This window comes from Amblyraja radiata, chromosome 3 (genome assembly GCF_010909765.2).
Source record: "Amblyraja radiata isolate CabotCenter1 chromosome 3, sAmbRad1.1.pri, whole genome shotgun sequence".
NCBI lineage: Eukaryota > Metazoa > Chordata > Chondrichthyes > Rajiformes > Rajidae > Amblyraja > Amblyraja radiata.
The window spans coordinates 110,802,389-110,874,477 of NC_045958.1; the positions used below are offsets into that span (position 1 = coordinate 110,802,389).

Sequence of the window (72,089 nt, forward strand, 5' to 3'; positions counted from 1 at the left end):
TCTATAAGATCACCCTTCATTCTCCTAGGCTCCAAGGAATAGAGACCCAGCCTACTCAAACTCTCCCTGTAGCTCACACACTCTAGTCCTGGCAACATCCTTGTAAATCTTCTCTGAACCCTTTCAAGCTTGACAATATCTTTCCTATAACATGGTGCCCAGAACTGAACACAATGCTCTCAATGCGGCCTCACCAACGTCTTATACAACTGTAACATGACCTCCCGAATTCTATACTCAATACTCTGACAGATGAAGGCCAATGTGCCAAAAGCCTTTTTGACCACTTTAGACTTTAGAGTTACAAGGCAGAAACAGGCCCTTCAGCCCACCGAGTCCGTGCCCCCCAGCGATCACCCCTTACACTAACACCATCCTACACATACGAGGGACAATTTACACTTTACAGAAGCCAATTAGCCTACAAACCTGTACGTCTTTGGAGTGTGGGAGGAAGCCGGAGCACCCGGAGAAAACCCATGCGGTCATAGGGAGAAGGTACAAACTCCATCCAGACGGCACCCGTAGTCAGGATCGAACCCGGGTCTCTGGCGCTGTGAGGCAGCAACTCTACCGCTGCGCCGACGTGTCGCACCATCGTTGTATACATAGAGGAAAGCAGGAAATTATGAAGTCATCAAAAGCGAGGGGACAAGTCTTGAGGAGGAATAGTTGAGAAGGAGATGGCAAACCACAAAGGTAATGGTACCTAAGCCAAATCTGTCAGCCTCTCCCTCCATCCATGAAGCATGCACCTTCCTTCTCCGATTACTTAGCAGCGTACAATTTCTAAACAATCCACAAAAGATTGCAATCTTTGTTACATCCTGTAACCGATGAGGAGATAATCTACCAGTATAATAAATGGCCAGAGATTTTCCCATCACGATGGACCTCTTGCTGGGGGTTTCCAGTGCTCGATCTAATCACAAGACCAAACGGTTAAATGACCTTGCATTAAATAAGTTCAATGTCTGAAGAAGAGTCATAGAGTGATACAGCGTGGAAACAGGCCCCTCGTCCCACCTTGCCCACACCAACCAACATGCCCCAGCTACACTAGTCCCACCTGCCTGCGTTTGGCCCATATCCCTCTAAACCTGTCCGATCCATGTACCTGTCTAACTGTTTCTCCAACATTGCGTTAGTCCCAGCCTCAACTACCTCCTCCGGCTGCTCGTTCCATACACCCACCACCTTCTGTGTGAAAAACCTGTGGAGAAGGGTCTTGACCCGAAACGTCACCCATTCCTTCTCTCCAGAGGTCCCAGATGATTGGAAAGTTGCCAATATGACCCCGCTGCACAAGAAGGGAGCAAAGCAGAATAGTGGGAACTATAGGCTGGTTAGTCTGACATCGGTGGTTGGTAAGATTTTAGAGTCCATTATAGACAATAGACAATAGGTGCAGGAGTAGGCCATTCGGCCCTTCGAGCCAGCACCGCCATTCAATGTGATCATGGCTGATCATCCCCAATCAGTACCCCGTTCCAGCCTTCTCCCCATATCCCCTTGATTCCTCTAACCCTAAGATCTCTATCAAACTTTTGAATGCATCCAGTGAATCGGCCTCCACTGCCTTCTGAGGCAGAGAATTCCACAAATTCACAACTCTCTGTGTGAAAAAGTTTTTCCTCATCTCAGTTCTAAATGGCCTATCCCTTATTCTTAAACTGTGGCCGCTGGTTCTGGACTCCCTCAACATCGGGAACATGTTTCCTGCATCTAGCATGTCCAATCCCATAATAATTTTATATGTTTCCCTAAGATCCCCTCTCATGCTTCTAAATTCCAGTGAATACAAGCCCAGTCGCTCCATTCTTTCATCATATGACAACACCGCCATCCCGGGAATTAACCTTGTGAACCTACGCTGCACTCCCTCAATTGCAAGAATGTCCTTCCTCAAATTAGGAGACCAAAACTGCATACAATACTCCAGGTGTGGTCTCACCAGGGCCCTGTACAACTGCAGAAGGACCTCTATGCTCCTATATTCAACTCATCTTGTTATGAAGGCCAACATGCCATTAGCTTTCTTCACTGCCTGCTGTACCTGTATGCTTACTTTCAGTGACTGATGTACAAGGACACCCAGGGCTCATTGTACTTCACCTTTTCCTAATCTGACACCATTTAGATAATAATCTTCCTTCCTGTTTTTGCTACCAAAGTGGGTAACCTCACATTTATACACATTATACTGCATCTGCCATGCATCTGCCCACTCACCCAAGGGTCGGTGTTGGGGTCGCTGCTCTTCACGTTGTATATTAATGATTTGGACGAGGGGACTTGGGAGTGCTGGTGCAGTATTCCCAAAAAGTTAATCTGCAAGTCGAATCGGTAGTAAAGAAAGCAAACTCAATGCTAGTATTTATTTCAAGAGGGCTTGATTACAAAAACAGGGATGTAATGCTGAGGCTCTATAAGGCGCTGCCAGGCCGCATTTGGAATATTGTGAGCAATTTTGGGCACCATATCTGAGGAAGGATGTGCTGGCTCTGGAGAGGGTCCAGAGGAGGTTTACAAGAATGATCCCAGGAATGAGTAGGTTAACCTATGATGAGCGTTTGTCGAAACTGAGCCTGTACTCGCTGGAGTTTAGAAGAATGAGGGGGGAACCTCATTGAAACAGACAGAACAGTGAAAGGCCTGGACAGGGTGGATGTGGAGAGGATGTTTCCACTAGCGGGAGAGTCTAGGACTAGAGGTCATAGCCTCAGAATTAAAGGACGTTTTATTAGGAAGGAGATGAGGAGAAATTTCTTTAGTCAGAGTGTGGTGAATCTGTGGAATTCTTTGCCACAGAAGGCTGTGGAGGCCAAATTAGTGGATATTTTCAAGGCAGAGATTGTTGATTAGTTCAGGTGTCAAAGGTTATGGGAAGAAAGCAGGAGAATGGGGTTAGGAGGGAAAGGTAGATCAGCCATGATTGAATGGCAGAGTAGACTTGATGGGCAGAATGGCCTAATTCTACTCCTATCACTTTTGACCTTATGAGCTTATGCCGCCTGTCCTGCTGAGTTTCTCCAGCATTTTGTGTCTATCTACGGTTTAAACCAGCATGTGCAGTTCGTTCCTCCACAAACCTGTGTATTGGGCAGTGTATGGCAGGGTCCATCATCAATCTGCACTCCTGCCTGATTCAGAGCTGAATACAAGTTCTGCTCCACATTTTTGTTTGAAATGATAACCTCTCACGCCTTCGGAAACCACGTAGAGATTACAGGGCAGACATATAATAAAGATAAGGTGGCGGAGACTATGAGGGCATTGTACAGAATGGCTTTCCAAACAACCACTGCCCTTGTTACAAAGGTCTTGAGAAATTCCCCACACTTTGTCCCACAATACAATGATGTCAGCTCTAATGTTATTGGGGAATGACATGTGCCGACCGCAGGTAAGCGGTGCAAATGGACATTATTTGATTAGACATTTCACAATAGCTGGTTAATGGATAATAGTTGGCAAGCAACATAGGGACAGAGTGGACTGAATATTCCTCTCAAAGTGTTGCAACCAGTAACAATGCAATTCAAACCTAGAATTCCCGGACTTGATTGTAACATTTATCCGAAACAAATAACCAACGTCAATAACGGGTGCAGCGGTAGAGTTGCTGCCTTACAGCGCCAGAGACCCGGGTTCGTTCCTGACTATGGGCGCTGTCTGTACGGAGTTTGTACGTTCTCCCCGTGACCTGCATGGGATTTCCTCGGGTGCTCTGGTTTCCTCCCACACTCCAAAGACTTACAGGTTTGTAGGTTAATTGGCTTTGGTAAAAATTGTAACGTACCTAGTGGGTGGAGAGCAGTGCTAGTGTATGGGGTTCACTGGTCGGCACGGACTCAATGGGCCGAAGGGCCTGTTTCCGCGCTGTATCACTAAACTTAACTAAACAACGCTGTGTTCAGTTTGGATGGGAGGTCATGGTTAGAGTCACAGGGTCATTGAGACAAACAGCGTGGAAACAGACCCTTCAAGTCAAGTCAAGTCAAGTCAAGTATTATTCGTCACGTGCACATAAGTGCAGTGAAATGAATTTGCCAGCAGCGGTACAATAAAAAAAAGAACACACAGTACACAATAAAAATTTACCACAAACATCCACAGCATTCATCACTGTGGTGGAAGGTACAACATTTGGCCAGTCCTCCTCCATTTTCCCCCGTGGTCGGGACCTCAACCCTCCGCAGTCGCCGCTGCGGGTGTCCAGATGTGCAGACAAGGTAAGTCCAGGTAAATCCTGAATCGGTGCCTTCAAGATGGTGTAGGCTACAGGCCGGCGGTCGAAGATCTAAAGTCCCCGCCGCACCGCAGCCAGAAGCACCGCAGACCGCAGGGCCAGCGGTCGGAGCTCCTCTCCAGAGGTCCCAGGCGAGGGACCCCGCTCCGGATGGTAAGTCACGTCGCGCCCCTGGTCAGAAGTTGGCCACGGGCCGGCGGTCGGAGCTCTTCTCCTCCGGGGTCCCCAACGAGGGATCCCAGGCTCCGGACGCCGCGCCAGCTGGAGCTTCAGGCTGCCGCGGGCCAGCGTACGGAGTGCTCCCCTCCGGCAACCCCCGGCGAGTGCTCGCCCACTCCGCGACGAAAGTTGCCTTTCGGCCCAACTTGCCCACACCGACCAACATGTTCCATCTACATGTCCCACCAGCCTGCATTTGAACCACATCCCTCTGAACCTGTCCTATCCAAGTACCTGTCTAAATGTTTCTTAAATGTTGCGATAGTACCTGCCTCAACCACCCTCTCTGGCAGCCCGTTCCATAACATTTTAGTTCCACGAGGGCGGGAACATTAGTGTTTGATATTTTTGTCAATAGTATTTCTGCTTTGTATTGACATCAATGGAGTCAAAGTATGGAATCAATTGTCCTCCCTCATGTAATCGATGCTAATAGAAGGAATTGACCAGTCCTGGACTGTGTAGGAAAGTACGGCAGATGTTGGTTTACACCGAAGATAGACACAAAATGCTGGAGTAACTCAGTGGGGACAGGCAGCATCTCTGGGGAGAAGGAATAGTTGATGTTTCGGGTCGAGACCTTTCTTCAGACTGGATTGTTTTCTCTGGAAGGTCAGAGGTTGAGAGGAGGCCTGATAGAAGTATGTAAAATTATGAGAGGCACAGATAGGGTAGACAGTCAGAACCTTTTTCCCCAGGGTGGAAATGTCAAAGACTAGAGGGAATTGCTTTAAGGTAAGAGGGGCTGAGTTTAAAGGAGACAAGTGTATGGGGCAAATTCTTTATGCACAGAGCAGTGGAGGTGGAGACAGATACGATAATGGTGCTTAAGAAGCTTTACATGTGCAAGCAGGGAATGGGGGGATATAGATCATGTACAGGAAGATGAGATTTAGTCTATCTTGGTCACATCTTCGGCATGGACATTGTGGGCTGAAGGGCCTGTTTGCACGCTTTTTTTTAGTTTAGTTTAAAGACACAGCGCGGAAACAGGCCCTTCGGCCCACCGGGTCCACGCTGACCAGCGATCCCCGCACATTAACACTATCCTACACACACTAGGGACAATTTTTACATTTACACCAAGCCAATTAACCTACAAACCTGCACGTCTTTGGAGTGTGGGAGGAAACCAAAGATCTCGGAGAAAACCCACGCAGGACACGGGGAGAACGTACAAACTCCGTACAGTCATGCACCCGTGGTCGGGATCGAACCTGGGTCTCCGGCGCTGCATTCGCTGCAAGGCAGCAACTCTACCGCTGCGCCACCGTGACCGCCCCTACTGTACTGTTCCATCTGCCATGTTCTATCAATGGGATGGAGGTGTGAACTCAATAGTCCTCGCCAATTCAACGCATATCTCAATGGGTTAAATGGAACAGAGGGACTCTTTTTAAACCACAAAGAAAAATAGTTATGCTGGGATGGAGTGATTATGTGCAGGCAGATGAGAGCTGGTCTTGGCATCATGCTCGGTGCAGACATCAAAAGACAATAGGTGCAGGAGTAGGCCATTCGGCCCTTCAAGCCAGCACCGCCATTCAATGTGATCATGGCTGATTGTGGGTCAAAGGGCCTGATCCTGGGCTATACTGTGTTATATGTCCCGGGGGAGCCACGCCGGCCTAGGGAGGAAAAGACAATGGGGTACCGCCATGAAGGACGATGGGAGAACAAAGGGGGCCTATTGTATTGTAGCAATATTACAAATTTTTAATTTTGAGATTTTAAAAATCAAGTCTGTAATTTATCCCATCAGATAAAGCATAAAAAGAAGTTTCATTTGTCACCTAATTCACTTTCATATCTTCAGTATTAAAACAGTTATGGCCATTTTCATACTCGGAAATTAGCATCTTGTTCCCTATTGCTTTTCCATTGACTTAACACAAAAGCTGTGATCGAGGACAGTCAAAAGCCCATAACTTTCTTAAAAATTAAGAGAACTACAAGAAATTTTCAGTTATTATAGATTGAAGCATTCTGAAACAAATATGAAACAATCTTACTAAGATGACTTGAAATTAAATCACATAATTAGTTAGTTACCTAATTGTAGCTAATTACAAAATTCAATTACTAGATCTAAACATCTATCAATTTCTTAAGAATAGATTAACATTTTTAAATAGCCTAAGTGTCCAAATAACATTCACACAAGAATTCACAATATAACATAATTTTTAATCTCACTGTCATGGATTTATAGGCCAAAGGAAGGAATTTAATGCTTAATACCTGTAAATTAATGGCCATTTAAATCAACGCGTGGGTTTTTCTGGAACGCTACCATTTGGAACGTTGCGGTTTTGCAGTGATTTAGATCCCCATATCTGCATGAAAAACACTGCTGGTCGGTATGGGGACTAAATCACCGTTTCGCAACTTAAAATGCGAACTAAAGGCATCTTAAGGACCACTTTTATACATAAAAATAAACAGCTTTTTTACCTGTCACCTACATGACGTTGTCGGCGTTGACGGCTTTAGAAGCTGATTTTAAAATGACTCCAGCGCTGAACAAGTCGGGCGATTAAAAAATAAAAATACACAGAACGCCCGTCGGAACGATTTTTCAACAAAAGCTTGCACTCCAACCAAATATAATCCAGGACAAGGTAAGAATAAAAATGCGTTTTAGCCCCCCCCCCCCCCCCTCAAATGCGGCAAAATCGCGCACACGGCCAGTGGCAGAATTGCAGCGCCGCTGAAGGTAAGTATTGTAACATTCCTACTGTGTGGGGGAGAGGGGGGAGCAATCTAGTTTAGAATCCTGTGTCTGTTTGTTTGTTTGTTTGTTCGTTCCAGTGAAGGATCTGTGCACATGTCAGCCAGCCCACAGTCGCTTGTCTATTTCTTTTTTTTCACTTTTACATTTTTTTTTTGCATACCTTGTTGTCTGTTGTGACTGTTTGCAGAACAAATTCCCTCCGGGGATGAATAAAGTATTATTGTATCGTATCGTATCGTATTGTATAGTATGTAGGTAGGAACAGCAGATGGTGGTTTACACTGAAGATGGACTCAAAATATCTACCTGGTTTGATCTAGAATGACCATTTCAAGGACTTTTGAGAGGAAAGGCAGTTTGGAAATAGGTCTGTAGTTACTAGGCAAGGTGGGGTCTAGGTTAGGCTTTTTCAGGAGGGGCTGGACCACCGTGTGCTTGAAACGGGTTGGAACAGCGCCAGTGGCCAGAGAACTGTTGATGATAGAGAGGATGCTGGGACCGGCTATTGCAATGACATCCTTCAGAAGGGCAGTGGGGACAGCGTCAAGGGGGCGGGTAGCAGGTTTCATAGTGGAGACCAGCTTTACATGGGAGGGTAGAGTAACGGGTTGGAAACAGTCTAATTTAGAAGAACAGACCAATGAGACAGCTAGGTCACGGATGGGAGGGGAAATATTCGTTCTAATGTTCTCAACTTTGCTGGTGAAAAATGTAGAGAATTCTTCGCACTTGGCAGGGGACCCAGCTAAGCTGGTACTGGGGGCGGGACATATGACAGAGGTAATAGTACTAAATAGGACTTTGGAATTATGAGCGTTTTTGGAAATAAGGTCGGAAAAGTATTGTGTTCTCGCAGGCTTTACAGCTTCCTGGTATTTGATAAGATTGTTTCTCAGAAATTCGAAGGAAATTTGAAGCTTATCACATTTATACTTCCGTTCTGATTTTCTGCATTCTCTTCTTAGGGTTCTGGTGGAGTCATTGAGCCAAGGCCAACCTTTAGGCTTAGGCTTTTTCATTTTAAGAGGAGCAACAGAATCCAGGATGGAAGAGCAAGTGGTATTGAATAGAAGAATGAGATTGTCAGTGCTGAGATGGGGGGAGAAGCCTCGATGGTGCAGATGTCGGGAGCAGCTATGAGAGCCTCAGAGAACTTACTGGCAATCGAAGAGTTTATGTAGCGGGAGTAACGAACAGGGAGATGAGATTTTGAGGGAGAGAAAGGCAGAGATGCATCAAATATAATTGCACTATGATCTGACAGATTACAAATTGGGAGACCAGACGATAGCACCAGGTCGAGTGTATGGCCAAGCTTGTGAGTGGATCCAGTGGTAAGTAGAGTCAGATTGAAGGACTCAACCAGGTGCATAAATTCACTCACCAGAGGCTTAGTAGGACAGCAGACATCTCTATATATATACACGTTGTGGCCAGGCCCCCCTCACCCTGGCCACAAACTCTTTGAATCACTTCCCTCTGGAAGGCGACTCCGGACTGTCAAAGCTGCCACAGCCAGACATAAAAACAGCTTTTTTTTCCCACGAGTAGTAGCTCTACTCAATAACCCAAAATGGTTTTGCTCTGGTATTTTATTTAATTCACAAGTTTAATCAATAATGTTTTATTATTAATGTTTAATGTTTTATGTATCATTCCTAACTGTCACTGTATGATATGTTGTCACTTGCGGGCGGAGCACCAAGGCAAATTCCTTGTATGTGAATACTTGGCCAATAAACTTATTCCTTCATTCATTCATTTATATATATATACACACACACATGCACATGTACGTACACATAAAACAATAATAATGCAATAATAATAATAATAGTCTGTTGTAGTTCAGAGCTTATTTGAGGTTGTCGTGTTTAATAGCCTGATGGCTGTAGGGATGAAGCTGTTCCTGAACCTGGACGTTACAGTTTTCAGGTTCCTGTACCTTATTCCCAATGGTGAAAAGAGTGTGTGGCCAGGGTGGCGTGTGTCTAGAATGAATCTAGATAGAATGGACTCAGAGAGAAAAACGGCCCTTCAGCCCACTAAGTGGGTACTGGCCATCAGCGACTCATTTTCAGGGACAGTTTCTTCCCAGCTGTTATCAGGCAACTGAATCATCCCACCACAAGTAAAGATCAGTGCTGAACCACTATCTACCTCTTTGGTGACGCTCGGACTATCCTTGATCCGACTTTACTGGGTTTACCTTGCACTAAACATCATTCCCTTATCGTATCTATACACTATAAATGGCTCGATTGTAATCATGTATTGTCTTTCTGGTTAACACGCAACAAATGCCTCGGTACATGTGACAATAAACAAAACTAAATTATTATTTTTTAAATTTCACATTAATCCTACTCGAACACATTCAGTGTTCCCTATATTACCTTTTCCCTCCAGATTATACATATACCATAAAACATAGGAGCAGAATTAAACCATTCGGCCCATCAAGTCTACTCCGCCATTCAATCAATGCTGATCTATCTCTCCCTCCCAACCCCATTCTCCTGCCTTCTCCCCATAACCGCTGACACCAGTACTGATCAAGAACCTGCCAATCTCCGCTTTAAAGATATCCATTGACTTGGCCTCCAGAGCCTCTTGTGGCGACGAATTCCACAGATTCACCACCCTGTGACTAAAGAAATTCCTCCTCATCGCCATTCTAAAGGTCGGTCCTTTTATTCAGAGGCTGTGGACTCTGGTCCTAGACTCTCCCACCGGTGGAAACATCCTCTCCACCCTCTATCCAGGCCTTTCATCATTTTATGGTTAAGGTTTAAGTGAGATGGGGTTGGGAGGGTGAGAGGGGTGAGAGATTGCAACCTTCACGTGGTCCGCCCTGTTTCGACGAATGCAATCAACCCGGCGTGCACAATCAAATAAGATCAATTAGTACAAGTTGTCCTACAACTGTAGGCTGTGCACGCCATACGCAAGAAGAAGAAGAAGCAGGAGGAGGGTGAGATAGATCAGCCATGATTGAATGACTGATTAAACTTGGTGGGCCGAATGGTCTGATTCTACTCCTATACCTTATGACCTTACGACCTCGTGACTTTCTGAGATCCTTTCCCCCCCCCCCCCCATTTTTCACAACTCCAGCAACTACAGACTCAGAGCCATCACATATCCTCATAAATAATTCCAGAGGTGAACAATTTCCTGACTGAAGACATTTCTCCTTATCTCAGTCCTAAAAGACACTAAAGACTACAAATCACTGCACAGCTAACAGGCATTGTGCATGTTTCTGCCTAATTCCCAGCTGAGGGATTAATGTTGACTGATATGCAATGAGGCATGTCAGTGGCTTCTTGTGACTGAATCACAGTTGCCCATATCTCACACAACAAAGCAACACCTTAACATCTACCCAGTTCATAAGTTCAGAAGGGATAGGAGCAGAATGAGGCCGTTCGGCCCATCAAATCTACTCCGCCATCAAATATGGCTAATCTATCTCACCCTCTCAACCCCATTTTCCTGCCTTCTCCCCATAACCCCTGACACCCGTACTAGCCAAGAATCTGTCAATTTCTGCCTTAAAAATATCCACTGGCTTGGCCTCCACAGCCATCTGTATCAATAAATTCCACACATTCACCAACCTCTGACTAAAGAAATTCCTCCTCGTCTAGACTCGCCCACTAGTGGAAACATCCTCTCCACATTTAGCACACAACAAATGTTTCTCACTGTACCTCGGTACACATGACAATAAACTAAGCCGAACTGAACTTAACCCCCCCAGGCTTTTCACTATTCGGTAAGTTTCAATGAAGTCCCCCTCCTTCATCCTTTTAAACTCCAGCGAATACAGGCCCAGTGCCGTCAAATATTCATCACATGTTAACCCCTTCATTCCTGGGATCATCCTTGTAAACCTCCTCTGGACCCTCTCCAGAGGCAGCACATCCTTCCTCAGACACAGGGCCCAAAATTGCTCACAATACTCCAGTTGACCCCTCTAACAATCAATTGCAATGTGATTATCTCTCATTCTTTTATTCACTCAGGAATATTTTCTTCCTTCCATCTTGAGGTAAGACAATAGGCAATAGGTGCAGGCGAAGACCATTCAGCCCTTCGAGCTAGCACCGCCATTCAATGTGATCATGGCTGATCATCCCCAATCAGTACCCCGTTCCTGCCATCTCCCCATATCCCCTGACTCCGCTATCTTTCAGAGCCCTATCTAGCTCTCTCTTGAAAGTATCCAGAGAACCGGCCTCCACCGCCCTCTAAGGCAGAGAATTCCACAGACTTCCACAGGGGAGGGGAGGAGAGGAGAGGAGAGGAGAGGAGAGGAGAGGAGGGGAGAGGGGAGGGGAGGGGAGGGGAGGGGAGGGGAGGGGAGGGGCGTCGGTTCACGGGCCGATCCGGTCAAGGGAGACGGATGAAGGCCCTGCAGAAGCCTGGGGCTCGCCTGGATCAGGAGCCACTCCAGTAGACTGAGCGTGTGGGTCAACCGGACTTTGGAAATGGCCCCAAAACATGGTGGTGCCCACATGTGTAAATATGCAGAGAGAATCTGACTGTGCAGTTGCACCTGCGACAAATAATTTGCCACTGAACCATTGTCTTTGTCATTCTTCACACATTTTCTCAGAATGCCACTACTTGGCATAATTTCCATGTTTATATTGAGAACCTTGAAGACCCTGATACAAGAAATATAATTTACCTTGATGTGAGCACTGACATAAATTGCTCTTTGACAGATAGTGAGATACAGATAGAAAGATCTGTAAAAGCATTGTTAGTCATTTCTGCATTATAATAGGGGGGGGCACGGTGGTGCAGAGGTAGACCCGCGTTTGATCCTGACCTCGGGTGCTGCCTGCACGGAGTTCGTACGCTCTCCCCGTGACCTGCGTGGGTTTTCTCCGAGATCTTTGGTTTCCTCTCACACTCCAAAGACGTACAGGTTTGTGTAGCAAAGAACTGCAGAAGCTGGTTTAAATCGAAGGTAGACACTCCAGACTGTCAAAGCTGCCACAGCCAGACATAAACACAGTTTTTATCCACGAGTAGTTGCTCTACTCAACAGCCAAAAATCTGTAGCCTCCCTTTGATCTGGTATTTTGTTGGTTCACATGCTTGATCAAAGGTGTTTTGTCATGAATGTTTTATTATTATTAATGTTTAGTGTTTTCTGAGTCATTCATAACTGTCACTGTATGTCATGTTGTTACTTGTGGGCGGAGCACCAAGGCAAATTCCTTGTATGTGAATACTTGGCCAATAAACTTACTTACTTACCTACTTAAATGCTGGAGTAACTCAGCGGGCCAGGCAGCATCTCTGGAGAGAAGGAATGGGGGAGACCCTTCTTCAGTCTGCATTTTGTGTCTACCATGTTTATAGGTTAATTGGCTTGATATAACATTGTAAATTGTCCCTCGTGTGTGTGGGATAGTGTCAGTGTGCTGGGATCGCTGGTCAGCGCGGACTCGGTGGGCCGAAGGGCCTGTTTCCGCATTGTATCCTTAAACTAAACTAAACTAAACTAAATTAAACTAAAATAAATATCTCATTGTACAATAAACATTTGGGATTTTAATTTGTTTTACCTTGCTACAATGATACTCTTTCCCTGCTCAATCATTGGCACCATTATTTACGCAGCATCTAGAATGTAAAACTGTCAGAAATTGTCACAGCAGTAACTGCAGGCAGTTCATGCTTCAGTTATAGGAACCATGTTTACTCAGTATTTGCTTACCACAAACCTCTGATCAGTAAAAGTGTCCTTCTAACTCAGGGTGGGGCATGCGTTTACTTAACCTAACCCACATATCGCTGTGTAAGGTTTCTCATTCTCACTTGGCCCCAGAAAGCATCTCCTCGGGATGCAACAGACAATAGACAATAGGTGCAAGAGTAGGCCATTCGGCCCTTCGAGCCAGCACAGCCATACAGAATACTGATTGGGGTTGATCAGCCATGATCACATTGAATGGCGGTGCTGGCTCGAAGGGCTGAATGGCCTACTCCTGCACCTATTGTCTATTGCCTATTGTCAATGGCGCTGTAAGGCTGCAACTCTACCACTGTGCCACCGTGACCAGATGAGGAACAATATTTGACACACTTATGAACACGGGTTAAACTGCTCATTATTAGTTGGTGAGCCTGCAAATTAACTTGTTTTACATTTGCTAAATCTTGCCACAAGTAATAATTCACTTAGCAAGTCTGGGTGGGGCTGATTGAAAATCACACACCGGGGTTACTCATTCTGTAAACCCAACTCAACCTGATCTTGTATTTCCAAGAAGTACATTAACAAACCAACCCATGAGCTTCAAGCAGATGATGTAGTGCTAAGGTCATAAGTTGTAGGAGCAGGATTAGGCCATTCGGCCCATCAAGTCTACTCTGCCATTCAAGCATGGATGTTCCAAAGATCAGAAACAAAGGTTCTCAAGGAGAAGGGAATCCGAGCATAGCAAATTATTGATTGCAGTTAGGCTGAATGAGGAGCTCTGCGGGTTAAAATAACCATATAACCATATAACAATTACAGCACGGAAACAGGCCATCTCGGCCCTACAAGTCCGTGCCGAACAACTTTTTTCCCTTAGTCCCACCTGCCTGCACTCATACCATAACCCTCCATTCCCTTCTCATCCATATGCCTATCCAATTTATTTTTAAATGATACCAACGAACCTGCCGCCACCACTTCCACTGGAAGCTCATTCCACACCGCTACCACTCTCTGAGTAAAGAAGTTCCCCCTCATGTTACCCCTAAACTTCTGTCCCTTAATTCTGAAGTCATGTCCTCTTGTTTGATAGGATTCATATGTACGTCATATGAGGAGAATTAGAACATTTGGCCCATCGAGTCTATTCCGCCATTCATTCATAAGTTCATGTTATAAGTGTAGAATTAGGCCATTCGGCCCGTCAAGTCAACTCTGCCATTCAATAATGGCTGATCTATCTCTCTCTCTCTCAACCCCATTCTCCTGCCTTCTCCTCATAACCCACCCTGACACCCGTACTAATCAAGAATAAAAAAGACTACCGGGGCGCTGGGGAGATGGCCAGCCCTGCCGGCAGTCTGTTCGTTTTTTGTTATTTTTAGCGTTTGTTAAAAGTTTGATTTAATGTACTTCGGTACGTTTTACGTTGGGGGGGGGGGAGGGCGAGGGGATCCGGGGAAACTTTTTTCCATGTTCTTACCTTCCCGGAGATGTGATCAATTTTCCGATCACATTCTCCGGGCTCTGCGGCCTCGCTGGAGCGGGAAGCCGCCTCGGACAGTCGTGAGCCCCACCGCGGGGCGCGGACTTAACATCGGAGCGGATCCCTTGCCTGAGATCGCTCCCACCGCGGCCTGCGGACTTACCATCAAGGGCTCGCTGTCTCGGGAGAGGCAAGTCGGGAGCTCCAACGCCGCAGAAGGTTCGACCAGCCCCGACGTGAGGTTTGATCGCCCGGCACGGGGGAGCTGACATCCCCCCCGATGCGGGAGCTGAACGCGTTGACGCGGAGGGCCCGAACGCCACCGGCTACGGGAGTTAAGATCGTCCCGTCAACGGGGGCTCAATGCCCCAGACCAAGGAAGAACTAAGGGAAGGACTTGAACTTTATTTCACCTTCCATCACAGTGAGGAATGTGTAGGAGTCACTGTGGTGGATGTTCATGTTAAAATGTGTTTTTGAGTGATCTGTTGCTTTTAATTGTATGACTGACCAGGCCAATGAAATTCCTCGTATATGTTGCAAAACATACTTGGCGAATAAAGTGTGATTCTGATTCTGACCTGTCAATCTACGCCTTAGAAATCCCCATTGACTTGGCCGCCACTGTCGTCTGTGGCAATGAATTCCACAGATTCACCACCATAAGGTCCAATGCCAAGATTACACATTACCTTCACGTGTTCTTGAAGCAGCTATGTTTCCCCTTGAGTCTGAAGAAGGGTCTTGACCGGAAATGTCTCCTACCCATGTCCTCCACAGATGCTGCCTGACCCACTGAGTTACTCCAGCACTCTGTGAAACGTCACCTATCCATGTCCTCCACAGATGCTGCCTGACCCACTGAGTTACTCCAGCATTGTCACATTCACTGAAGTACAGTAAAAAGCTTTGTTTTGCCTGCTATCCAATCAAATCAGATAGTACTATACATAAATACAATCAAGCCAAACTCAGGTACAATAGGTAGAGCAAAGGGGAAGACACAGAGGGCAGAATATGGTTCTCAGCATTGTAGCGCATCAGTTCCAGAGACAACGTCCAATGTCCGCAATCGGGTAGAGGTGAATCGTACAGTACCCTAGCTTATGGAAGGAGTGTTCAGAAGCCTAGTTTATGGAAGGTCTCAGCTGCAGGAGTGTGCAGGTGCAATAGACAATAGGTGCAGGAGTAGGCCATTCAGCCCTTCGAGCCAGCACCACCATTCAATGTGATCACGGCTGATCATCCCCAATCAGTACCCCGTTCCTGCCTTCTCTCCATATCCTCTGACTCCGCTAACTTCAAGAGCCCTATCAAGCTCTCTCTTGAAAGTATCCAGAGAACCGGCCTCCACTGCCCTCTGAGGCAGAGAATTCCACAGACTCACAACTCTCTTTGTGAAAAAGTGTTTCCTCAGTTCATCACCGACCATAGAGTCATACAGCGTGGAAACAGGCCGTTCAGCCTAAATTACCCACACCAACCAACACATCCAAATCTACATTAGCCCCACCTGCCTGCGTTTGGCCCATATCCCTCTAAACCTGCCCTTCCATGTACTTGTCCAAATCTTCCTTAAACGTTGCAATAGTACCTGCCTCAACTACCCTCTCTGGCAGCTCATTGCATAACAATAGGCAATAGACAATAGGTGCAGGAGTAGGCCATTTGGCCCTTCGAGCCAGCGCCGCCATTCAATGTGATCATGGCTGATCATCCCCAATCAGTACCCCGTTCCTGCCTTCTCCCCATATCCCCTGATTCCGCTATTTTTAAGAGCCCTATCTAGCTCTCTCTTTAAAGCATCCAGAGAACCGGCCTCCACCGCCCTCTGAGGCAGAGAATTCCACAGACTCACCACTCTCTGGGAGAAAAGGTGTTTCCTCGTCTCCGTTCTAAATGGCTTACTCCTTATTCTTAAACTGTGGTCCCTGATTCTGAACTTCCCCAACATCGGGAACATGTTTCCTGCCACATGTTTATGCGATGGTCTGGGCTGCATCCACCGCTCTCTGCAATTCCTTGCGGTCTTGGATGGAGCTGTTCCCAGCTGTTATCAGGCAACTGAATCTCCCGACCACAACCAGAGAACAGTCCTGGACTACTGAAGGTAGACACAAAGTGCTTAATGTCCAAGCCCTTAACAATCTTATATGTTTCACTCTCATCCTTCTAAACTCCAGAGTGTACAAGCCCAGCTGCTCCATTCTCTCAGCATATGACAGTCCCGCCATCCCGGGAATTAACCTTGTTTTGTTGCAAGATGGCAGGAGTATTGGTGTTTGGTTTGGTAGCTCGTTCCATTCACCCACCACCCTCTGTGTGTAAAGGTTCACAAGCCTGACTGCAGCGGGGAGGAAGCCTGGCGTTGCGCGCTTTCACGCTTCTCCATGACGGGAGCGGGGAGTAGAAGGACTGACCGGGATGGGGCAAGACTTGAACTTATCCCTGGGAGATCCAAGGATACTGGGAAGCATCTCGACATCGAACAAACCATTCCTTCTATTGTCAGCCAGGATGACTTGTTCTCAGGACAGGACGGGATGAGTGATTAATGCCAGACGTCTCATCAGTGGAGACTTGCTGCCAGGGAAGATGTTAACTTGTTGGTCGGCAAGGTGAGCAGAAGGGTCTGTTTCTAGGATGGATGCATTATGTCTTCAAGAGAAGACATTGACTATTACTAGTGGCAAGTAGCTGAAGCTTTACAGCAAGGTGTAAAGGGGTATCCTGTATCTTCCCCTTTGCACATCACGGTGGCGCAGCGGTAGAGTTGCTGCCTTTTATGCCCCTGTCCCACTTATGAAACCTGAACGGAAACCTCTGGAGACTTTGCGCCCCACCCAAGGTTTCCGTGCGGTTCCCGGAGGTTGCAGGTGTTTGCCGGAGGTTGCAGGTAGTGGAAGCAGGTAGGGAGACTGACAAAAACCTCCAGGAACCTCCGGGAACCGCACGGAAACCTTGGGTGGGGCGCAAAGTCTCCAGAGGTTTCCGTTCAGGTTTCCTAAGTCGGACAGGGGCATTACAGCGAATGCCGCGTCGGGGACCCGGGTTCGATCCTGACTACGAGCGCTGTCTATACGGAGTTTGTACGTTCTCCCAGTGACCTGCGAGGGTTTTCTCCGAGATCTTCGGTTTCCTCCCACGCTCCAAAGACGTACAGGTTTGTAGGTTCATTGGCTTGGTAAATGTAAAAATGGTCCCTAGTGGGTGTAGGGTAGTGTTAATGTGCGGGGATCGCTGGTCGGCGCGGACAGGGTGGGCCGAAGGGCCTGTTTCCGTGCTGTACCTGTAAACTAAACTAAACTAAACAGTAAGATTGCAAGGTAGAGTGAAGAAGGGTTTCGACCCGAAACGTTGCCTATCTCCTTCGCTCCATAGATGCTGCCTCACCTGCTGAGTTTCTCCAGCACTTTTGTCAAACTTCAATTTTCCAGCATCTGTAGTTCCTTCTGAAACAGTAAGATTGCAAGTGTAGTGGGACAACTGGTAGAGATGCTTGCTCAGAGCGCCAGAGGACCAGGTTAGATCCTGACCTCTGGTGCTGGCTGCTTGACATTTGCACATTCTCCCTGTGACCACGTGGGTTTCCTCCAGGTGCTCTGGTTTCATCCCACATCCCAAAGACGTGTGGGTTTGGTTAAGTTTTAGTTCAGTTCAGTTTAGTTTAGTTTAGTTTAGAGGATTTAGCATGGAAACAGGCCCTTCGGCCCACCGGGTCCGTGCCGTCCCATGGTCAACTCGTGAACAATAGTGTTCTATCCTACACACTCGGGAACATTTTACGGTATTTAATTAACCTACAAACCCGCACGTCTTTGGGATGTTGGAGGTAACAGGAGCACCCGGGGAAAACCCAGAACGTGCAAACACCACACAGACAGCACCCAGGTCAGGATCAAACCCGGGTCTCTGGCGCTGTAAGGCAGCATCTGCGTTACTGTAAGTTAATTGGCCTCTGTAAATTGTCAAAATGTGTTGGCAATGGATATGAAAGTGTGATAACTGGTGCGGACAGGTGATCGATGGTGGGCATGGACTCGGTCGGCCGAGGGATTAGGGTTAGGATTATATCCCATCAATTAATCTAGTCTTGTGGATTCCAGGAGTGTGCCTGCTTATCCTGACTTGAAGAAAAAGACATTGAACATTTAACTGCGCCTGGTAGCTTCACGGGGCACTCATGAAACATGAGCCGACTTGATCCCAATCTCTCTGCTGGACGGACATCAATTTCTCTTCGTGATCCTTCAATTGGCGTTTGTTTTTTGTTGAAGATTGCCGAACATCTCCTGCTGAATTTGGATGTTGTTCTATGATGCCTGGATAGTTTCAGAAAGTTAACAAAATAGAAATTGGGGTGATCATGTTGCAGCTTATATCACACGTCAATGAGGCCACATTTAGAGTATTGTGTTCCGTTCTGGGCGCCATGTTATAGGAAAGATGTTGTCAAGCTGGAAAGGGTGCAGAGAAGATTCACGAGGATGTTGCCAGGGCTAGAGGGTCTGAGCTGTAGGGAGAGGTTGAGCAGGCTGGGACTCTATTCCTTGGAGCGCAAGAGGATGAGGGGTGATCTTATATAGGTGTACAAATATATGAGAGGAATAGTTCGCACAGTGTCTCTTGCCCAGATTAGGTGAATCGAGGACCAGAGGACATAGGTTGAACGTGAAGGGGGTAAGATTTAATAGGAATCTGAGGGACATTTTCACACAAAGAGTGGAGGGTGCATGGAACAAGCTGCCTGAGGAGGTAGTTGAGGCAGGGACTATTGTAACATTTAAGAAACAATTAGACAGGTACATGGATAGGACAGGTTTAGAGGGATATGAGTCAAACGCAGGCAGATGCGACTAGTATAGATGGGACTTGTTGGTCAGTGTGGACAAGTTGGGCCGAAGGGCCTGTTTCCACACTGTATGACTATGAGTCTATGACTGGCATGTTCTTTGACAACAGGCTATTGAACTGCTGAATCAGCATCCTTAAGCCCCTGTCCCACTTTCGCGACCTAATTGGCGACCTCTGCCGAGTTTGCCCTTGACTCATACTCGCAGCATGGTCGCCACGAGGTCGTAGGAGGTCTTCGTAACTCTTCCTCACGCTCGTGAGTGGTCTCCGCGTACTCGTGGCCTCAAGTAGGTCGCGGCGTTTTTTTCAGCCTGATAAAAAATGTCCACGAGTAAAGAAAAGGTCGGCATGGAAAATATTGTTACTTTTTACTCATAGGTAGGTCGTAGGTAGGTCGTAGTAGGTCATGATGGTAGTCGTAGGTCAGTAACTGGCCCGAGAAACAAAATGCAAACATGACATCATTTTATCATGTGATCATTTTCCACTCGTAGCTAGTCGTAGTTGGTCTTAGGTGTGGAAGACTGAGGTCGAGGGGGTTGTAGGAGGTCATAGACATAGTCGTAGGAGGTCGTAGACATAGTCGTAGGAGGTCGTAGACATAGTCGTAGGAGGTCGTAGACATAGTCGTAGGAGGTCGTAGACATAGTCGTAGGAGGTCGTAGACATAGTCGTTTTAGGTCGTAGACAGTCGTAGGAGGTCTTTTACTTCGGCGAGTCAACACGACCTTGACATTTTTTTCAACTCGTCTAGGGTCTTCTAAACTCGTGGATTAGGTCGTCCAAGTGGGACCGGCCCTTAAGGCATCTTTCTTCCCAGGAGGAGAGTGCACCACCAAACCATTTATATCATTCTACCACTGAAGGTGTGGACCAAATGCACAATCATGAAAACTTGTACGTAACAGGCATCAAGCAATGTGAAATCCAGTAACCTCTTGGAAAATGTGCCCAGTGGCGGCAGTGCGCTGGGGCCGTGGTAAAGTTGCTGCCTTACAGCGCCAGGGACCCAGGCTCGATCCCGACTACGGATGCTGTCTGTATGGGATTTGTACGTTCTCCCTGTGACCACGTGGGTTTTCTCCGGGTGCTCTGGTTTCCACCCACATTTCCAAAGACATACAGGTTTGTAGGAATCGGCTTGGTATAATTGTAAATTGTCACTAGTTTAGTTTAGACAGTGTGCGGAAACAGGCCCTTCGTCCCACCGAGTCCACGCCGACCAGTGATGCCCACACACTAACACGATGTTACACATACTACGGACAATATCAAGGAAATTGACCTACAAACCTGTACGTCTTTCGGAGTGTTGGAGGAACCCGAAGCATCCTGTGAAAACCCACATGGTCACGGGGAGAACGTAAAAACTCCGTACAGACAGCACCCGTAGTCAGGATCAAACCCTGATCTCTGGCGCTGTAAGGCAGCAACTCTACCGCTACGCCACCGTGCCATCCTAGTGTATAGGATAGTGCTAGTGTACTGGGTGATCACTGGTTGGCATGGACTTGATGGGCCAAAGGGTCAGTTCCCGCACTGAAAGAAAAAAAGGGTCTCGACCCGAAACGTCGCCTATTCCTTCTCTCCATGGAATGACCAGTCTGAAGAAGGGTCTCGACCCGAAACATCGCCTATTCCTTCTATTCCTTCTATGGTGCCTTCCTCACCGTGGTGCCACTGTGTTATGTTGTGTCGTGGACTTTCAGTGTTTGTGCTTTTTTTTTTTTTTTTTTTTTTTTTTTTTTTTTTTTTTTTAAATTGTATTTTATTTTTAATATGTTTTATTATTTATTATTATTTATTTATTTTTATTTTTATGATACTGCCTGTAAGGGAAATTCATTTCGTTGTCTCTAACTGAGACAATGACAATAAATTTGAATACAAGAATACAATACAATATCCATAGAATGATCAGTCTGAAGAAGGGTCTTGACCCGAAACGTCGCCTATTCCTTCTCTCCATAGAACGAGATCAGTCTGAAGAAGGGTCTCGACCCGAAACGTCGCCTATTCCTTCTCTCCATAGAACGAGATCAGTCTGAAGAAGGGTCTCGACCCGAAACGTTGCCTATTCCTTCTCTCCATAGAACGATCAGTCTGAAGAAGGGTCTCGACCCACAACGTCGCCTATTCCACCTCTCCATAGATGCTGCCTCACCTGCTGAGTTTCTCCAGCATTTTCTGCCTAAACTGAAAATGGTGACCTTGTAATTTTGAACATGATCCATGTCATAAAAAGCAGCAGAAATATATTAAATTGGAGCGGTTTAAGTATAAAGCTCTGAGTGCAAGCGCTTGCTTATATTAGCCGTGATAGAGTTGTACTATTGATCTTCATCCCCATTATCAACACGATCATGATCGATTAATCAGGTACCTGTCCGGCTATCGTGATCCCCTAAGAGTTCGAGACATCCCTGTTTACCTGCCGAGGGACAGCGTTTGTGCCTAATTTTCCAACCGCGCCCACCTATCAAGAGAATAACCTTGAAGAAATTATGGACAAGAAGTACTTAAAATGAGCAAGGTCATTATGGAAATATTTTCAACGTGATCCCATCAAGAGAGTTGTGAAAATCTTCATTACCAAAGAGCCTTCCTCTGACGAAAAAAATAAATGGATTATAAATGGTTTATATCTTTGCAGTGGCTTTTTGTGTTTCTAATTCCCTCTGTGTTATTTACTGGTGAGAATGCTATTGTTGTACCAGAGAGAGAATAAGAGGATGCATTTTTAAATGTCAGCTCTGTAGGTGAGGCTGGGAGGATGGAAATCCATTTATCAGAGTATAAAGCAATATAATGTAACTATAGTTGACATCATAATGCAGCTGTTTTATCTCGACTGTCAAAGCTTTGTCAGTTAGTTATACATCACATCTGATACAAGTACTGTATTCCTGATTAGAAATTGCTTGAATGTTGCTGGGTTATCTATCAGCATGGGTCACACATCACCTGGCTGGAGGGGAAAGAAACGGAAGGCCATTAACCCTTTAAACGCGCTTCCCCCGGATATTTGTTAACGGTGATTCATCTCCACAGCTTAGCACCGGGCCTGTTTTTCAAGGTGCAACAGTTCACTGCATGTCGTCATGGAACGGCAGAGGCTGGTTTAGACAATTGACAATGGACAGTAGACAATAGGCGCAGCAGTAGGCCATTCGGCCCTTCGAGCCAGCACTGCCATTCACTGGATGATCATGGCTGATCATCCACAATCAGTACCCCGTTCCTGCCTTTTCCCCATATCCCCTGACTCCGCTATCTTTAAGAGCCCTATCTAACTCTTTCTTGAAAGCATCCAGAGAATTGGCCTCCACTGCCTTCTGAGGCAGAGAATTCCACAAATCCACAACCCTCTGTGTGTAAAGGTTTTTCCTCATCTCCGTTCCAAATGCCTTACCCCTTATTCTTAAACTGTGGCTCCTGGTTCTGGACTCCCCCAACATCGCGAACATGTTTCAATAGACAATAGACAATAGGCAATAGACAATAGGTGCAGGAGTAGGCCATTTGGCCCTTCGAGCCAGCACCATCATTCAATGTGATCATGGCTGATCATCCCCAATCAGTACCCCGTTCCTGCCTTCTCCCCATATCCCCTGACTCCGCAATTTTTAAGAGCCCTATCTAGCTCTCTCTTGAAAGCATCCAGAGAACCTGCCTCCATCGCCCTCTGAGGCAAAAAATTCCACAGACTCACCACTCTCTGTGAGAAAAAGTGTTTCCTCGTCTCCGTTCTAAATGGCTTACTCCTTATTCTTAAACTGTGGCCCCTGGTTCTGGACTCCCCCAACATCGGGAACATGTTTCCCGCCTCTTGTGCGGCCAATCCCTTAACAATCTAAAATGTTTCAATGAGATACCCTCTCATCCTTCTAAACTCCAGAGTGTACAAGCCCAGCTGCTCCATTCTCTCAGCATATGACAGTCCCGCCATCCCGGGAATTAACCTTGTAAACCTACGCTGCACTCCCTCAATAGCAAGAATGTCGTTCCTCAAATTAGGGGACTAAAACTGCACACAATACTCCAGGTTTCCTGCCTCTAGCGTGTCTGAACCCTTAATAATCTTATATGTTTCAATAAGATGCCCTCTCATCCTTCTAAATTCCAGCGTATACAAGTCCAGCCGCTCCATTCTATCAGCATATGACAGTCCCGCCATCCCGGGAATTAACCTCGTGAACCTACGCTGCACTCCCTCAATAGCAGGAATTATACCGAAGATAGACACAAAATGCTGGAGTAACTCAGTGAGTCAGGCGGCATTCACTGAAGAGAAGGAATGGGTGATGATTCACACCTTAACAACACCTCAGAGAGTCATAGAGTCACACAGTGTGGAAACAGGCCCTTCAGCCCAACTTGCCCACACTGGCACAGGAGAATGATATCGAAAGATAGATCAGCCATGATTGAATGACTTGATGGGCTGAATGGCCTAATTCTGTTCCTATGATTTATGAACATATGAACTTATGTATGCAGAACAAAGAACTAAGAGTTACAGCGCCAGAGACCCGGGTTCGATCCTGACCTCGGGTGCTGTCTGTACGGAGTTTGTACGTTTGACCTCATGGGTTTTCTCTGAGCGGTCTGGTTTCCTCCCACATTCCAAGTAGGTACAGGTTTGTAGATTAATTGGCTTCTGTTAAATTGTTAATTTGTAAATTGTAAACACTTGTATAAAATTTTATAATTTGTATTAAATTGTAAATTCTCAGTACAATTGTAAATTGTCCCTGGTGTATGGAATTAATGCTAGTGTACGTGGTGATCGCTGGTCGCCGTGGACTCGGTGAGCTGAAGGACCTGTTTCCACACTGTATCTCTAAAGTCTAAAGTCTTAAGCAAACTGCAGATGCTGGTATATACTAAAGATAGACACAAAATGGTGGCCAGCCGGGATCTCAGAAGAAAAAGGATGGGTGGCGTTTTGGGTCAGGACTGCCTATACATTGGGTACTCAGGACTATGAACGGCGCTGTGGAGGTACAGGAGCATTTACTGCGTATTGTAAATCTGAAGCCTTCGCCTTACACAGGATGTACTAGTTGTAACATCACCAAAATCACCCACGACTTACACATTGAACAGTTAGGCCTAACTTCTGCCGAACATTGTGGTTATGTCTTTCCGGCTCTGTGAAACTCTGGACTTGATCGAGGGTTGGGGGGAGGAGTGGGGGAGTGACGATCGGTGGTTGCTCCTGTGCTGAGTTAGTCTCGACTCCGAGAGCGAAACTAGGCCAGATTTGCCAACACGTTTAAAACAAAAACACTGTGGCCTAAGGGAAAAATAATTTGCGTTCTAAATCGCCTCCAAAGCGTCCACTTCCTCAGAAGGCTTAGGTAGTTCGGCATGTCGCCAACAGCTAACACCAACTTCTACAGATGCGCCATACAAAGCATTTTATCGGGATGCATCACACCACGGTTTGGGAACAGCTCCATCCAAGGCCGCATGAATTTGCAGAGAATTGTGGACTCAGCCCAGACCATCACACAAACCAACCTCCCTTCCGTTGACTCATTTATACCTCACGCTGCCTCGGCAGTCTCATTGCGCCCACTCCCTCTTCTCCCCCCTCCCATCAGTCAAGAGGTATAGAAGTGTGAAATTTATTGCACACCTCCAGATTCAGGGACAGTTTCTTCCCAGCTGTTATCAGGCAACTGAACCATCCTACCACCAACTAGCCTTGAGCTACTATCTACCTCATTGGAGACACTCAGACTATCTTTAATCAGACTTTTACTAGACTTTCACTAAATGTTATTCCCCTTATCATGTGTCTGTACACTGTGGACGTCTTGATTGTAATCATAAGGTCATAAGTGATAGGAGTGATAGGAGTAGAATTAGTCCATTCGGCCCATCGAGTCTACTCCACCATTCAATCATGGCTGATTTATCTTTCACTTTTAACCCCATTCTTCTGCCTTCGCCCCATAACCCCTGACACCCGTACTAATCGAGAATCATGTACTATCTGTTCAGTGGCCGTCTGGCCAGGGTGTCAGCTTGCCCGATGGCAATTGGCCCCTGATGAAGTGGGCTCCCTATATAAAGTGGGCCCCTGATGAAGTGGGCCCCCTTTGTTTCCTGGCAACCAATATTTTTAGACCCAGTCCGCCACTGTGTTTGTTCACTGACTGGATATCACATGACTAAAATGCTTTTCACGGTACCTCAGTACACGTGGCAATAAACTAAATGAAATTAAACTATTTAGATAGAAGCAGGCCTTCTCATCACAAAGGAACAATTCCCTACTCCCACAAGAGTTGGATCGACTAGTAATTTGGCCGTTAGTAGATCTGGCCACGATTTTCTCAGTGACACATGACACAAGCATTGTTTGACACGTTCAACCCAATGAACTGTTTTTCTAAAGAAGTGCTTCTGCAGAAAGTGCCCACCTGCTGCGGTTAGAGCGGCACAGATGTAACGTGAGGAGATGCTTCACCGCATCAAAGGAGAATGATAACTGAGTATGCTGTTGGCTTTTAAAAAAAAATTCTTTGTAATTTTACCGCTTTCTGAGCCAACCCCTGACACAGTCACGGTGGCGCAGCGGTAGAGTTGCTGCCTTACAGCGGTCGCAGCGCCATAGAGCCGGCTTCCATCCCACAGACTACGGGTGCTGTCTGTACGGAGTCTCCCCGTGACCTGCGTGGGTTTTCTCCGCGATCTACGGTCTCCTACCACGCTCCAAAGGTTTGTAGGTTAATTGGCTTGGTATCATTGTAAATTATCCGCAGCGTGTGTAGGATGGCGTGAGTGTGCGGGGATCGCTGGTCGGCACGGACTCGGTGGGCCGAAGGGCCAGTTTCCACGCTGTATCTCTAAACTAAACTAAACTAAACCTCTCCTGTTGCTAAGGTCCAGCAGAATCCTGAGCTCCACATATATCCTTCCCTTACTTATCCAACATTCCCTTCTTCCTTGAATCCTTCCTGACTTAATCTACTTCCATATAACCATATAACCATATAACAATTACAGCACGGAAACAGGCCATCTCGGCCCTACAAGTCCGTGCCGAACAACTTTTTTCCCTTAGTCCCACCTGCCTGCACTCATACCATAACCCTCCATTCCCTTCTCATCCATATGCCTATCCAATTTATTTTTAAATTATACCAACGAACCTGCCGCCACCACTTCCACTGGAAGCTCATTCCACACCGCTACCACTCTCTGAGTAAAGAAGTTCCCCCTCATGTTACCCCTAAACTTCTGTCCCTTAATTCTGAAGTCATGTCCTCTTGTTTGAATCTTCCCTATTCTCAAAGGGAAAAGCTTGATCACGTCAACTCTGTCTATCCCTCTCATCTTCCTTAGGAGATTTAGAAGGTTTGGCGTGTCTATGAATGCTCTCTTGAACTTCGACACGTAGACTGGTTGCATCGCGGCCTGGTTTGACATCAAGCGGAAGGATGAGGGACCCACACACCTGTCCATATCAACGGGACGATGGTGGAGAGAGTCAAGAGCTTCAAATACCCGGGCGTGCACATCTCTGAAGATCTTTCCTGGACCCGGCACACTAACTCAATTCCTGAGAAGATTGAGGAGATTCGATATGTCAGAGAGGACTCTCCTGACCTTATACAGGTGTGCAGTAGAGATTATATTAACGAGTTGCATCATGGCCTAGTTCGGCATCGCAAACGTCCAGGAACAAAAGAGACTGCAGAGAGCGGTGGGCACTGCCCGGTCCACCACAGCCACTGACCTCCCCACCATCAAAATGATTTATAGGGGGTCATAGAGTCATAGAGTGATACAGTGTGGAAACAGGCCCAACTTGCCCACACCGGCCAACAATGTCCCAGCTACACTAGTCCCACCTGCCTGCGCCTGGTCCATATCCCTCCAAACCTGTCCTATCCATGTACCTGTCTAACTGTTTCTTAAATGATGGGGTAGGAACTAACAATATCACTACTTCATATAATATTCTCTTTCTCTTTATTTCTTGCTTTTTTAACTTTTTTCTTACTATCAAATTTAAAATAAGAAGCTGTACATGAAATGTAATATGTTATTCATGTCCTATATTATTGTACACTGCTTCTAATAAAAATATTTTTAAAAAACCCACCACCCTCTGTGTGAAAAGGTTACCTCTCAGATTCCTATTAAGTCCTTTCCCCTTCACCTTGAACCTATGTCATCTGGTCCTCGATTCCTCCGCTCTGGGCAAGAGGTGCTGCCTCGAAAAGACAGCCAGCATCATCAGAGCCAATTGTTGTAGAGTGGATGTGGAGAGGATGTTTTTCACTGGTGGGAGAGTCTCAGAATGAAAGGACGGAGCTTTACCAAGGAGATGAGGCGGAATTTCTTTAGTCAGTGTGTGGTGAATCCTGTGGAATTCATTGCCACAGAAGGCTGCGGAGGCCAGGTCAATGGGTATTTTTAAGGCGGAGATTGACAGATTCTTGATTAGTACCGGTGTCAGGGACTAAGATAGTCATTATCGTAATTGTAGGATCTTGCTTTTGTGCAAATTGGTAATTAAATGTTATGCATCACGGCAAAGACGATATCTGAAAAATACAGCATTAGCTGCAGAGTCCATAAGGCCGTAAGGCGGAGGAGCAGAATTAGGCCATTCGGCCAATCGAGTCTGCTCCGCCATTCAATCTCCCTCTCAACCGCATTCACCTGCCTTCTCCCCTTTAATCTTTGATGCCCTGTCAATATCTTGTGTGGGAAGAAACTGCAGATGCTGATTTATGCTGAAGATAGGTCCTCTAGAGAAAAGGATCCTGCCTGAACCACTGAGTTACTCCAGCCCTTTGTGTCTACCTATCAATCTCCGCTTGATAAATACCCAATGCCATCCGTGGCATTGACTCCAGAGATGCTGCCTGACCTGCTGAGTTATGCCCTGTCCCACTTAGGAAACCTGACCGGGAAACCTCTGGAGACTTTGCGCCCCACCCAAGGTTTCCGTGCGGTTCCCGGAGGTTGCAGGTGGTTGCCGGAGGTTGCAGGTAGTGGAAGCAGGTGGGGAGACTGACAAAAAACCTCCGGGAACCACACGGAAACCTTGGGTGGGGCGCAAAGTCTCCAGAGGTTTCCGTTCAGGTTTCCTAAGTGGGACAGGGGCATTACTCCAGCACTTTGTGTCCGTCTTTAGTTATAAACCAGCATCTGAAGTTCTTTTTTTTCTACGGAAACTATGGAATGGTTGCCCCTGGAGGTCATCCTCAAAAAAAAACAAATATCTCTCTAGTAATTTGGTCTCTTATCAAATGAAACTGGAAGAGGAAATCCAAGTAGAGGGAGAATCTGCACAGCGACGAGTCTTTGGCATGGAGCCACTTAGTCCGATTTCATTATTCTATTAGATCGCAGCTGTTCAGTGCTTCAATTCCATTTACCTACTTTGGCCATTATCTCCTGATACTGCAGCAAATATCTATCAATCTCTGAGTGGGGAAATCTCCGTTCACCTGGCCCACGCCGCCTTTTTGCAGAGGAGATTCCCGGAATCCACTACCGCTTATGGGAAAAAAATGTGCCTCGGGTTCAACTCATTTATGGTCAGTATCCATAAAGACTCCTCACACCCTTGTAATGGACTGTTCGAACTACTTCCCTCCGGCAGACGTTACAAGGCCTTCTACGCCCGAACCTCCAGACTCAGGAACAGCTTCATTCCCAGAGCTATAGTGGCTCTGAACCGGCCCTGCTGAGTGCCCCCCATCCCCATGGACTGTCTCCCTCGGATGGTCACGTCGCACAGACACATCTGCACTTTAGTCTGTTTGAACTGTTTTGACTATTTCACTGTTCTTTTTACAATCCATGTTCTCGGGATATCTATCTAAATTTTATTAGTTATTTAAGTTATGACATCGGATGGAAGCTGCAAACCCAAATCTCATTGCGCTTATGTGCAATGACAATAAAATATATTATTATTATTATTAAAGTGGGCACCACTCTAAAGTAGTTTAAGTGTGGCACTACCATAAGGCAGTTGAAGTGTGCGCCCCACTAAGGTAGTTTAGACGGTTAGGCTAGCTGGCTGCATGGTTAATCATAAGGTCACAAGGTCATAAGTGGTAGGAGTAGAATTAGGCCATTTGGCCCATCAAGTCGACTGCCATTCAATCATGGCTGACCTATCTCTCCCTCCTAGCCCCCAGGGACGACAGATGGCACAATGGGCTAAGTGTTCGGCTGGCAACCGGAAGGTAGCCGGTTCGAATCCCGCTTGGAGTGCATACTGTCGTTGTGTCCTTGGGCAAGGCACTTCACCCACCTTTGCCTGTGTGTGAATGTGTGTGAGTGACTGGTGGTGGTCGGAGGGGCCGTAGGCGCAGATTGGCAGCCACGCTTCCGTCAGTCTGCCCCAGGGCAGCTGTGGCTACAGAAGTAGCTTACCACCACCGAGTGTGACTGAGGAGTGAATGAATAATGCGATGTAAAGCGCCTTGAGTATTAGAAAGGCGCTATATAAATCCCATCCATTATTCTCCTGCCTTCTCCCCATAACCCCTGACACCCACCCGTGCTGAGCAAGAAGCTGGCTGGCTAGCTGGCTAGACATCTAGCTGGCTAGACGTCTAGCTGGCTAGGTGTGGCTGGGTGGCTAGTTGCCTACATTACGACATGGCTAGCTGGGTGGACAACCAGTTAGCTGGGTGATCAGGAAGCAAGTTAATTCCCGGGATGGCGGGACTGTCATATGCTGAGAGAATGGAGCGGCTGGGCTTGTACACTCTGTAGTTTAGAAGGATGAGAGGTTATCTCATTGAAACATATAAGATTGTTAAGGGCTTGGACATGCTAGAGGCAGGAAACATGTTCCCGATGTTGGGGGAGTCCAGAACCAGGGGCCACAGTTTAAGAATAAGGGGTAAGCCATTTAGAACGGAGACGAGGAAACACTTTTTCACAGAGAGTTGTGAGTCTGTGGAATTCTCTGCCTCAGAGGGCGGTGGAGGCAGGTTCTCTGGATACTTTCAAGAGAGAGCTAGATAGGGCTCTTAAAGATAGCGGAGTCAGGGGATATGGGGAGAAGGCAGGAACGGGGTACTGACTGGGGATGTTCTGCCATGATCACATTGAATGGCGGTGCTGGATCAAAGGGCTGAAAGGCCTACTCCTGTACCCATTGCCTATTGTCTAAGTTAGATAGATAGCTAGACAGCTAATGAGCCAGATAGCTGGAGAGCTGTAGTGGACTGCCAGATAGCTAGACAGCCAGCAAAATAGCTCGTAGCTAGTAACTTGATAGGTGGGTAGCTAGATAGTTATTTAGCTAGACCGGCTGCTCTGTGGGGGCGCGCTCTCTCTTTCGCTCGAGAGAGTAAATCTAGATAGATTTTGCTAACTATGTAGCTAGATAGCCATAGGTAGATTGGTAGATAGCTAGATAGCCAGCTAGCCTTGTGCAGTACTCGAAGGAGTTTTAGTGTGCACCATTCTAAGGTAGTTTAAGTGTACACTATTGTAAGTCTGTGGAATTCTCTGCCTCAGAGGGCGGTGGAGGCCTGTTCTCTGGATACTTTCAAGAGAGAGCTAGATAGGGCTCTTAAAGATAGCGGAGTCAGGGAATATGGGGAGAAGGCAGGAACGGGGTACTGATTGGGGATGATCAGCCATGATCACATTGAATGGCGATGCTGGCTCGAAGGGCCAAATGGCCTAGTCCTGCACCTATTGTCTGTTGTCTATTGTCTATTGTAATTTAAATATGCATCTTTAGGTTAAGGTTTATTAATGTCATGTGACCCGAGGTACAGTAAGAGGCTTTGTTATAAATGCTATCTAGTCAAATCAGATAATAATATATGTAAATGCATTCTGAAGCACAAAGAGACAATGGCCTTGGACACCATACTTGTGACATATTCCAAATATACTTTGATAAGTCAGTCAAAGAGTCACACAGTGTGATAACAAGCCCACAACGTGTCCCATTTACACTAGTCCCACCTGCCTGCATTTTGTCCATATCCCTCTAAACCAGTTCTATCAATAGACAATAGACAATAGACAATGGGTGCGGGAGTAGGCCATTCGGCCCTTCGAGCCAGCACCGCCATTCAATGTGATCATGGCTGATCATCCCCAATCAGTACCCCGTATCCATGAACCTGTTTAACTGGTGCGATGGTACCTGCCTCAATATGATTATCTAACACGATGATATGATCAACCCTCATCCTCCTGAGCTCCAAAGAATAAAGCCTTAAGGACCTGTCCCACTTGGCCGTCATTTGCACGCAATTTACACAACCTCGTAGTCACGTTGAGATGCACGGGTAGCGTGTGGACGGCCTGGGCCGGTCGCATGGAGAAGCGCGGAGGGGTATTGAGTTGCGCGCGATATCGCGCGGCGCTTCAGGATTTTGTAGTGCACAAAATCTTCACGTGCCTCCTGCCTGATGTATCGCGTACGCACGCGGACGTATTGCGTTCGCACGCTGACGTCCTGACCTCGTACGCGCAGTACTGTAGTATACGGATCAACTATCACGAATATCTTGATTGTACCTGCTTTTGATGGTGGAATGTTGGTGCATTTTGCGATGGAGTTTGAATCAGAAAGTCCCCAGAGAATAAGTCATCTCTATTGAGTCATTTGCCTGTATACATGTCGGTGACATATTGCGATTGGCAGATCTGCGACGTTTGATGCTGATGATGATTCATTAAAAATTGCGAATATTCAGACACTTGACACTCTTTTATAGAGTTTTAAACATTTTGTTCAACGGGCAGATGCACCAATAATTGAGTTCACGGCGCAAGGTTCAATATTAATGCAAGGTCAGAGAGTCAACAACATTCGGTATTTTGCTTATATGCTGAGTCAGCTCTGATTATTTTACCTGTTTATTTATTTTTTGTTCCAGTTTCACTCACAACGTGTAAAGTTCTTGAACCCCCATCCCACACCCCCAAAGGAACGAGCAAAAGCCACTTAATTAATAGGTGTTTGGCCATTCCCTGAATGCGGGGTACCATCCGCAATACAGCGACTGGAACCAATGCCATTTGTACTGAGCACGGAGCAAACATGTATATTCCGTGGTGGGGGAGGGGGGGGGGGATGAAAACATTACCCAAAGCGATCAATTTTCTGAATTACACCATAATTCGAAAGAAAATACAGTATTATGCACTAAACAACTTTCCACTGGGTATTCGAATGACGTCACTCGCTCCAGACGGCTGTGCTGACGCATGAAGACGCGGTGACAGTCGCGCGACCGTCGCGCGTCAGTCACTACCGGCCTGTCGCGTAAATGACGGCCAAGTGGGACAGGCCCTTTAGCCTGCTCAACCTCTCCCTGTAGCTCAGACCCTCTCGTCCCGGTAACATCCTTGTAAATCTTCTCTGCACCCTTTCCAGTTTGTCAACATCTTTCCAATAAAATGGTTCCCAGAACTGAACACAATACTCTAAATGCGGCCTCACCGATGTCTTATACAACTGCAACATGACCTCCCAACTTCTATACTCAATACTCCGACTGCTAAAGGCCAATGTGTTGAAAGCAAAAGCAATTATGGCAGAAGTTATTTACTCTAAATATTAATTCAGTGTCAGTATTCAAATTTTCAAATTGGAGTGAGCATGGTCTGAACTCAGATCTTATTGCCACTAGAGAATGTTCTTTATGTTAAACTCTTAAACTGAGTGATGTATTTACTTTGAAACACAGGTCTGTCTTTGACATTTGTGACTGTCTGCAAAGGATTAACTCAATTAACTATGAAAGGGGGGAAAAACTATGAGCAAAAGCTTGAAAAGTGGTTGCCTCAAAAATTGATTTTAACGCAATTTGTAAGCAAAGGGTAGATAATTTGACTATTAATCCGGGCCTTTTTTCACCCAATATCTCACGAACCACTATTTTTTTGTTTGCTTGTTATTGTTACTGACCTTGGGTATGAGCAGAGTTCTCAGTGGAGTTCAGACAAAATTTCCCTCAGTCCAGGTGTAGGTATTTACTTTAGTTTACTTCAGAGATACAGCGTGGAAACAGGCCATTCAGCCCACCGAGACTGCACTGACCAGTGATCCCCGCACATTAACACTATCCTACACACACTAGGACAATTTACAATATTACCGAAGCCAATTAAACTAAAAACCTGCATTTCTTTGGAGTGTGGGAGGAAACTAAAGTACCCGGAGAAAACCTTTGCGGTCACAGGGAGAGCGTACAAACTCTGTATAGACAGCACCCGAATCAGGATCGAACTTACTGTTCTATCATTGCGCCACTATGCCGCATGTTCTAAGTTCTTGTTCTATGTAAATCTTTTCTCCACGGTTTCCAGCTTAATGAGATCCTTCCTGCAGCAGGATGACCAAAACTGAACACAATACTCCAAATGCGGCCTCACTAACATCTTGTGCTACTGTAACATAACATACCAACTTATATACTTCTACCCTGACTAGAGTTGCCAACTGTCCCGTATTAGCCGGGACATCCTGTACGCCCGGGCCAAAACTCCTCAGCTGGCCAGCCGGCTGGGCTTTGCGTGCAGTCCAGCACCCGGGCCAACTCATCATTCACCCAGCCACGGCCGAGCCGGTCAACGAATTGCCGTCGGGAATTTGTCCCTTATTTTGACCTTTTGATCCTTACTTGGGAATGATAAAGTTGGCAACTCTGACCCCGACTGATGAAGGCCAATGTAACAATAGCCTTCTTGACCAGTAAATGCCAGGAGTTTATCTACATTTTAAGCAGCTGTGAGTGACTACGACATAAGCAGTAAGAAAGGATTAATATTGTAGAAGCCTATTTATAGAGATTAACTGTGAGCCTTCACTAATATAACCATTTGGGCTTCTATAGAATTAATACTGATTACCTTATCATCTAATATAGAAATGACCATTCAATAAGCATTGAAAAATGGCATTACAAATAAATTGTGTGTTGAGAATTATAGCCAATACAAATACGTCATTTTTCAACATTATCTTGACATATTGTTTAGCATTAAGCAATATCTCTCTGTGCAGAGCAGATCGATTTTATTGCAGGTGAGACATTTTTGCAACTTACTGAAGCCAATTAACCTACAAACCCGCACGTCTTTGGAGTGTGGGAGGAAACCGAACACCGCCAGAGACCCGTGTTCCATCCTGACCACGGCTGCTGTCTGTACGGAGTTTGCTCCTTCTCCCCGTGACCCACGTGGGTTTTCTCCGGGTGCTCCGGTTTCCTCCCACACTCCGAAGACATGCAGGTTTGTAGGTCAATTGGCTTCTGTAAATGTCCCACACGGGTCACAGGGAGAACGTGCCAGCTCCGTACAGACAGCACCTATAGTCGGGATTGAACCGGGTCTCTGGCGCTGCACGGCAGCTATTCTACCGACGTGCCGCCCCAAGCCTTTACTTCAAGAAGGTGGAGATGTAGGACTACGTTATGAGTCCGTATCACTAGTGGTATCAATGATATCAGCTCGGTACATGCGAGTGTCATAGAAACATAGAAAACCTCCTAGGAGGCCATTCGGCCCTTCGAGCCAGCACTACCATTCATTGTGATCATGGCTGATCGTCCCCAATCAATAACCCGTGCCTGCCTTCTCCCCATATCCCTTGATTCCACTAGGCCCCTAGAGCTCTATCTATAGAAACATCAAAAGATATCACAACCTGTGCGCTTTAGATTCTTTGACTAAGTAAACCCTCTGTAAAATCAAAAGTGTTGGACAAAGGAAAGTATTGTTTCCTCAGCAAAAGTGAGAGGAGACTTTGGACTTTTAATTGTGGTGCACTGAGTCGCCCGATCAGATACGGTATCCGTCTCGATACAGTCATCATAAAGCCTGAATGAGGACAAAAGTTCAAAGCTTCTTAAAGTAGCTCTCCATGTGGTTAATTGGTTAGTTATGTGAGTTTTTATGAGTAGTTATTTAACATAGTTCTCACCAGGGTTGGCTTAATGACACTTAAATTGGAATGAATGCACCCGGGGCTAAACCCAGTGTTCCTAATGCCGACCTAAACTGCTATTAATATTGCAGCAGAGTGGTGGAATGCTAAGCACTCTTATAAATATTTGACGGGCCGCACAGCTAATTTAACATGGAGTCTATTAACAGCCACTAATATAACACAGCTGAACACCTCTGAGTCACGTATGGACATACAGGTTAAACAATGTAGTTGGAACATTTATATAGGTCCCTGTTCTGCAACTAGACTCAGAGAGTCGTAATGAAACAGGCCCTTCTGCCCATCACACCCATGCTAACCAAGATGCCCTATCTACGCGAGTCCCACCTGTCCACGTTTGACCCGTATCCCTCTAAACCCATGTACCCGTCCAAATGTATTTTAAATGTTGTTTAGTTTAGTTTAGTTTAGTTTAGTTTAGTTTAGTTTAGTTTAGTTTAGAGATACAGAGCAGAAACAGGTCCTTCAGCCAACCAAGTCCGCGACGACCAGAAATCCCCCCACACTAACAATAGACAATAGACAATAAACAATAGGTGCAGGAGTATGTGATCATGGCTGATCATCCCCAATCAGTACCCCGTTCCTGCCTTCTCCCCATATCCCCTGACTCCGCTATCTTTAAGAGCCCTATCTAGCTCTCTCTTGAAAGTGTCCAGAGAACCAGCCTCCACCGCCCTCTGAGGCATTGGATAAGACTATCCTACACAAGCTAGGGACAATTTACAATTTACAATTATACCAAGCCGATTAACCTACAAACCTGTACATTTTTCGAGTGTGGGAGGAAACCGAAATGTGGGCAAGTTGGGCTGAAGGGCCTGTTTCCACGCTGTATCACTCTGTGACCTTACAAAGTCTAACTATTATAGAAAACCCTGCCCTCATCCCCTAAAAATGATCCCATCTCCAGTTGGATACCCTTCCCGTTTTTAATTTTTAATTTGAATATATTTAATAGTAGCGAAATGTAGCAGTATGAATAATATGGGTCTCCACCGGCGGGAGGGTGGGGGTCATTTTCCCACCCAAGCCATAGGTGACTGGGCAATCTGAACCCAAGCACCAAGTTGCAAGCGGCCGAAGGTGCGCGTCCCTCGGGACAGCCCCCACTCTCCCACGGCTGAGGGTCGGGTGGAGCGGAGTTGTGGGACAATGTTCATCCCTCCACAGTGATGTGATGGACGCGGGGGTCTGGACCAATTGCTGACAAGTCCCGCCCCCCGGCAACGTCATGTCCATTATTTGACTTTTCTGTTGAGCGGCAGTCGGTCCGTTGGCTTGTAGGCGACGCCGCCTTTCGGGTAGGTGGCGTTTCGGCTGAGTGGCCATTTGATGAGTTTGCTTTTAAACGATGCAGCCTTTCGGTTAGTTGGCGTTTCGGCTTTGTTTCCATTCGGTTATTTGGCTTCCACTTCTTTGCTTCGGCTTCTCGTCCGTCGGCGCCACGTTCACACGTGGTACAGACAGCACCTGGGTTTCTGGCGCAGTAAGGCAGCAACTCCGTCGCTGCACCTTGCAGCTAAACAGAACAAAGCATTTAGAGCAAGCTAGCAACATAGTCATAGAGTCATAGAGTGATACAGTGTGAAAACAGGCACTTCGGCCCAACTTGCCTACACCGACCAACAATGTCTCAGCCACACTAGTCCCACTCGCCTGTGTTTGGTCCATATCCCTCCATACCTGTCCAATCCATGTACCTGTCTAATTGTCTCCTAAATGATGGGATAGTCCCAGCCTCAACTACCTCGTCTGGCAGCTTGTTCCATACACCCACCACCCTTTGTGTGAAAAAGTTACCCCTCGGATTCCTATTAAATCTTTTCCCCTTCACCTTGAACTTACGTCCTCTGGTCCTCGATTCCCCTGCTCTGGGCAAAAGCCACTGTGTATCTACCCGATCTATACCTCTCATGATTTTGTACACTTCTATAAGATTTCCCCCTCATCCTCCTGCGCTCCATGGAATAGAGACCCAGCCTACTCAACCTCTCCCTATAGCTCACACCCTCTAGTCCTGGCAACATCCTCGTAAATCTTTTCTGAACCCTTTCAAGCTTGACAACATCTTTCCTATAACATGATGCCCAGAACTGAACACAATATTCTAAATGCGATCTCATCAACGTCTTATACAACTGCAACATGACCTCCCAACTTCTATACTCAATACTCTGACTGATGAAGGCCAAAGTGCCAAAAGCCTTTTTGACCACCTTATCCACCTGCGACTCGACCTTCAAGGAACCATGCACCTGTACTCCTAGATCCCTCTGCTCTACAACACTACCCAGAGGCCTACCATTCACTGTGTAGGTCCTGCCCTTGTTAGACATCCCAAAATGCAACACCTCACATTTCTCTGTATTAAATTCCATCAACCATTCCTCTGCCCACCTGGCCGATCGATCCAGATCCTGCTGCAATCTTTCACAACCACCTTCACTATCTGCAAAACCACTCGCTTTTGTATCATCAGCAAACTTGTTTATCTTGCCCTGTATGTTCTCATCCGAATCATTGATGTAGATGACAAACAGTAGCAGGCCCAGCACCGATCCCTGAGGCACACACACTAGTCTTGATCTCATCTTCCATTCCACTGACAAGCAAAGAGATAGATAAGGAATTATGTAACAGAAATATGTGACTTTATCAGTCAATGGTGATGGCTTCACTTTATAGATAATATTCCTTCTGGTTTTGGAGATCTAGTTTGACCTTGCTGGAGGGGAAATAAAGTCAAAGAGCAGGGGAAAATTCTCCGGTCGCGGAGATTGTGTGTATTTCCATTTTATTTGTGAATCATGAGTTTACTTTAGAGATACAGCACGCAAACAGGACCTTCGGCCCACCGAGTCCGTGCAGACCAGAGACTATCCTACACACTCTGAACAATTTACAATTTTACAGAAGCCAATTAACCTACAAACCTGCACGTCTTTGGAGTGTGGGAGGAAACCGGAGCACCCGGAGAAAACCCACGCAGGTCACGGGGAGAACGTGCAAACTCCGTACCGACCGCACCCGTAGTCAGGATCGAATCGGGGGTCTCGGGCGCTGTGAGGCAGCAACTCTACCGCTGCGCCACCGCGCTGCCCAATCTGTTGATCATAAATCTTGTTCAGAGGCAAGAACATGTTCTTTTTCAAATTGTCTCCCCGTTCCTCACCCATTCTAATTCTTTGACTCTTTTTTTCAATGTCTTGTTCTCACACTGCCACCATTGTGTTCCTATCTTCCATTTATCTCACTGCGGGGTTGGCAAGGAGTGGATAAGCTTTGAAACATGTCATGGTGTAAGGCAGGTGGCAGCAAATTGATGGCCTGTTTTTATCCTTGTGCAATTAACTTCAATTGAAATCAAAATGGTGTCCCACTTACGCTATTTTTTTCCGCGACTTGCCGGCGCCAGTCATAGTCGCAGCAGGTCGCCGAAAATCTTCGAAATGTTGAAAATCCAGCGGCGACCAGAAAAATGTACGACTCTTTGTGCGACTACTTACCACCAAACAGGCGTCACGTATCAACATGTCGCGGGATGACGCCTGTTTGGTGGTGAGTAGTCGCACAAAGAGTCGTACCAACATTTCGCCGAAAAAAAATCAGGTAAGTGGGACAGGCCCTTACGTGGCATAGAATAGATAGATTCATTTTTCATTACTGCATCTTTTATTCCTTCACAGAGTCAAAACCTACCTCTGTGTTATTCTGCCTGTTGCACAAGTAGTAACATTTAATGTGTAGGAAAGAACTGCAGATGCTGGTTTAAATCGAAGGTAGACACAAAATGCTGGAGTGACTCAGCGGGACAGACAGCACCTCTGGGGAGAAGGAATGGCTCGAGACCCTTCTTCAGACTACTTATGGAAAAGGGGAATGAGAGATATAGACGATGATGTAGAGAGATAAAGAACAATGAAAAAGAAGGGTCTTTTACCCAGAATAGGGAAATCGAGGGCCAGAGGACATAGGTTCAAGGTGAAGGGGAAAAGATTGAATAGGAATCCAAGGGGTAATATTTTCACACATAGGGTGGTGGGTGTATGGAACAAGTTGCCTGAGGAGGTAGTTGAGGCTGAGACTATCCCATTGTTTAAGAAACAGTGGGGCAGGTACATGGATAGGACAGGTTTGGATGGATATGGACCAAGCGCAGGCAAGTGGGACTAGGGTAGCTGGGACAATGTTGGCTGGTGTGGGTGAGCTGGGCCTGTTTCCACACTGTATCACTCTATGACTCTATCTCTAAACTAAACTAAGCCAGGTCTTTACAACTCAGCACATAACTCTCTCAATGTTGGGGGGGGTTTTCTCTCTGAATTTCACTCTGTCCTTTCCTTCATGTAAAATTTACAACGTTAAGAGTTATCAGGTCACAAAGTGGTACTTAGTACGTGACACATTGTGCTTTTCCTTTCAGCCAAGAGGTGCAGGGCAGCACACATAGTGTGCTTTTTTATTGTAGCTCACGCCCTTATCTTGAATCGCATTGTGTACACATACACTGGGCGAGAGGACAGGCAGTGGAGCTTAATCAGCAGTGTATGAGGTTCACCGCACTTCATGTGCTGGCTGCTGTCTCTCCATGTGTGAGCAATCACACTGCAGGAACGATAGAGAGATTACACCAACCTTAGCAAAGGTCACTCAGGGCTTGATGACCGGGCCTCAGGCTTTCACATTCGCGGGTAGGAAGGAGCGGTGGACGCTGGGTTGAACCGAAGATGGACACAAAAAAGCTGGAGTAACAGAGAGTGGTGAATCTCTGGAATTCTCTGCCACAGAAGGTAGTTGAGGCCAGTTCATTGGCTATATTTAAGAGGGAGTTAGATGTGGCCCTTGTGGCTAAAGGGATCAGGGGGTATGGAGAGAAGGCAGGTACGGGATACTGAGTTGGATGATCAGCCATGATCATATTGAATGGCGGTGCAGGCTCGAAGGGCCGAATGGCCTACTCCTGCACCTATTTTCTATGTTTCTATGTTTCTATGTAACTCAGCGGGACAGGCAGCATCTCTGGGGAGAAGGACTGGGAGACGTTTCGGGTCGAGACCCTTGCTTCAGACTGCTAATTGGGAGTAGGGGGATATAGTCTTTGCAGGAAGCAGGGTGGGAAGAAATGTAGTTGTGGGAGTCAGTGGGTTTGTAATAGACGTCAGTCTAGTCTATTTCCTGTGATGGAGACGGTGAGATCAAGAAAGGGGAGGGAGGTGTCGGAGATGGTCCAAGTGAATTTGAGTGCAGGATGGAAATTGGTGGTGAACGTGATGAAGTCTGAAGCAGTCTGAAGAAGGGTCTCGACCCCAAACGTCACCCATTCCTTCTCTCTGGAGATGCTGCCTGTCCCGCTGAGTTACTCCAGCATTTTGTGCCTAACCTCATCATTCATACTCAGTAATCAAGAATGAATTACAAGGATGCTGTCTGGACTCATAAGTTCATGTTCATAAGGTTGAGTGAGTGGGCAGATGCGTGGCAGATGCAGTATAATATAGATAAATGTGAGGTTATCCACTTTGGCGGCAAAAACAAGGGGGCAGATTATTATCTCAATGGGGTTAGGTTAGGTAAGGGGGAGGTACAGCGAGACCTGGGTGTTACTGAAAGTTGGCGTGCAGGTACAGCAGGCAGTGAAGTAAGCTAATGGAATGTTGGCCTTCATAACAAGAGGATTTCAGTCTAGGAGTAAAGAGGTTCTTCTGCAGTTGTATAGGGCTCTGGTGAGACCACATCTGGAGTATTGTGTACAGTTTTGGTCTCCTAATTTGAGGAAGGACATCCTTGTGAATGAGGCAGTACAGCGTAGGTTCACGAGATTGATCCCTGGGATGGCGGGACTGTCATATGAGGAAAGATTGAAAAGACTAGGCTTGTATTCACTGGAGTTTAGAAGGATCAGGTGGAATCTTATAGAAACATATAAAATTATAAAAGGACTGGACAAGCTTGATGCAGGAAAAATGTTCCCAATGTTGGGCGAGTCCAGAACCAGGGGCCACAGTCTTAGAATAAAGGGGAGGCCATATAAGACTGAGGTGAGAAAAAACTTTTTCACCCAGAGAGTTGTGAATTTGTGGAATTCCCTGCCACAGAGGGCAGTGGAGGCTAGATCACTGGATGGATTTAAGAGAGAGTTAGATAGAGCTCTAGGGGCTAGTGGAATCAAGGGATATGGGGAGAAGGCAGGCACGGGTTATTGATTGGGGATGATCAGCCATGATCACAATGAATGGTGGTGCTGGATCGAAGGACCGAATGGCCTCCTCCTGCACCTATCTTCTATGTTTCTATGTTTCTATAAATGATAGGGGAAAAATGGGGCCATTCAGCCCATCAGGTCTACTCCGCCATTCAATCATGGCTGATCTATCTCTTTTCTCCTAACCCCATTCTGCCTTCTCCTTGACACCCGTACTAATCAAGAATCTATCTAGTTCTCCCTTAAAAATATCCATTGACTTTGCCTCCACAGCCTTCTGTGGCAATGAATTCCACAGATTCACCACCCTCTGACTGAAGAAATTCCTCCTTCTCTCCTTCCTAAAGGAACGTCCTTTAATTTTGAGGTCATGACCTGTGATCCTAGACTTTCCCACCAGTGGAAACGTCCTCTCCACATCCAGTCTATCCAGACCTTTCACTATTCGAGGGCCCGTGCTATAGGGAGAGGTTGGGCCGGTTAGGACTTGATTGAATGAATAAATATTTTATTGTCACATGTGGCAAGTTCTTTCCTTGCATAACCCAACGTATGCAAAAGTCACCACATTCGGCGTGTATATGGTATCCACGCCAGGTCTCCCCCTCCCCCACCCCACTCTCCCTCATGGCAGTCCCGCCACCCAGGGACCCCATTGTCCATTGTTCTACCCTGATTCCTTGGAGCGTGGGAGGTTGAGGCACGGTGATCTTATAGAGGTCGTTGTCATAAAGTCATAGAGTTATACAGCATGGAAACAGGCTCTTCGGCCCGACTTGCCCACGCCAGCCATCTACACTTGTCACATTTGCCTGCGTTTGGCCCATATCCCTCGGAACCTGCCCTTTCCATGTGCTGTCTAAATGTTTCTTAAACGTTGCGATAGTACCTGCCTCAACTACCTCCTATGGCAGCTTGTAATACACCTACCAACCTTTATGTAAAAAAGTTACGCCTCAGGTTCCCAACGTCACCTTAAACCTATCTCCTCTGGTTCTCGATTCGACTACTCTGGACAAGAGACTTGGTGCATTTACCTGATCTATTCCTCTCAAGATTTTGTACACCTCTATAAGATCACCCCTCACCCTCCTGCGCTCCAAGGAATAGGGTCAATAGACAATGGACAATAGACAATAGGAGCAGGAGTAGGCCATTCGGCCCTTCGAGCCAGATCCGCCATTCAATGTGATCATGGCTGATCGTCCACAATCAGTACCCCGTTCCTGCCTTCTCCCCATATCCCCTGACTCCGCTATTTTTAAGAGCCCTATCTAGCTCTCTCTTGAAACCTAGGGTCCTAGTTGTATTTATGTATGGTATATCTGATACGTTTGGATAGCATGCAAAACTAAGCTTTTCACTGCACCTCGGTACACGAGACAATGATAAACCCTAACCTAAGGTACAGCATGGAAACAGGCCCTTCGGCCCACCGAGTCCATGCCGACCATCGATCACCCGTTCACACCAGCTCTATGTTATCCCACTTTCTCCTCCAGGCCCTACACACCAAGGGCAATTTACAGAGGCCAATTAACCTACACACTCGCACCTCTTCAGGATGTAGGGGGAAATACGGAGCACTCGGAGAAAACCCACGCGGACACAGGGAGAACGCTGCAAACTCCGCACTGACAGCCACCCCTCAGCATTGTGTTAATTGCCAGGGCTGAGAGGAAGAAAGTACCACCTGATATACAATGTGACCAAAGTAGAGAGTAAAGCCCCTGTCCCACTTATGTGTCCTTGGCACGCTAATTACGCGACCTCGTGGTCACGTTAAGGCGCGACGGTACCGCGAAGGTCGCGCGTGACTCCATGCGACCGCACAGCCGTCTGGAGCGCGTGACTTCATTTGAAGATGGACACAAAATGCAGGAATAACTCAGTGGGACCGGCAGCATCTCTGGAGGGTCTTGGGCCTGTCCCACTTTGGCCTTCAGTTACGTGACAGGCCGGTGGCGTGCAAAGATTTTGTTCGTTACAAAATATCGGAGCGCCGTGCGATACCGCGCACAACTCCATACCCCTCCGCGCTTCTCAGTGGGACCGGCCCCGCGTGGCCACACGATGCCCGTGCTCCTCAACGCGACGACGAGGTCGCGTAATATGCGTGCCAAGGACACGTAAGTGGGACAGGGCCTTTAGATTCAAGTCCAAGTCGATATATTTAAGGCAGAGATAGATAGATCCTAGATTAGTACGGGTGTCAAGGGTTATGGGGAGATGGCAGGAGAATGGGGTTGAGAGGGAAAGATAGATCAGCCATGATTGAATGGTGGAGTAGACTTGATGGGCAGAATGGCCTAATTCTGCTCCTATCACTTATGGACTTAGTATTGTCAGCTATTTCACAGGTTTGCCTCTTTTGCCTTCTGGAAAGAAGGACAATTCTTACCAATTTTTATCCTCTCAAAGGTTAGTTCAGTTTAATTTAGAGATACAGCATGGAAACAGGTATAGTCTTTCTGCGGCCCGGATAGCACGCAACGAAAGCTTTTCATTGTACCTCGGTACACGTGACAATAAACTCAACTCAACTGGCCCTTCGGCCCACTGTGTCAGTGCCGACCCACGATCACCAGTACACCAGCACTATCCCACACACTGGGGACAATTTACAGAGGGCAATTAACCTACAAAGCTCTACGTTGTTGGGATGTGGGAGGAAACCGGAGAAACATAGAAACATAGAAAATAGGTGCAGGAGGAGGCCATCCGGCCCTTCGAGCCAGCACCGACATTCATTGTGATCATAGCTGATCGTCCCCAATCAATAACCTGTGCCTGCCTTCTCCCCATGTCCCTTGATTCCACTAGCCCCTAGAGCTCTATCTAACTCTCTCTTAAATCCATCCAGTGATTTGGCCTCCACTGCCCTCTGTGGCAGGGAATTCCACAAATTCACAACTCTCTGGATGAAAAGGTTTTTTCTCACCTCAGTCTTAAATGGCCTCCCCTATATTCTAAGACTGTGGCCCCTGGTTCTGGACTCGCCCAACATTGGGAACATTTTTCCTGCATCTAGCTTGTCCAGTCCTCTTATAATTTTATATGTTTCCATAAGATTCCCCCTCATCCTTCTAAACTCCAGTGAATACAAGCCTAGTCTTTTCAATCTTTCCTCATATGACAGTCCCGCCATCCCAGGGATCAATCTCGTGAACCTACGCTGCACTGCCTCAATCACAAGGATGTCCTTCCTCAAATTAGGAGACCAAAACTGTACAAATTAGGAGACCAAGAACCCGGTGAAAACCCAGGCAAGTCATGAGGAGAACGTGCAAACTCCGTGCAGACGGCACCAGTAGTCAGGATCGAACCGGGGTCTCTGGGGCTGTGAGGCAGCAACTCTACCGCTGGGCCAAAGCTTACCCCAGAGCCGACTTACTTTTCCCTCAACACTCTGCTAAATGACAATGTTTCACCTCGACAGCCCCCTGCATTGCTACTCATTTCACTGGAGTCTAAATTCACCAATAAAGGCCAGCTTGTCAGATTTGCCAACCTCCCAAATTTCCTGTTATTAATTTTGACAGCTGGAAAATCAGGAAATACACTTATCTGACCGACAACCTTGCTGTCAAGCACTAAACCTTGCTTATAATTATCAGCAGTAAAAGTGCAAATACACATTTGGTGCCGCACGGTGGCGCAGCGGTAGAGTTGCTGCCTTACAGCGCCAGAAACACAGGTTCGATCCCGACTACGGGTGCTGTCCATACAGAGTTTGTACGCCCTCCCTGTGATCTGCTTGGGTTTTCTCCGAAATCTTCGGCTTCCTCCCACACTCCAAAGACGTACAGGTATGTAGGTTAATTGGCTTGGTGTAAATGTAAAATTATCCCCAGTGTGTGTAGGACAGTGTTAGTGTGCGGGGATCGCTGATTGGCACGGACTCGGACTCAAACTGTTTCCACGCTGTATCTCTAAACTAAACTAAACTAAACTATACCTTGACAATAGACAATAGACAATAGGTGCAGGAGTAGGCCATTTGACCCTTCAAGCCAGCACTGCAATTCAATGTGATCATGGCTGATCATCCACAATCAGTAGCCCGTACCTGCCTTCTCCCCATATCCCCTGAAATTATTGATGCTTGTCTGTCAGATCATAGCGCAATCATATTTGATGCATCTCTGCCTCAAAATCTCATCTCCCTATTCATTACTCCCATTACATAAACTCATTGATTGCCAGTAAGTTCTCTGAGGCTCTCATAGCTGCTCCCGACATCTGCACCATCGAGGCTTCTCCCCCCATCTCAGCACTGACAATCTCATTCTTCTATTCAATACCACTTGCTCTTCCATCCTGGATTCTGTTGCTCCTCTTAAAATGAAAAAGCCTAAGCCTAAAGGTTGGCCTTGGCTCAATGACTCCACCAGAACCCTAAGAAGAGAGTGCAGAAAATCAGAATGGAAGTATAAATGTGATAAGCTTCAAATTTCCTTCGAATTTCTGAGAAACAATCTTCTCAAATACCAGGAAGCTGTAAAGCCTGCGAGAACACAATACTTTTCCGACCTTATTTCCAAAAACGCTCATAATTCCAAAGTCCTATTTAGTACTATTACCTCTGTCATATGTCCCGCCCCCAGTACCACCTTAAGTGCGAAGAATTCTCTACATTTTTCACCAGCAAAGTTGAGAACATGAGAACGAATATTTCCCCTCCCATCCGTGACCTAGCTGTCTCATTGGTCTGTTCTTCTAAATTAGACTGTTTCCAACCCGTTACTCTACCCTCCCATGTAAAGCTGGTCTCCACTATGAAACCTGCTACTCGCCCCCTTGACGCTGTCCCCACTGCCCTTCTGAAGGATGTCATTGCAATAGCCGGTCCCAGCATCCTCTCTATCATCAACAGTTCTCTGGCCACTGGCACTGTTCCAACCCGTTTCAAGCACGCGGTGGTCCAGCCCCTCCTGAAAAAACCTAACCTAGACCCCACCTTGCCTAGTAACTACAGACCTATTTCCAAACTGCCTTTCCTCCCAAAGGTCATTGAAATGGTCATTCTAGACCAACTAATGCCTTACCTACACCAAAATACCATCCTGGAAAGTTTCCAATCATGTTTCAGGGCCCACCACATCACAGAGTCTTCCTTGTTGAAGGTACACAATGACCTGCTTCTCGCCATTGACTCCGGCGACTGTGCAATCCTGCTCCTTCTCAACCTCAACGCAGCGTTTGATACAGTGGACCACACCATCCTAATTGACCGTCTCTGGTACGGGGTTGGTGTTGATGGCACTGCCCTGAGCTGGTTCATTTCCTGCCTCAAAAATAGGAGTTTCTCTACCAAATTAGGCAATTCTTTCTCTTCCCCAGCTAGCCTTTGCTACGGGGTTCCACAAGGCTACATCCTAGGCCCCATTCTCTTCTCCCTGCACATGCTCCCCCTTGGCCAAGTCATTCAAAGGCACGGCATTTCTTTCCACTGTTATGCAGATGACACACAGCTCAATCTCCCCCTGAAACCCAACAACCGGTCAAATTTAATCAGCCTCATGCACTGTCTCGAGGACATGTGTTGGATGGCCCAGAGCTTCCTGCAACTAAACGAGAGCAAGTCTGAGGTAATCCTACTCGGCCCCTCCGACTCCATCTGAACAATAACAGGCAGACTTGGAAGCCGAACATCCTTAGTCAAAAACCTTGGCGTGATATTTGACTCCACATTAAAGTTTGACAAGCAAGTCAACTCTGTAGTAAAAGCTGGTTTCTTCCAGCTTCGTACCATAGCTAAAATCAAACCATTCCTCAAATTCGATGACCTTGAAAAAATCATCCACGCATTCATCTCCTCCCGCCTTGACTACTGCAACTCCCTATATACTGGCATCAGCCAATCATCCCTGTCCCGCCTGCAATTGGTTCAAAACGCCGCAGCGAGACTTCTGACGGGTACCTGTAAAAGGGACCACATCACCCCGATCCTGGCCTCTCTCCACTGGCTCCCAGTACGGTACAGAATCAACTTCAAGCTCCTCTTATTCATATACAAAGCCCTTACCGGGCTTGTCCCCCCCTTATATCAAAAATCTTCTAACTCACCATTCTACCTCCAGGTCCCTCAGGTCGTCCGACTTGGGGCTACAGACTATCCCGCGGTCTAGGTTTAAGCTCAGGGGTGACTGTGCTTTTGCGGTTGCAGCACCTAGACTGTGGAACAGCATCCCTCTCCTCATCAGAACCGCCCCCTCCATCGACCCCATTAAGTAGAGGCTCAAAACCTATTCTACTCCCTAGCGTTTTTGAGGCCCTCTGGGGGGGCGCTGTAAACAGTTTATGTATGTATGTATTGTTAGGTCTGTGTACCATTGTATGTAGCACATTAGTACCTGCACTGATGTACAGCACTTTGGTCAACGCGAGTTGTTTTAAATGTGCTATACAAACAAAATTGACTGTCTGACTGACTCCGTTATCTTCAAGAGCCCAATCTAGCTCTCTCTTGAAAGTATCCAGAGAATCTGCCTCCACCGCCCTCTGATGCAGAGAATTCCACAGACTCACAACTCTCTGTGTGAAAAAGCGTTTCCTCGTCTCCGTTCTAAATGGCTTACCCCTTATTCTTAAACTGTGGCCCTTGGTTCTGGACTCCCCCAACATCGGGAACATGTTTCCTGCCTCTAGCGTATCCAAACCCTTAACAATCTTATATGTTTCAATGAGATACCCTCTCATCCTTCTAAACTCCAGAGTGTACAAGCCCAGCCGCTCCATTCTCTCAGCATATGACAGTCCCGCGATCCCGGGAATTAACTTGCTTCCTGATCAACCAGCTAACCAGCTGTCCAGCCAGCTAGCCATGTCGTAATATAGACAACTGGCCACCCAGCCACACCTAGACACCCAGCTAGATGTTTAGCCAGCTTGCCAGCCCAGCTGTTCCATTCTCTCAGCATATTACATAGAAAATAGGTGCAGGAGGAGGCCATTCGGCCCTTCGAGTCAGCACCGCCATTCATTGTGATCATGGCTGATCGTCCCCTATCAATAACCCATGCCTGCCTTCTTCCCATATCCCTTGATTCCACTAACCCCTAGAGCTCTATCTAACCCTCTCTCAAATCCATCCAATGACTTGGCCTCCACTGCCCTCTGTGGCAGGGAATTCCAAAAATTCACACCTCTCTGGGTGAAATTTCCCATCTGTGTGGGAATCTGGGTATATTCGCCGATTATCTTTGCTAAGTACAAATTCGCGTTGAATATAGAATTTTACTGAAGATCTAAGAATTGTCCACCAAATTAACCCTTTTTGAGACAGAATGTGTACGTTACAATAGAACTTTATTTATCCCAGGAGGGATATTGGTCTGCTAACAGTCATAAAAACACAAGATACATGAAACGTTAAAGTGATGAGTGGATAGTCCATGATTGGAGATGCGCAGAGATTGGAGAGGGGACGGGGAGGAGGAGGGTGGGGGGGGGGATATAATAATAATAATAATAAATTGAATTTATATAGCGCTTTTCAGGGACTCAAAGTCGCTTTACAAGGCAAGGCAAAAAAACAAAAACAAAAACAAAAACAAAACAAAACAAACCAAAAAATGAGCAACAATTCAAGCACAGATGAAAAGGGAGGGGGACGTGGGGCTAAGGATAGGCAGAGGTGAAGAGATGGGTCTTGAGGCGGGACTGGAAGATGGTGAGGGACTCAGAATTGCGGATCAGTTGGGGGAGGGAGTTCCAGAGCCTGGGAGCTGCCCTGGAGAAGGCTCTGTCCCCAAACCTGCGGAGGTTGGATTTGTGGATGGAGAGGAGACCGGCTGATGTGGACCTGAGGGACCGTGAGGGTTGGTAGGGGGAGAGGAGGTCAGTGAGATCTGGGGGGGCCAGATGGTGGAGGGTATGTGGAGGGGAGTCAGTCTACCCCATAACAGAAGGGGGAGGAGTTGTACAGTTTGATAGCCACAGGGAAGAAGGATCTCCTGTGGCGTTCTGTGCTGCATCTTGCAGATGCTGGTTTACACCGAAGATAGACAATAAATGCTGGAGTGGGTCAGGCAGCATCTCTGGAGAAAAGGAATAGGTGACATTTCGGGTTGAGACACTTCATCATGAGAGGAATAGATCGGGTAGATGCACAGAATCCTTTGCCCAGAATAGGGGAATCGAGGACCAGAGGACATAGGCTCAAGATGAAGGGGTAAAGATTTAATAGGAAATCTGAGGGGTAACTTTTTCACACAAAGGGTGGTGGGTGTGTGGAATGAGCTGTTGGAGGAGGTAGTTGAGGCAGCAACTGGATGATCAGCCATGATCACATTTAATGGCGGTGCTGGCTCGAAGGACTGAATGGCCTACTCCTGCACCTATTGTCCACTGTCTATTGTCTATTGACTATACCAAAGTTTAAGAAACATTTAGACAGGTACATGGATAGGACAGGTTTAGAGGAATATGGGCCAAACGTGGGCTGGTGGGACTAGTATAGATGGGGCATATTGGCCGGTGTGGGCAAGTTGGGCCAAAGGGCCTGTTTCCACACTGGATCACTCTATAATTCTATCAGACACCTGGTCTGATGAAGAGTCTCGACCCGAAGCGTCACCTATTCCTTCTCTCCAGAGATGCTGCCTGACCCGCTGAGTTACTCCAGCATCTTGTGCCTATCTCTTTGAGACAGATCTCTGTACAAATCTATCCACATTGAGATCGATGAGGTTTCACTGACTATAATCAATTAGTTCTGCTTTAAGTCGAGTTAAATGCTTTCCCCAGGAACACCTTTTGAAATCTTTCATCTTTGCAGGTCGTACAGCTTTCCCTCACTAATTTTGCACAGTATCCAGTAATCCCTTCTCTCAGGAGCGGCCCACATCCTCCTACTGCACTATTGACCACATGCTTCCACATGCAAAGGGGATTTACACACTCACTTCCTATGAATTCACTGGCAAATTTTTGTTTGGTCTCCATGGCTGCAACTTCCTATCAAGAGACTTTCCCCTCACGGGGAATGTAGTCCCAGATAGTTCCACTTCCCACAACCTCATTTATAACATTTGCTTCAATATTTCTTGATTCGGGCGGCACGGTGGTGCAGTGGCGGAGTTACTGCCTTAAGGGCCTGCCCCACTTGGGCGTCAATTGCTCGTCACGCAGATGGCGCACAAAGATTTTATACATCCCAAAATCCTGGGGCGCCGTGCGCAACCACGCGTCACTGCCTACGTCACCACGCACCGTGCGCACGTAACGCGCACCATGAATACGTAACGCACACCATGCGTGCATCACGCGTGTCGTAACGCGTAAATGATGTCGCGTAAATTACGCGCAAATGACGCCCAAGTGGGACAGACCCTTTACAGCGCTTGCAGCGCCGGAGACCCGGGTTCAATCCCGACCGTGGGTGCTGTCTGTACGCCGTGTGTACGTTCTCCGCGTGACCTGCATGGGTTTTCTCCGGGTGCTCCGGTTTCCTCCCACATTCCAAAGATGTACAGATTGTAAGCTAATTGGCTTGGTATCAATGTAAAATTTCCCTAGTGTGTGTAGGATAGTGTTAATGTGCGGGGATCGCTGGTCGGTGCGGACTCGGTGGGCCGAAGGGCCTGTTTCCGCGCTGTATCTCTAAACTAAACTAGTTCATAGCATTAAACTACAAAGTGTGCGCACCAGCTCAGCTGGTGAGGACGGACATTTCACACATTGAATGGAGGTACATCTAGATAAGGGAACAGTGCCGTGGCTGGAACTCACATGATGTCGCTGCCTCTATGCGCTCTCCCAATGTTCTCGCACCAGTGGATGTCGTAAACCATCAGCTCTTCGAAGGAGAAGTAATTCCATCGGCGCAAGGCTGAGGAGAGATAGATCAGCCATGATTGAACGGCAGAGTAGACTTGATGGGCCGAATGGCCCAATTCTCTTCCTATCAATTATGACCTTATGACATGATGATCTAATCAAATTGCCTTCATCAGTCAGAGTATTGAGTATAGAAGTTGGGAGGTCATGTTGCAGTTTAGTTTAGTTTAGTTTAGTTTAGTATAGTTTAGAGATACAGCGCGGAAACAGGCCCTTCGGCCCACCGAATCCGTGCCGACCAGCAAACCCCGTACATTAACACTATCCTGGGGGCCAAGGAAAGAGCGTTCACGTCGCGGCCCTGTTTCTACCAATCTTTCCACCACCACGCACAAGAAGCACAAGAAGCGCAAGACAGACACCATTGTGCAGATGCCGAGAAGTGTGTTCAGCTCTGGCTGAACAACTTCTAATCTTTTGTGTGGACTCGATAAGAAGAAGAAGAACACTATCCTACACCCACTAGGGACAATTTTTACATCTGTACCAAGCCAATTAACCTACAAACCTGTACGTCTTTGGAGTGTGGGAGGAAACTTAAGATCTCGGAGAAAACCCACGCAGGTCACGGGGAGAACGTACAAACTCTGTACGGACAGCACCCGTAGTCGGGATCAAACCCGAGTCTCTGGCGCTGTAAGCCGTGTAAGGCAGCAAGTGTACTGCTGCACCACCGTAGAAGACGTTGATGAGGCCGCATTTAGTGTTCTGTGTTCAGTTCTAGGCATCATATTACAGGAAAGATGTTGTCAAGCTGGTTACGAGGATTACGAGGATGTTGCCAGGATTCGAGGCTCTGAGCTATAGGCAGAGGGTGAGCAGGCTGGGACTCTATTCCTCAGAGCGCAGGAGGATGAGGGGTGAATCTTTTAGAGGTGTACAAAATCATGAGAGGAATAGACTGGGTAACTGCACAGAGTCTCTTGCCCAGAGTAGGGGAATCGAGGGCCAGAGGACATAGGTTTAAGGTGAAGGGGGAAAGATTTAATAGGAATCTGAGGGGTAACTTTTTCACACAAAGGGTGGTGGGTGTATGGAACAAGCTGCCAGATGAGGTAGTTGAGGCTGGGACTATTACAACGTTGAAGAAACAGTTAGGCAGGTACATGGATAGGTTGGGTTTAGAGAGATTTGTGTCAAACATAAGCAGGTGAGACCATTGTAGATGGAACTTCTATCTGCCTTTGATATTTCCCCCCTGGGAGAAAGGTTCTGACTGTCTGCCATATCTATGCCACTTACTTATAATTTTATCTTCTATCAGGTTTGCCCTCGACCTCTGACATTCCCAAGAAAATGATTAAATCCCCAGTCTCACTCCCCCAGGGTTATCACACCTACCTTGTCTACCCACAATCATCAACAGATAGGTAACATACAATAGTGGCATAGACTCATACAGCATTGAAACAGGCCCTTTGGCCTACCTTGCCCATGCTGGACAAGATGTCCCATCTACTAGTCCCACCTGCCCGCGTTTGACCCATATCCCTATAAACCTGTCCTATCCATGCACCAATCTACCAATCGGGACGACAGATGGCACAATGGGCTAAGTGTTCGGCTGGCAACCGGAAGGTAGCCGGTTCGAATCCCGCTTGGAGTGCATACTGTCGCTGTGTCCTTGGGCAAGACACTTCACCCACCTTTGCCTGTGTGTGAATGTGCGTGAGTGATTGGTGGTGGTCGGAGGGGCCGTAGGCGCAGATTGGCAGCCACGCTTCCGTCAGTCTGCCCCAGGGCAGCTGTGGCTACAGAAGTAGCTTACCACCACCGAGTGTGACTGAGGAGTGAATGAATAATGCGATGTAAAGCGCCTTGAGTATTAGAAAGGCGCTATATAAATCCCATCCATTATTATTATTATTACCTGCCCCAACTAGCAGCTTGTTTCATACATCTACCAACCTTTGTGTAAAAAAAGTTACTCCTCAGGTTCCTATTAACCTCCCCTCACCTTAAACCCATGTCCTCTGGTTCTCCATCCCCCTACTCTGGGCAAGCGACTCTGTGCGTTTACCCGATCTATTCCTCACATGATTTTGTACAACTCTATAAGATCTCCCCTCATCCTCCTGAGCTCCAAGGAATAGAGTCCCAGCCTGCTCAACCTCTCCGTATTGCTCAGACCCTCGAGTCCTGGCAACATCCTCGTTAATCTTCTCAGCACCCTCTCCAGCTTGAACCCCACGCAGGTCACGGGGAGAACGTACAAACTCCGTACAGACAGCACCCGTGGTCAGGTTCGAACCCAGGTCTCTGGCGCTGTAAGGCAGCGACTCTCTACGTTTGTACGATCTCTCCCCGTGACCTGCGTGGGTTTTCTTTGAGATCTTCAGTTTCCGCCCACAATCCAAAGACGTGCGGGTTTGTAGGTTAATTGGCTTGGAATAAAATGTGAAATTGTCCCGAGTGTGTGCGGGACCGTGTTAGTGTGCGGGGATCGCTGGTTGGTGCGGACTCGGTGGGATGAAGGGCCTGTGTCCGCACAGTATCTCTAAACTAAACTAAGCACTGTGCTTCATTGATCTCGATTTCTGAGAATGCTAAACAATGATCTCACTTGGAACAGAGTGCAAGAGTTGTCCTGTGGTTCTCCACAGAAAACAATACAATGCCAAGAAGTGTTGTCAAATTTCCAGTGTGGCAACGAGCCAGAAATCCATTTCAATTCCTTAGTTAAACTAAGTGGCACAGCCGGTCGAGCCGCTGCTGCAAGGTGCCAGAGACACCTGATCGATCGCGCCGACGGGTGCTGTCAGTGCGGAGTTTGCACGTTCTCCCTGGGACCGGGTGGGTTTCCTCCGGGTGCCCCGTATCCCCACCCACATCCCAAAGTTGCGTAGGTTTGCAGGTTAATTGGCCTTTTTTTAGTTTAGTTTAGTTTAGTTTAGAGATACAGCACGGAAGCAGGCCATTCGGCCCACCGTGCCCACGCCGACCAGCGATCCCCGCACACTAAAACTATCCTATACAAACACTAGGGAACATTTTTTACATTTACCAAAAAAATATATAACCTACATACCTGTACGTCTTTGGAGTGTGGGAGGAAACCGAAGATCTCGGGCCAAAAAACCCACGCTGGTCACGGGGAGAACGTACAAACTCCGCACAGACAGCACCCGTAGTCGGGATCGATCCCGGGTCTCCGGCGCTGCAAGGGCTGCAAGGCAGCAACTCTACCGCTGCGCCTCCGTGTGCAGGGAGTGGATGGGAAAGTGGGGTGACATGGAACTAGAGTGAACGAGTGGTCGCAATGGTCGCGATGGACTCAGTGGGCTGAATGGCCTGTTCCCACGCTGTATCTCTGCACTAAACTATTTTCAACCACACAGCATTGAAACTGATCAGTGCTCCATAATCAGTCTGAAGAAGGGGTCTCGACCCAAAACGTCACCCATTCCTTCACCTCCAGAGATGCTGCCCGTCCCGCTGAGTTACGCCAGCATTTTGCATCTAACTCCCTAACCTGATGTCTGGTCTGTGGAGTATCAACAGCACAAGTTTCCGCAACGCATACGTGCGGTGACCCAACCAATGCATTAGCAGAGGCAGCAGTGGCAGTGAAAGGGATGAATGCTCTCCATAATATCATGCCTGTAATCTTATCACTGATCCCAGGGGCTTATAGACACACCAATGATTCCATGAACTGCTCTCAGTAAGATTCTTTAGAATCTCTCTTCCCATCCCATCAAAAAATAGGACGTAGAACAGTACAGTGTAGGGACAGGCCCTTCGGCCCACCGAGTTCCCGCCAACCAGCGATCCCCGCACACTAGCACTATCCTACACACACTAGGGTCAATTTACAATTTTACCGAAGCCAATTAACCTACAAACCTCCACGTCTTTGGAGTGTGGGAGGAAACCGGAGATCCCGGGGAAAACCCACGCGGTCATGGGGAGAACGTACAAACTCCGTACAGACAGCAGCCGTAGTCAGTGTCGGACCTGGGTCTCAGGCGCTGTGAGGCAGCAACTCTACCGCTGCACCACCGTGCCACCCGGCAGGCACTGTTCCACTCGGAAGTAGACAAAAAATGCTTGGGAAACCTCAGCGGGTGAGGCAGCGCCTATGGAGAAAAGGAGTAGGCAACGTTTCGGGTCGAGACCCTTCGTCAGACTGTTCCACTCGGAATGTCCTTGCAGGAGAAAAACTCGTGGACAGGTTTAGAGGGATATGGGCCAAGCGCAGGCAAGTGTGACTAGTGTAGATGGGACATCTTGGTCGGTGTGGGCAAGTTGGGCTGAAGGGCCTGATTCCACACTATATAACCCTCTGACTCTATGACAATGGATGCTGTGGGATGTTTTCCTGAGCAGCCAAAACCATTTGACAGAATGCTTTATTGCCAGAACTCACCAACAAGCACCAAGACTTGCAGGACAAGCACTCGGGAACACAGGCCTACGGGTCTCCCAGTTGACAACCATTTCAACTCCCCCTCCCATTCCCACACTGGCCTTTTTGTGTCCTTCATGTCATAAGTGATAGGAGCAGAATTAGGCCATTCGGCCCCATCAAGTCTACTCTGCCATTCAATCACGGCTGATCTATCTCTCTCCCACCTAACCCCATTCTCCTGCCTTCTCCCCGTAACCCCTGACATCCATACAAGAATCTGTCTATCTCTGCCGTAAAAATATCTATTGACTTGGCCTCCACAGTCATCTGTGGCAAAGAATCCCACAGGTTCACCACCCTGGGCCTCCTCCACTGTCAGAGTGAGGCCAAACGCAAACTGGAAGAACAGCACCTCATATTTCGCTTGATCAGCTTACAATCCAGTGGTATGAATAGAGAAAGCTTTTGTTGCCTGCTATCCAATCAACGGAAAGACAAGATTCAAGATTCAAGAGAGTTTATTGTCATGTGTCCCAGATAGGACAATGAAATTCTTGCTTTGCTTCAGCACAACAGAATATAGAAGGCATGAATACAGAATAGATCAGTGTGTCCATATACCATTGTATAAATATATACACACATGAATAAATAAACTGATAACGTGTAAATAAACAGATAATGGGCTATTAATGTTCATAGTTTTGTTTGAATTGAGTTTAATAGCCAGATGGCTGTGGGGAAGTAGCTATTTCTGAACCTGGCCGTTGCAGTCTTCAGGCTCCTGTACCTTCTGCCTGAAGGTAGCAGGGAGATAAGTGTGTGGCCAGGATGATGTGGGTCCCTGATGATGCTGCCAGCTTTTTTGAGGCAGCAACTGCAATAGATCCCCTCGATGGAAGGGAGGTCAGAGCCGATGATGGACTGGGCAGTGTTTACTACTTTTTGTAGGTTTTTCCATTCCTGGGCACTGAAGTTGCAATACATGGTTACAATCAAGCCATTTACAATGTACAGATACATGATAAGGGAATAACGTTTAGTGCAAGGTAATGCCAGTAAAGTCCAATCAAGGATAGTCCGAGGATCATGTAAAAGGTAGATAGTAGTTCAGCACCGCTCTCCGGTTGTGGTAGGATGGTTCATTTGCCTGATAACAGCTGGGAAGAAACTGTTCCTGAATCTGGAGGTGTGCGCTTACACACTTCTGTACCTCTTGCCCGATGGGAGAGGGGAGAAGAGGGAGTGAGCTGGCTTGGCTGCCATTGAGAGGGACCATTCTGGATGAAGATGAGACACTCATTCATTCCTTTGTGGACTTGCCAGGTCGCTCTGGAAAAAGGATGTATAGGGTCACTGCCGAGGGTTTGTCCTGAGCAGCTGCAGTACAGAGGACTTCCTGACCCACGGGCTGTTGCCAGGGTTACGGACCAAGACAAACATCAAGCGCTGCTGGCCGATCATTGTTCTGGTGAAAGACACAATGTGGTCTGCCTGGAGCTTGTTGGTGTCGCAGCACAACGAGGCGGTGTCTGTGGGGGAATTCTGCTCATTCCAGGAAGCTGCAGAATGTGCAAATGGACACACTGAGGCTTGGTGCAGCCTATGCAAAGGCAAGAGTGTTTCATCGTCAAATGTCCCAAACACAGCAATGACATTCTTACTTGCTGCAGCACAACAGAATATGTAAACATAGTACACTGTAAACAATATAATAAACTAGAAAAAAAAAGTTCAATGTGTTAATTCAATGAGTTCAAGAGAGAGTTAGATCTAGCTCTTAGGGCTAAAGGAATCAAGGGATATGGGGAAAAAGCAGGAACGGGGTACTGATTTTGGATGATCAGCCATAATGGCCAACGCCTGCACCTATTTTTCTGTTTCTATGTTTCTATAAACATGCATACATATATACACACACATATACATACAAACATACATACATATGTATGCACACACACACACACACATATATCTATATATATAGGGGGTATATACCTAGTATGTCAGGGGTTATGGGGCAAAGGCAGGAGAATGGGGTTCAAGATTCAAGATTCAAGAGAGTTTATTGTCATGTGTCCCAGATAGGACAATGAAATATACACACACATATACATACAAACATACATACATATGTATGCACACACACACACACACACACATATATCTATATCAGTGTGTCCATATACCATTAAATATATATATACACACACATAAATAAACAGATAAAGTGCAATGGGCTATTAATGTTCAGAGTTTTGTTTGAGTTGAGTTTAATAGCGTGATGGCTGTGGGGAAGTAGCTATTCCTGAACCTGGATGTTGCAGATTTCAGGCTCCAGTACCTTCTACCTGAAGGCAGCGGGGAGATGAGTGAGTGGCCAGGATGATGTGGGTCCTTGATGATGTTGTCAGCCTTTATGAGGCAGCGACTGCGATAGATCCCCTCGATGGTAGGGAAGTCAGAGGGAATAACGTTTAGTGCAAGATAAAGCCAGTAAGGTCTGATCAAAGATAGTCCAAGGGTCTCCAATGAGGTAGATAGTAGTTCAGGACCGCTCTCTAGTTGTGGTAGGATGGTTCAGTTGCCTGATAACAGTTGGGAAGAAACTGTCCCTGAATCTGGAGGTGTGCATTTTCACACTTCTGTACCCCTTACCCGATGGGAGAGGGGAGAAGAGGGAGTGGCCAGGATTGCGACTGGTCCTTGGTTATGCTGCTGGCCTTGCAAGCCAAGGAAGCATGAGGTGTAAATGGAGTCAATGGAGGGGAGGTTGGTTTGCGTGAAGGGTCCACACTTCCCAAAGAGAGGGGGGGAGGAGGGGGGGGCGTAACGGGATGGGAGCTGTTTGTTACCTGAACGTGGGGAAGTCAATGTTTATACCGGTGGGGAGTAAGGGCTTGGCGCTCCCCAATAGGAATATGAGGTGCTGTTCCTCCAACTTGCGCTGGGCCTCAATCTGACAATGGAGGAGGCCCAGGACAGAAAGGTCAGTGTGGGAATGGAAGGGGGAGTTAAAACAGTTGACTGAAATAGTTGCTACGTGCTCTGCATGCAATGATATTTGTTAGTTTTTATCTCCATGAACTACTTTATACTGGTAACTGTCGTGTTGTATTTGTTTTTCTTTTCGTGAGGTGTATACACTTTACACAAGTCCGCACGCTTTCAAACGGTGCAGAGCACGCGAAGCCTGTGAATCAAAAGTCCCAGAACAAAAAATAATATCACGTTTGTTTCGTTCTAAAGACGCCTTGATACCAAAGCAGACGGCTGCTGAAAACCGAGGAAGTTTGTGTTTTAACCCTGCCAAGGCATTGAAAATTCCCCAAGGATATTATTAATTCCCCTCATTGCACCATAGAGCGGCACGGTGGCGCAGCGGTAGAGTTGCTGCCTTGCAGCGCCAGAGGCCCAGGTTCGATCCTGACTACGGGTGCTGTCTGTATGGAGTTTGCACGTTCTCCCCCGTGACCTGCGTGGGTTTTCTCCAGGATCTCCGGTTTCCTCCCACATTCCAAAGCCGTACAGGTTTGTGGGTTCATTGGCTTTGATAAGAATTGTAAATTGTCCTTAGTGTGTAACATAGAAACATAGACAATAGGTGCAGGAGGCCATTCGGCCCTTCGAGCCAGCACCGCCATTCATTGTGATCATGGCTGATCGTCCCCAATCAATAACCTGTGCCTGCCTTCTCCCCATATCCCTTGACTCCACCAGCCCGTAGAGCTCTATCTAACTCTCTCTTAAATCCATCCAGTGATTTGGCCTCCACTGCCCTCTGTGGCAAGGAATTTCACAAATTCACAACAAAGGTTTTTTCTCACCTCAGTCTTAAATGGCTTCCCCTTTATTCTAAGACTGTGGCCTCTGGTTCTGGACTCGCCCAACATTGGGAACATTTTTCTTGCATCTAGCTTGTCCAGTCCTTTTATAATTTTATATGTTTCTATAAGATCCACCCCCTCATCCTTCTAAACTCCAGTGAATACAAGCCTAGTCTTTTCAATCTTTCTTCATATGACAGTCCCGCCTTCCCAGGGATCAATCTCGTGAACCTACGCTGCACTGCCTCAATCACTGCCTCAAATTAGGAGACCAAAACTGTACGCAATACTCCAGATGTGGTCTTACCAGAGCCCTATACAACTGCAGAAGAACCTCTCTACTCCTATACTGAGATCCTCTTGTTATGAAATCCTCTTGTAAGATAGTGCTAGTGTACGGGGGGGATTGCTGGTCGGTGCGGACTCAGTGGGCCGAAGGGCCTGTTTCCGTGCCCAATCACCTCTTACACCACGGCACTTCCCAAGTGTTTGACTGTTAGAAGTTGCATCACCTCGGCCCATAATGTCTGTGCTGAACAGGATGCCAAGTTGAAACCAATCTCTGGAACGGGGTACTGATTAGGGATGATCAGCCATGATCTCATTGAATGGCGGTGCTGGCTCGAAGGGCCGAATGGCCTACTCCTGCACCTATTGTCCATTGTCTATTGTCTTTTGCCCGCACGTGATCCATTTCCCTCCATTCCCTGCATGTCTATGTGTCCATCCAAAAGCCTCTTAAACACCACTATCATATCTACCACCACCAACACCCCTGGCAGCACTTTTCATGCATATGATATTAGTAAATGGACATCATTTATAAGATTTAGCCTAATGGGAGTTTATTTGATTTGCATTGTCACCCATTTTTTCTTTGGCACACATTTCTTCTCAATCAGCGGTATAAGAACTGTAAGAAGTACAGATAGATTTGGTAACATGATTCTGTCATCTTAAAGTTATGATCTTATGTCATGAAACAATGAAGGAAATCAGTCTCATGGATCTTCTGACCACAGCACATTTTATGTCGGAAGGAACCGCAGAAGCTGGAAGGTAAACACAAAAAGCTGGAGTAAGTCAACGGGACAGGCAGCGTCTCCGGAGGGCAGGAATGGGTGACGTTCGCTGGTCGGGATCCTTCTTCAGACTGATTGTAGAGGGGGAAGAAGAACGTTGGAAAAGGGGAGAGCCAGGACAAGGCTGGCGTGGAGCGGGGGGGGGCAGCAGGGGTCACGGAGGCGGAGCAGTGAGAGAGGGTCCCTCAGAAATCACGTTGGAGAGAGGAGGAGAACTTCTTCAAAGTAAGCACACCACGAGGAGATTACACAGTGGAGCAGACCAAATGTAGAATCTAAAGACTGCAGATGCTGGTTTATACACAAAAGGATAAGAAAGTGTGGCGTAGAACTGGCTGGCAGAAACGGCAGCACAATAGATCATAAGATCATAAGTGATAGGAGCAGAATTAAGGGCCTGGCCCATTTTCACGAGGTACTTCACGAATTTTCCCGACTTTTTCCCCTTGATTCAAACTCGCAGAATGTTCATAACGAGTCCGTGGAAGGCCGTAGGAGTTCGTAGATACAGTATATCGTAGCTGCTCGTTACATCAGGTAAGTCGGGACGTTTTTTCCAGCCCGATGAAAAATGTCCACAAGTAAAAAAAATAGTCGGGATGGAAAAAATTGCGGCTTTTTACTCGTAGTTAGTTTGTGGGCAGACCTTAGTAGGCCGTGTGGGTACTCGTAGATATTCGTGGGTACTCGTAGCTCGGCAGCTGGGCAGAGAAAAAAAGACGAGTGAAAAAAAAGCTGATGTCAACATTAGCTCGTGACCTCTGTCACTCCAGTTCGTGGAAGATCGTAGGAGTTCGTAGATTACCAAAATCTTGATTTTTTTTTTTAGGTCCTTTAAACTCGGCAGAGGTTTTGGATTAAGTGGTGAAAGTGCGACAGCCAGGCCCTTTAGGCTATTCGGCCCAAGTCTACTCCACCATTCAATCATGGCTGATCTATCTCTCCTTCCTAACCCCATTCTCCTGCCTTCCCCCCATAACCCCTGACACTAGCAGGTCTTATTCCTCCGTAATGGTTACGTTGTGAGGTAGCTAGAAGATGGAGGGACTTATTCACTAATGACTTGCACTTCAGCTGTGGAAAGAAGCCTCTTCCCCTCTGTTATCAGGCTTCTGAACGGTCCTTCCATAAGCTAGGGTACTGTCCGATTCACCCTTTGGGGACATTGAACCTTGTCTATGGAACTGCTGCGCTACGATGCTGAGAACTATATTCTGCACTCTGTATCTACCCCTTTGCTCTCCCTACTGCACGAGTTTGACTTGATTGCATTTATGTCTGGTATTATCCGATCTGATCGGAGAGCAGGCAAAACTTTTCACAGTACCTTGGTACATGTGACAATAATAAACAAATCCTAAACTTAACTTTAAGGTTGACCAAGGAACTGCAGGTGGTGGATCTTTGAGTGCTGGAGTAACTGAGTGGGTCAGGCAGCATCTAGTGCCCTGAGTTACTGCAGTACTTTGTGTTCAGCTCAAGTATTTAACGTGGTTGTGGGACTCAGGGGGAGTGTCTTTCCTCTTCCTTGTCAAACTATCAGTGTCCACACATCCATTGGCCTCAGTTTAGTTTATTGTCACGTGTACCGAGGTACAGTGAAAAGCTTTTGTTGCGTGCTAACCAGTCAGCGGAAACACAATACACGATTACAGTCGATCCATTTACAGTGCAAAGGCACATGATAAGGGAATAACGTTTAGTGCAAGGTAAAGTCTGATCAAGGATAGTCCAAGGGTCACCAATGAGGTAGATAGTAGTTCAGGACCGCTCTCTGGTTGTGGTAGGATGGTTCAGTTGCCCGATAACAACTGGGAAGAAGCTGTCCCTGAATCTGGAGGTGTGCGTTTACACACTTCTGCACCTCTTGCCTGTTGGGAGAGGGGAGAAGAGGGAGTGGCCAGGGTGCGACTGGTGTGCAAGAAGGAACTGCAGATGCTGGTTTAAAGATAGTCACAAAAAGCTGGAGTAACTCAGCGGGACGGGCAGCATCTCTGGAGAGAAGGAATGGGTGACGTTTTATGACAATAGACAATAGGTGCAGGAGTAGGCCATTCGGCCCTTCGAGCCAGCACCGCCATTCAATGTGATCATGGCTGATCATCACCAATCAGTACCCCGTTCCTGCCTTCTCCCCATATCCCCTGACTCCGCTATTTTTAAGAGCCCTATCTAGCTCTCTCTTGAAAGCTTTGGGTCGATACCCCTCTTCAGTCTGAGGTGTGGACGTATTATTGAGAATGAATGGGTTCCGTGCATTCGGAGGTGAGTGACTGAAGTGCGGCCCAGCGTTGCAGCTGGTATAGCGTCCCACTGCACCTCGGTACACGTGACAATCAACGACACTAAATGATTAAATGACTGACGTAATGCTCAACACTGCAGCAAGAACTTCATCCAGACGGTAAGTAGCAGCATCAAAGCGGCGTCTGAGTTTAGCTGGAGGCAGACGCCCGTGATGTCAAGTCAGCATGCGTTTACGCTAAAACCATGTCTGATATATCTCTCACTAAGAGCCAAAATAACCCAGCGGGACCCATCAAGCAGCTGGAAAGGATATGTTTTCCTCCCATGTTATTTTCCTGTGGCATTAGCATCAGATGCTGTAACATCCTGCGCTTGGCGGTCCTGTGTCAGCTCCTCGATCTCATCAGTCGCCACGCCTTTGCCAGCCATTGATGTCATCCGCCCAAGCCCCGCGTTCTTGTCTTGCAAGTCTGGAGTGGTCACAGAGATTCAAGAGAGTTTATTTGTCATGTGTCCCTGAGAGGACAATGAAAGTCTTGCTCTGCTTCAGCACAACAGAATATAGCAGGCATAAATACAGAACAGATCAGTGTGTCCATATACCATTGTAGAAATATATACACACATAAAGAAATAAACTGATAAAGTGCAAATAACAGATAATGGGCTATTAATGTTCAGAGTTTGTCCGAGCCGAGTTTAATAGCCTGATGGCTGTGGGGAAGTAGCTATTCCTGAACCTGGTCGTTGCAGTCTTCAGGCTCCTGTACCTTCTACCTGAAGGTAGCGGGGAGATGAGTGTGTGGCCAGGATGGTGTGGGTCTTTGATGATGCTGCCAGCCTTTTTGAGGCAGCGACTATGATAGATCCCCTCGATGGAAGGAAGGTCAGAGCCGATGATGGACTGGGCAGTGTTTACTACTTTTTGTAGTCTTTTCCTCTCGAGGGCACTCAAGTTGCCGAACCAAACCAGGCCAGCGCTTAGCCCGGTCAACCTGACTGAACAAACACTGGGAATGATCCAATACAACATGAGATCTTCTTCTTCTTGCGTTTGAGGCAGCAGAGTTATCTAATGCCCCTCCAGGCGCTGTAGCCAGTTCAACGTGCTTTACATCCAGAGAACCCGCCTCCACCGCCCTCTGAGGCAGAGAATTCCACAGACTCACCACTCTCTGTGAGAAAAAGTGTGTTTCCTCGTCTCCATTCTAAATGGCTTTCTCCTTATTCTTAAACTGTGGCCCCTGGTTCTGGACTCCCCCAACATCGGGAACATGTTTCCTGCCTCCAAGCCCTTAACAATCTTATATGTTTCAATGAGATTACCCTCTCATCCTTCTAAACTCCAGAGTGTACAAGCCCAGCTGCTCCATTCTCTCAGCATATGACAGTCCCGCCATCCCGGGAATTAACCTTGATACAGTGCAAAGCTTTTGTTGCGTGCTAACCAGTCAGCGGAAAGACAAATTCGATAAAAGAGTCTGAGGGACTCCAATAAGGTGGATAGTAGTTCAGCACTGCTCTCTGGTTGTGGTAGGACAATTCAGTTGCCTGATAATAGCTGGGAAGAAACTGTCCCTCAAACTGGAGGTGAGCATTTTCACACTTCTGTACCTCTGCTAGCGTTTATTTCGAAAGGGCCAGAATATAAAAACAGAGATGTGGTGCTCAGGCTTCATAAGGTGCTGGTCAGGCTGCATTTGGAATATTGTGAGCAGTTCTGGGCCCCATATCTGAGAAAGGATATACTGGTACTGGAGAGGTTCCAGTGGAAGTTTACAAGAATGATCCCAGGAATGAGTGGGTTAACATGTGATTAGCGTTTGACAACACTGGGCCTGTACTCGCTGGAGTTTAGAAGAATGAGGAGGGGACCTCATTGAAACTTACTGAATAGTGAAAGGCCTGGATAGAGTGGATGTGGAGAGGATGTTTCCACTAGTGGGAGAGTCAGAGGTCATAAGTCAATAGAAGGATGTTCCTTTAGAAAGCAGATGAGGAGGAATGTCTTTAGTCAGAGGGTGGTGAATCTGTGGAACTCATTGCCACAGAAGGCTGTGGAGGCCAAGTCAGTGGATATTTTTCAGGAGGAGATTGATAGATTCTTGATTAGTACGGGTGTCAGCGGTTATGGGGAGAAGGCAGGGGAATGGGGTTAGAAGGGAGAGATAGATCAGCAATGGTTGAATGGTGGAGTAGACTTGATGGGCCGAATGGCTTAATTCTGCTCCTACCACATATGAACTTATGAATTCTCGCCTGATGGGAGAGGGGAGCAGAGGGAATGTCCGGGATGCGACTGGTCCTTGATTATGCTGCTGGCCTTGCTGAGGCAGCATGAGGTGTAGTTGGAGTCAATGGAAGGGAGGTCGAGTTAGTGTGACGGTCTGGGTTGCATTAGTATTAGGCCATTTGGCCCATCGAGTCTACTCCGCCATTCAATCATGGCTGATCTATCTCTCCCTCTCAACCCCATTCTCCTACCTTCTCCCCGTAACCTCTGACACCCTAGAGTGTGTAGGACAGTGTTGGTATCCGGGGAATGCTGGTCGGCGCGGACCTGGCGGTCCAAAGGGCCGGTTTCAGCGCTGTATGTCTGAGCTAAACTAAGATAAATTAATACAACTTGGCATCAGGCAGTGCAGCGTAGGTTCAAGAGCTTGATCCCTGGGATGGCGGGACTGTCATATGAGGAAAGATTGAAAAGACTAGGCTTGTATTCACTGGAGTTTAGAAGGATGAGGGGGTATCTTATAGAAACATATAAAATTATAAAAGGACTGGACAAGCTAGATGCAGGAAAAATATTCCCAATGTTGGGCGAGTCCAGAACCGGGGGCCACAGTCTTAGAATAAAGGGGAGGCCATTTAAGACTGAGGTGTGAAAAAACTTTTTCATCCAGAGAGTTGTGAATTTGTGGATTTCCCTGCCACAGAGGGCAGTGGAGGCCAAATCACTGGGTGGATTTAGGAGAGAGTTAGATAGAGCTCTAGGGGCTAGTGGAATCAAGGGATATGGGGACAAGGCAGGCACGGGTTATTGAATGGGGACGATCAGCCATGATCACAATGAATGGCGGTGCTGGCTCGAAGAGCTGAATGGCCTCCTCCTGCACCTATTTTCTATGTTTCTGTGTTTGGCACGGAGATTGTGGTTCCTGTGCCACACTGTGTGTGTGTCTACGTTCGCTGTTCTTTCCTCATCGGCACCAGATTCCCTGAGGCCTGTCGTGTCGTTGACCTCCACCTGTTTTCCTGCAGTTTGCAGAAGGGGGATGGATCCTCATTACCAGACCAAGGGCAACTCCTTCATTCAGCTGTTTCCTGAAACAACAGAGTTTTCAGTGAGGACGGGAAATCCAGCATGTACTCCACCACAATGGAAGTGATTTGGCTGGCGAAAGAAAAACACTCCATTTTAATTCGCAGTTGGCACCTTCTTGAAATCTGCAGCTGCGTGAAATTCCTTCCCATAAGTTCCTCTGGGTAGATCAGATTCCATCGGGTAGCAAGGCTCACGTTAAATGTTCCATCAGGCAGGCCCCAGAATATTCCAAAGGAGACAAATCACTGGAGTAACTCGGTGGGTCAGGTGGCATCTCTGGAGAACTTGGAACAGGGCGACGTTTCTGCCTAACTTGCCCACATCGGCCAACATGCCTCATCTATATAAGTTTCACCTGCCTGCATTTGGCCCATATCCCTCGAAACCTGTCCTATCCATGTACTTGTCTAAATGTTTCTTACAGCATTGCATTAGTACCGGCCTCAACTACCTCCTTGTTCCATACACCCACCATCCTTTGTGTGGAAACGTTACCCCTCAGGTTCCTATCGAATATTCACTCCCCCCCACCACCCCCCCGACACCTCAATCCCCCTCATGAGTTTTCAGCACTATTTTGAGGAACGGGTTTCCATTTTCCATCTCCTTGTAGAGAAATGTTGGCTCTGGAGAGGATCCAGTTTACGAGAATGATCACCAGGAATGAGTGGGTTAGCATATGATGAGTGTTTGACGGCAATGGGCCTGTACTCACTGGACTTGCACTCACTGGGCCTGTACTCACTGGGCCTGTACTCACTGGGCCTGTACTCACTGGGCCTGTACTCACTGGGCCTGTACTCACTGGGCCAGTACTCACCGGGCCTGTACTCACTGGGCCTGTACTCACCGGGCCTGTACTCACTGGGCTTGCACTCACCGGGCCTGTACTCACCGGGCCTGTACACACTGGGCTTGTACTCACTGGGCCTGTACTCACTGGGCTTGCACTCACCGGGCCTGTACTCACCGGGCCTGTACACACTGGGCTTGTACTCACTGGGCTTGCACTCACCGGGCCTGTACTCACCGGGCCTGTACACACTGGGCTTGTACTCACTGGGCTTGCACTCACTGGGCCTGTACACACTGGGCCTGTACTCACTGGGCCTGTACTCACTGGGCCTGTACTCACCGGGCCTGTACTCACCGGGCCTGTACTCACTGGGCCTGTACTCACTGGGCCTGTACTCACTGGGCCTGTACTCACTGGGCCTGTACTCACTGGGCCTGTACTCACTGGGCCTGTACACACTGGGCCTGTACTCACTGGGCCTGTACTCACTGGGCCTGTACACACCGGGCCTGTACTCACTGGGCCTGTACACACTGGGCGTGTACTCACTAGGCCTGTACTCACTGGGCCTGTACTCACCGGGCCTGTACACACTGGGCCTGTACACACTGGGCCTGAACTCACCGGGCCTGTACACACTGGGCCTGTACTCACCAAGCCTGTACAAACCGGGCCCGTACTCACTGGGCCTGTACTCATTGGGCCTGTACTCACTGGGCCTGTACTCACTGGGCCTGTACTCACTGGAGCTTAGAAGGATGAGGGGAAATCTCATTGAAACTTACCGAATAGTGAAAGGCCTGGATAGAGTGGATGTGGAGAGAATGTTTCCACTAGTGGGGGAGTTTAGGATCAGAGTGCATAGCCTCAGAATAAAAGGACGTTCCTTAAGGAAGGGGATGAGGAGGAATTTCTTTATTCAGAGGGTGGTGAATCTGTGGAATTCATTGCCACGGCTGTGGAGGCCATGGATATTTTTAAGGCAGAGATTGACAGGATTTGGATTAGTATGGGTGTCAGGGATTACGGGGAGAAGGCAGGAGAATGGGGTTGAGAGGAAAAGAGAGATCAGCCATGATTGAATGGCTGGGTAGACTTGATGGGCTGAAGGGCCCAATTCTGCTCCTATCACTAATGAACATGAAATGCTTTCTAATATCATAAGAGCTCAGCACTCTCCCACACCAGCCACATCATGACTCTCTATACTCTTGTTTAGTTTAGTTTGGCAGTGGGCAGGTGCTGTAGACCTGCACGGGAAGGTAGACTCTCCCGACCGCACGAGTCTAGGGCAGATGGGGCTCGTCAGCCTGGGAAGGCAGTCCAACTAGGAGAGGGAAAACTCTGATTTAAAACCTCCACTGCCTTGTGGCCATATCCAGTCATGGAAAAGGCTCCAGGAGTAAACCTCAAGAAAATCCGGAGTCGGAGCCCCCTTAGGCAGTTCGTTGTTGTCTACAACCTCGCTCTGGCAAGTCAAGTCAAGTATTATTTGTCACATGCACATAAAGTGCAAGTGAAATTAATTTGCCAGCAGCGGTATAATAAAAAAAGAACACACAATACACAATAAAAATTTAACACAAACATCCACCACAACATTCATCACCGTGGTGGAAGGCACAAAATTTGGCCAGTCCTCCTCCATTTTCCCCCGTGGTCGGGACCTCAACCCTCCGCAGTCGCCGCTGCGGGCGTCCAGATGCTCAGACAAGGTAAGTCCAGGTAAGTCCTGAATCGGTGCCTCCCCACCGGAGACCGCGGCTTCAGGTTGGTGTAGGCCGCAGGCCGGTGGTCGAAGATTTAAAGTCCCCGCCGCACCGCAGCCAGAAGCACCGCAGACCGCAGGGCCGGCGGTTGGAGCTCCCCTCCAGGGATCCCCGGCGAGGGCCCCCACTCCGGATGGTAAGTTCCCGCCGCGCCCGCGGTAGAAGTTGGCCGCGGGCCGGCGGTCGAAGCTCTTCTCCTCCCGGGTCCCCAACGAGGGATCCCAGGCTGCAGACGGCGCGCTAGCTGGAGCTCTGCAGACCGCGGCTTCAGGCTGCCGCGGGCCAGCGAACGGAGCGCTCACCTACGGCGACCCCCGGCGAGGGCTCGCCTGCTCCGCGACGAAAGAGTCCTTGCTGCGCCCGCAGCTGAAGCTGAAGCTCCGCTCGCGTCTCCGGGAAAGGCCGCACTGATCCTTACTGTTAGGCCACATGGGAGGCGACATGGAAAAAGTCGCCTCTCCGTGGAGGAGGCGACCAAAGCGGTTTGCATCCGCCCACACATCACCTGCAAACTGGGATGCATCACCCATGGTCAGTCATGACCGAAGGGGGCTTACTACTGTACTTGTTTAGAGATACAGCGTGGAAACATTGGCTTGGTAAATGTAAAAATTGTCCCTAGTGTGTGTAGTGTTAATGTGCGGGGATCGCTGGTCGGTGCGGGCTCGGTGGGCCGTAGGGCCTGCTTCCGCGATATATCCCTAAACTAAACTAAACTAATCATAACTCCTTCCCCCTTCATTTTGCAGTGTTCTTCATATAAAGGCCAGCACTACATTAAGGTTAATTAATGTATTTTCCACCCATGCCATTTCAATAATCCAATTCATTTAACCTTATTTAGAACAAAATCATGAGTGGAATAGATCGAGTGAACGCACAAGAACATTGGTGAGGCCACATTTAGAGTATTGTAGATAGACACAAAATGTTGGAGTAACTCAGCGGGACAGGCAGCATCTCTGGAGAGAAGAATGCATAATGTGTTCAGTTTTGGGCTTCATGTTATGGGAAAGATGTTGTCAAGCTGGAAAGGGTGCAGAGAAGGTTTACGAGGATGTTACAAGGACTCGAGGGCATGAGCAATAGGGAGAGGTTGAGCAGGCTGGGACTATTCCTTGGAGCGCAGGAGAATGAGGGGTGATCTTATAGAGGTGTACTATATCATGAGAGGAATAGATCGGCTAAACGCACAGAGTAGGGGAATCGAGGACCAGAGGACATTGGTGTAAGGTGAGTGGGGGAAAAGTTTAATAGGAACCTGAGGGGCAACTTTTTCCACACAAAGTGTGGTGGTGTATGGAACGAGCTGCTGGAGGAGGTAGTTGAGGCTGGGATTATTGCAACGTTTAAGAAACATTTAGACCGGCACATGGATTGAACAGGTTTGGAGGGATATGGACCAAACGCAGGCTGATGGGACTAGTGTAGATGGGGCATGTTGGTGGGTGCGGGCAAGTTGGGCCAAAGGGCCTGTTTCCACACTGTATCACTCTATGACTATGACTCAGTGACTCTGTGACGAAATGCTGGAGTAACTCAACGCCTAAGTCAGCAGGTACACAAAATTGCTGGGGAAACTCAGCGGGTGCAGCAGCATCTATGGAGCGAAGGAAATAGGCGACGTTTTGGGTCGAGACCCTTCTTCAGACCCTTTGTGTTTCTCTTCTTTGAACCTTGCTGTTTCTAGATTCTAAAAGTAGATTCTCTGGTCTATGTGTTTCTGCAAAGTTGCTGACCTCGCGTATGAATATCCGTTTGTCAAAGATTGGCCCATTTGCTTAATTTATTATTAACTGCCTGTAATTTAAGGCTTTTAAGCCACTAAGTAACATACGGGCTGTCTCTGTGTCATAGGCAAAATGCACATTTTAATCTTTGTTTCTTTATCTAATATTAGTTTACATATTCTGAAAACATATAGATTAGGTTAGTTTGGACATACAGCATGGAAACAGGCCCTTCGGCCCACCGAGTCCATACCGACCGTCGATCACTCGTTCACACTAGTTCTATGTTATCGAAGGGCAATTTACAGAGGACAATTAACCTACAGACCCAGCTGTGGGATGCGGGAGGAAACCGGAGCACCCGGAGCAAACATATAGAAACATAGAAACATCGAAAATAGGTGCAGGAGCAGGCCATTCGTCCCTTTGAGCCAGCAGCGCCATTCACTGTGATCATGGCTGATCGACCCCAATCAATAACCCGTGCCTGCCTTCTCCCCATATCCCTTGATTCCACCAGCCCCGAGAGTTCTATCTAACTCTCTCCTAAATCCATACAGCGATTTGGCCTCCCCTGCCCTCTGTGGCAGGGAATTCCACAAATTCACAACTCTCTGGATGAAAAGGTTTATAGGGACATAGATCAGACCACACACGGTCAGAAGCAGTACGAGCAAACTCCACGCAGACAGCGTCCGAGGGTCAGGATCGAACGCCGGTCTCTGGCGCTGTGAGGCAGTGGCTCGACCAGCTGCACCTCATCCCCCAGTCCCTTGTGAGAGAAGTTCATAAGGTCATAAGGTCCAGGAGCAGAATGAGGCCATTCGGCCCATCAAGTCTATCGTGGCTGATCTATCTCTTCCTCCCAACCCCATTCTCCTGCCTTCTCCCCATAACCTCTGACACCCGTACTAATCAAGATTCCGTCAATCACAAGTTCAGGAAATGTGAGGCCTCATATCTGCCAGGAAAGTTTTGATTGACTTGTTCACCATAACTAATGAATCTCTTCTTTGCAGAGAATGGAGAGGACAGGTTTGGTGGGATATGGGCCATAAGCCGGGCAGGTGGGACTGGTGTAGGTGGATGGGACATGTCGGTCGGCGTGGGCAAGTTGGGCCGACGGTCCTGTTTCCACGCTGTATCACCCTCTGACTAATACACAAATAAATAAAAATTAGAGTTTTGGTAAATAAAATGGAAAGAAGCAGATAAGACGATAGAGCATAAATTTCATTTGCGACCTATACCCAGTCTTCAGTGAGTTATAGTGAGGTTGAAGCAAGCAGTAGATGATAGTGAAACTCCATTGTGGTATTTTATTGAACTGTATTGTGTGTTATATATTATCTATGTATATTGTGTTTATAGGACTGATATGCGGCTGCAAGTAAGAATTTTATTGTTCCGTGGTTGGTGTAGATGGCAATTAAACATTTTCGACTCCCTCTTAACTCTTCAATAGAACTACATTGTAGGTGGAATTGATAGCGACTGCTATTTCACCGGTTGCTTGTTCTACACTTGTCAGCAAGGCAACCTTCTTTCATTATATCAAAAAAAAAGTGATTACGTCAAAGAAAGCTGGAATTTGAAACTGAGTTCAATGGTTAAAAGGGAGGCTAGCGCGTAGGATAGTGCTAATGTTCGAGGTGATCGCTGGTCGGTGTA

At 47.3% G+C, this 72,089-nt stretch overlaps 1 long non-coding RNA gene across 1 annotated transcript; it reads left to right on the forward strand.

The window, feature by feature from the left end:
* The first annotated feature begins 2,682 nt into the window (after positions 1-2,682).
* Positions 2,683-27,722, forward strand: LOC116970718. The gene is made up of 3 exons (XR_004411285.1): positions 2,683-2,737; positions 10,519-10,522; positions 27,605-27,722. It is a non-coding gene; the product is annotated as an uncharacterized LOC116970718 (long non-coding RNA).
* The last annotated feature ends 44,367 nt before the right edge of the window (positions 27,723-72,089 follow it).